A 72,089-nucleotide genomic window follows, 5' to 3' on the forward strand; every position below is an offset into this window, starting at 1 on the left:
TATATTATCCTGACTTCATCTAACCTCACAGTTTAGAATTGCATTATAACTGGAGAGGGATATGAATACTCGTCCCTCAGGAAGCCTGAGACATCCCAGGAATACTTCGGACAACGGGAAAACACTGACTCTACAAACTGATTTTATCTTTCTGTTCCTTTTCCTTCTAAATCCAATCTGAGTAATTTTTCCAAGTGGGGTGATGTGTGGGTTTCTCTTCAGTTACGCATTCCTTGTCACCATCACTCCCCTGAGTGATCAATGAGGGCTGAGTATGTAAGATCAAATGATCAGACGTTTTATTGCATTGTCAAGATTCTGGAGGAGATTGAGTATTTAAATAGATTCTAACTCTAGTGAAGGAGAGTTCATCAAATGCTATTGTATTTCTACAAGTTCCTCAAAGCTATCATGATGATAGCTGGCAGAAAATTCCACCTGTGGGAAAGCTGGATTATTTTCCTGGCTCTTACGGAGGTGAGCCCTAAGGATTCTCTCTAACATACAATTCAATTTCCTAGGTACTAGACCCACAGTGAAGGTCACCACACCACTAGTGGCAACACCTGCTACCATGGAGTTTAACCCTGCCATATGCTCTGCTTTCAGCCAGTCAACCGAAGCAGATAGAAATATGTTATTTTTGTGAAAACATCACGGGATACAGAAAATAAAAAACGGAGTGTCATTCCAGATGAAGTAAATACAGGTAGCACCCTCCTCCCTCCCTGTCTCCCTCATCTTCTTCATCGTTGAATTTCCATCCTCATACAGATGGAGTGCTCCCCAATGTTCTGAGTCCACATCTAAATGTTCTTTGTTTTCCACATGGCCTTTTCTTTTAAAAGGTTTTACTGTGTGGAACCTGCTCACACACAAGAAAAAAAATGAGCACAAGGACGATTGGTGAGTAAAATGGCTAACTGGATACTATAGTTCATGCTTTAATGTAGTTCCCATTAAGTATCATGCTCTGATGCTCAAATGTTTCCATATCCTTCCAGTGCTTTAGTTCTCTGTCCTTTTTTGACCATACACAGTTTGCCTCTTCTGCGTCCCTGTGGGATTGCATTTCTAAGAAATGATTCCATCATTTTCCTTTCCCTTTGTACATTTTTTTTTAACGAGGAAAGGAGCATTCCTCTGTTTTTAAAATGCTGAAAAAATGGTGAAATGAGCCATCATTTTGCTCATGTGGATACCATTTTAGAAACCAAATAAAATGCATGAGACCAATGTTTCAGACTATCCTCTATCTTAAAGCAGAAAATAAAATAATAGTAGTTCCTTCTCCCTGATGAGACTTGAAAACACTGGGATTCTCCTAAAACAGGCATGCACATGGGCTTGCAAGGAACATGTGTGGTGTTTCTATCTCTGTCAGCAGTGGTTTCAGAAAAGTAACCTGGGAAACTGGCCCAGCCTGGCAAACCCCAGGCCAGGGTCAGAAAATGAAATTGTTGGAGTCAAGAACTAGCAGGAAAAGCATTTGCCAAAAAGGAACTTCAGAAGCTCTGCTTGAACATGAGCCGGGAATGTGAAAATAATTTAGATTGGGATTTTGGTTACTGCTGCTGACAGTGGGCTGGCTGACTCCCCGCAGGTAGGTGATACAGGGTGTTCCCCTTGAACAGATGCATCAGGACAGCTGCAAACCATTCATAGAATTCTACTGTGGATGACGGGAAGATGGCATAGATGACAGCATCGAGAAAGAATCCTTCTTACAGTAGCAGACTGCACTTCTCCCAGTAAGCTTGAGGGATCAAACTGATTATTTTGGAGGCAGTTCATTATCTACTGCTGCATAACAAATGATCCCTAAATTAGCAGGTTAAACATCTGCTGTTATGTCAGAGTTTTTGTGAATCAGATACTCAGATCCACCTTAACAAGATGTGTCTGACTAAGTCACAATGCAGCCATCAGGGCGTTCTCTGGACTGTTGTCATCTGAAGACCCCACTGAGGGAGGAATTATTTCCTTGATCATTTATTGGCTGGTGCAGGATGGAGCTCATTCTTGGCTACTGCCAGATTTACCAGCTCTTAGTACTTTTGGCCTTTCCATTGGGCCAGTCACAAAAGGACATCTTTCTCTTCCAGTACAAGGTCTCCGAACTTCACCCGTCCAATACCACACACACACACACACACACACACACACACACACAGAGCAAAAATGAAAGTAAGATACAGGGAGAGAGGCATAGTCCCTCGGTAACCCAAATTTGAAAGTGACAGCTCATCACTGCTGTATTCCCTTCATTAGAAATCAAGAAATCCAGGGCCTGGTGCAATAGCTCAATTAGCTAATCCTCCCCCTTGCAAACATTGGGATCTCATATGGGCACTGGTTCATGTTCTAGCTGCTCTGCTTTTCATCCCATTCCCGGCTTGTGGCCTGGCTCCTGGCTTCGGATCAGCTCAACTCCAGCCATTGCAGCCATCTGGGGAGTGAACCAGCATATGAAAGATCTTTCTTTCTATCTCTCCTTTTCTCTGTAAATCTGCCTTTCCAATAAAAATAAATAAATCTTAAAAAAAAAAAGGAAATCCAGCCCATAATCCAAGGTAGGGGATTAAGTGAATGGATATTTGGATGAGGGATCATTGATGATTACCACAGAGCAGGCAATGTCAGTGACAACCAGACATCTTAAAGAGATGCCACACTTATGTTTCTCCTTTCTCCACTATGACTGTTATTGATGAGAGGTGAACAGGTGCTTTAAACAAAACTCTTGTTGACTATCAAGTTCAGAGTAGTTATTGCCTACATCGCCTTGACTAGTGACAATGAGATAAAGAGTGTGGAGGCATGGAGAAGAGATGTTATTAGGCAGATGCACAGGTGGACTAGAATTCTTTAGTCTAACAAGTGCTACAGAAACTGGGAAAAAGTCTCTCACTTTATTAATAGGAAAAATGGCTTTGGATATAGTAAAGTGCCCTAATGGTCTCTGGCTAAATAAAGGAAAAGCACATGATTGGGAAAATATCTCTGTTCGGACTTGACTACCTAACGCATGAATAAAACCACCACTTGGAATGTCCACATCCCATATTAGGTGTATGTTCCAATCCTTGTTACTCTGATTCCAATACAGCTTCTGGCTAATGAACCTGGAAATTGTGTGGTGATGACTCAAAAACCTGAGCTCCTGTTGTCGCTGTAGGGAACCTGGATGAAGCCCCTGGCTCATGGCTTTGAACTGGTGCTGAAGAACCTGAGTGTTTTCTGATTTTGTGATTTCTGCCTTACTTGTTTGCCTGGGGCTGTGTGAACTCCAGGCCTGACAGTCTATGTGACACCCAGCAGGACCCCTGGCAGATCACTGTAGGCAGAGCATTCCTCAGGAAGGAGACCCCTGGTGTGCTTGTTAGATACATTGCCCACAGCCCTACAGCCCATCGGTTTGTACTTTTTGAAAGTTGCTTGTTTCAAACCCACCAACAGAAGCCTGCCAACTTGTTCCTTTAAAAAAAAAAAAATTAACAGTTAGACTGCCCAATCATGACTGTATAATTATATGGAATTGTCCTGAAATGTATAAGAACCCTGTGCTGTTCAACCTCCCTCTCTTTTTCTTCTGCCCGGCTGTTTCTGCTGTAGCCTTGGCTGCACCTGCCCCTCCCCCTAGCCCTGCTGGAAGCCTATGTTAACCTGCATTAAACTGCCCTTATGCATTTCCATGACTTCAGACTCCTGATGATTTTCTGGGGATCGCAAAATCTGGGTACAACAGTCCAACACAAGCTCTTATGGCTATCTGGGGAGTGCCCTGGTGGACACAGAATCTCTTTGTCTCTGTCTCTCTCTGACACTCTACCTTTCAAAAAAAATACATAAATGTTTTAGTAAGTGTCAGAATGGAATTAAATTGGAAAAGAACTTACATCTATACGTGCTCTTCCCACTAGATAGAAACATTCTGTAGTAACTTGATTCTCAGTATAAACAAATCTCAAATCCATGGAGTCATTTTATAATATTGCTTAATTAGAGTTTATCGTGGACAATGACAAGTATTTCCATCATGTCAGCAAGAGTTTGTATTACAGGGCATCACAGAATGCTAGAACTGATAAACATCTTTGTGATTAGCTGTGTCAACTTCCTCATTTTTGTGGATGAAGAGATGGTCAGAGCTGAGAATAAAGCAGAGCAACCAATTAACTGAATAATATATATTCTTACTTCTACCAATGTATACCAATGTAGGCAGAAGGAAAGACAACTTGTTTTATGTATATACATATGAAAAAAGAACTTGACACATGTTGGGGAATACTTTTAACGTGTTCCTTTTAAGCTGTCAGATCCTTTGGAGTTTGTATTTATATTTCTAGGAGTTGATCAAATACAAAGTGTTCAACAAAGCATCTAACCCCTGGTAAGTGTCATAGTCAGTTACTATAACACCTGTCTGGAGATCAATACAGGTACTGGGTCAATTTCTGTGGTCACTGTTGTAGGGTCTAGTTAGTGTAAGCATGTTAAAGTAACAAACGTACAAAAATTGGAGGCGATATTCAGGAGTAGCATGGAGCTATTGAGCTGGAAGCGAGACCTGAGTTCTTGACCCAGCTCAATTGGGAATAAGAAAACTTAGATTCCAGTTTTACAGCTTTCATCAGTAAGGGCTTAATCTTGGGAAAAGACTTCGGCAAATTTTGTCTGTTAATCTGTACAATTAGCAAATTAGATTAGAGCAAGGAATCTCATCCTGCATGATGAGAGGCCATTCTACTGGATGAGAGAAGAGTATGTCAGAATTACTGAGAAGTCGTATAAAAATAAGTTTAGATGGGAAAAATTCCAATAGTCAGGACTAATCTTATTGATTGGTGTTTTGGCAGAGTTCCCTAGCAGAAAAATGACAAGTCAGTCACGCTTATTAGAAGGAGCATACACTGAAACGTATTGAGAAGCGCTGGTTGGATGACCAGTGTTCCTGTCACTTCATGAATGGCAAGAGACAAGGTCATTCAAGGAAACAATGTTAGAACAGAGGGAGTACTGAGAAAGGAAAGAGCTTGCTTCTGGCTAAGAGTGGCCTGGGAGGGTGTCAGGAATGGACCCTGGCAACCAGAAATGATGTCTACAAACAAAGAGCTCTAGGACTGGGTCCTTCCATCACTTCAGCAGGTCCCCACTCTAGCCTCCTACTATGGGACCTCATAAAGCAAGTTGCCACTCTAGCTTCCTACGATGGCATATCTACTCCCACCCAGAAATGCAATCACAGCATTCAATGTCACTTGACAGGTTCCAAAGTCTGTAGTCCGGAGGTGCTTATTATTAGGAAAATGGTCCAAGAATGTGTCGTTTTCCAAATGAAAGTCAAACTAAAATGTTACTGACTTTAATACTGAATGGCCAAAGATACTACTGCGGCTACTAAATCAGTTATTAAGATTAGCAATGTCAGCACAGCCATGCCTTTTGAAGACAGAACAAACTGAAGAACACATTTAAATTACTTTTATGTGCAGGTTGGAATTATGACATTAAGGATCTGCTAACACTTTATTATAACCTGAGATTATTGTATTGATGATCTATTTACACGCTTACTCAGTCTACATTGTGTTCGAAGTTCCAGGCAAATTCCAAGACACATTGACATGGTGGCTTGAGAAAGAGGATAGAGTGAAGCAATCGTCCTGCCATATGGAGATACTCTTCCGATCGGAGCTGAGTGAAGCAACTTCCTCTCCGCCAATAGCTGCCTTACGAAAAGCAGGAGAAATACATCCTAACGGAAAGGGGCAGTCTAAAGCAGAAACGGGAGACTGGCCTTCAAGTTAGATGCCCCGGGGCTATCAGAGGATGCTTCCAGGGCCTGTGTCTGGGTTCCTTGCTCAGCACTGACCACACCTCTCTAGCACTTAATCAGTTTGTCTAGAACATTTTGTGATTTTACAATATCTTTAGGAATTAAAGCTAATAAACCCATTGCATGTTCACTGTGAAAAAAAATGTGAAATTAAGAAAAGTATAAATAGAAAACCAATGTGTCAGTAATACAACCATTCAGAGAAGTTATGTACAAACCAGGGAAATGTCTTAAAATCTTCACTTCGTTTATACATAATGGGGTGTGTGTATGTGCATGTGTGAGAGAGAGACTTCAAAAATTACTTTGTAGTACAAGCTGTTCAATTAAATACATAAAGAAGTTTTCATGTCTTTGTATAATGTTGTAAAGCTGGATTTATATGTTAAATGTGAGCTTATGTGTTTACAGATGTTTATTAACTATGGCTTTATGAGTTTACAAATCTGAGTTCATTGGAATGTGGTCAACCAACTGCTGTTTCTAATTTTCCAACGTAATTAACAACACTCCAGTGACTGTCTCTGCGTTGACATCTCCATGGGTAGTACAACAGGGAGAGGAGTGGAGAGAACAAAAGTGTGATGTTGAGTGTAAACGTCTATGGACATGTTTTAACTTTTGCTCACAATTGCATTTTTTAAACTAAGAGTATTGGAATGTCATTCAGCTGGGGGCAGAAAATAATCGTGTTAATTACTGTCTCACACTTAGCTAGTTACAGAAACAATGTGACCAGGTTTAGATAATGGAATTAGGAATGCTCTACCTAATGAGAGCCGTGGTCCTGGACTGGTCTCCGCTAGGAAAAGCAAATTCTTCTGGACAGAAAAGGATAACACAGAAAGGAAGAAAAATATATTCAGAAGTATCCTAAAATAATAACTTTGTAACTCCTGGCAAAGGAATTAGAAAAGAATGTCAACAGTCAGGGACGGGGGCAGGAGTGGATGGGAAGTTCCAGAGCCTACAGAATTGTATCATAAAGTGAAATAAACAAATGCATAAATACACATACTTTAAAAAAAAAAAAAGGAGCAAACTCGACAGATGAGAACATCCAAGAAAACTCCAAATAGGATGACTGTGTAGTTCTGCTTGTTTCAAGAAGCAAGGTGTGGCTGTCTCGGGCTCCAGCTCCTCTTCCACCTTGCCCTGAACCTCAGGTCTGGTTTAAATGATCTATTTATAATTCCTCGCCTGCTCATTCCTTGCCGTGCCTTTCTCATGTTACCTTGACTGCTCTTTTCCCTTTGTTCTCCCTGAATCAATCCCACAGACTCTTAAGAACCAACTCCAGTTTTGTTTTTTAAGGAAGCCCTTGCCTGACCTCCCGTACAAGATAAGCTCTTTCTTCCACTTTCCCATAACACCCTGTGTCTGCTTCCATTCTGTGCCCACCACACGGTAATGAAATCTGGTCCTGTCCTTTCTCTTCAAACTGAATCTTTCGCAGGAGGGATTTAACCTAATTCCTTTTCATAATTCCAGTGACTACAAGGATCTTCATAACAGTATAGATTCACTGGTTGGATGAAAGGACCGTTGCTATAATAAAGCTGGGATCAAGAGGAATAAATTAGAAATGAATTGTGTAAAAACTAAGCCAACTTCAGGTATTCAACTAAATGAATAATCATATCCATAGATGAGCAGATTATCAGTTCAGGTAGATGGGATGGTCTCATTTGCTTCTCTTCCTTCGTGTCCCCTAAAATAAGGTGACCTGTTTAGTAAAATTCACACTATACTAATTGAATGTGAAGAATAAGATATCACTGACCGAACAGGTCCACAGTGAGGAATTACATAATGGCTGGGGCACAATTTCAGCAGGGAAGGATTGCTTTTACAAAAAGTGAGAAGGACATTTCAGGCTATCCCTATGTCACTGACTGACTGCTTTTAACTTGGAGCAGGTGTCTCAATTACATCCTTACCTGAAAAATGCTTGATAATGTCATAATGCATACAAGAAATAAAGAGTGGCAAATAGCTGTCTAGAGAGAAAAGATGAACAGACTGGTATCGGCATCAACATTTTTTTTCTGAACGACAATTTGGAGGGTCACAGTGTGTTGAAAATTGCTGTGAAAATTATTGTACAATAACTGTTAGGTCAGAAACTTTAAAAACTGGGTGTTTCCTAAAATGTTTTCTTAATTCGCCACAGTGCTGTAGAGCTGAATAAAGTGTCTTTTTCCATGGTGGCAGTAAAACTGTCCAGAGAAGTTTTTCTTGCAAAAATTTTAATTATCAGATGCCTGAACTAAAAAAAAGGGGGGGAGGGCTCAAAGTTACTGAGGGACATGACATTGTATTACATTCATAATTATTAAAAACCTTGGCTGTTGCATATTTGTGAATATTTTCAGTATCAAGTAAAGAAAATGGAAATCACTAGAAAAGTCTAAATTGCAGCGATTGCTACTTTTTCACTAACAGACTTTACCAATCAAAAATACGGCAATTAAGTGCATGGACATGATCTAAATGCCATATCATTATAAATTAGTTCCTGTGTTCTGAGGAATGCAAATATTCAGTATCTTTGCAAGTAACTAGAGCCATATGGCATTCTGAAATAAAAGTGTGCAGCTGCTTAGAGCGTGTTCACAAGACATGCAAAATAGGCTGCTATGGTGAGCACGATTTTATTTAAACCATCGCCTTACACACATCTATGATACCTCTTTCATTAGTTTTCACCCCATGGAAAAAAAATGCCCCTTAGTGTATTATTATACTGTGTCAATTTTTTGTGCTTCCAAACAAAACATAATTTCTTTAATAAATTATGGAGAATAATTTTGTGAACTTTCTGATGATCACTGAGTTGAAATTCCAAAGGCAAAGCCTGACAACTTTAGGGCCAAGCCAGAGATGTCCCGGCAAGCCACACTGCCCGGTTTGCTCTATGGGCTACCTGTCTGAGGTATTCATCTCCCAGCATCTCCATCTACTGTGCTACAGCCATAATACCACACTACACATTACCCATGAATAACCCGTATTCCATCCCAAGAAGTTAAGGAATTTTTAGGTAAATCATTTTGCAGAAAAACACAAACTATCGAGAACAAAGGCTAAAGAATCCGTTGGGTCAACTTGTAAGTCTGTCTTGAAACTGACAGATACTGGTTAAGACTTCCACAAGTCATATCTCACCACCTGGGTTCACTTTCTACCTCTGGCTCTTGACTCCAACCTCCTGTTAATGCAGACCCTGGGACAGAGCAGCTGACACCTCAAAGAAAAGGGTTCATGAAAAGCACATGGGAGACCTGAGATGCAGCCCCAGCTTCTGGCTTTGACCTCGTCCTTGGCTGGCATTTGGGAGATCACTGGCTTATTCTTTCTCTTTCTACCTCTGTCTCTTAAAAATCAAAATCAAACAAACAGAAAGGATAGAATTCTTTTCCTTAGAAATTCTAATGAGGATTAATGTGGTCATTTAATTTCAAGTCTTATAATAATCTTCAGAAACTAAAAGTTAATAATTTCAGTCTTCATCTGTCACTCTGCAATTATCTTTTTGCTATTCCCATTTCCCCAGGGGTGTTTTGACCATTAAGCTCCCTTTGAATGCAAGGATTCCTACCACAGTTAAGTGACTGACTCACTAAATAATAACATGGGATAAAGACTTGCTGTCTTTTCTTTTGTGTAATCTCAAATGCTAAAGAAAAACTTTTAAGTATCAGCATTGTCAATATTTTTTTGAAAGGCAGATTTTACAGAGAGAGAAGGAAAGACAGAGAAGTCTCCCACACACTGGTTCACTCCCCATATGGCCACAAAAGCTAGTGCTGAGCTGATTCCAAGACAGGAGCCAGGAGGCATCTTCGAGATTTCCCACTTGGGTACAGGGTACCCAAAGACCTGGGCCATCCTCTGGAGCAACAGAGATATACCAACTGGTGCCCATAAGGAATGCTGGTACCAGAGGGAAGAGGATTAGCCTGTTAGGCCTCCATGCCAGCCCTAAGTGATTGCAGTGGGACCCTCTTCCCCAACTTTGGAAAGATTGTGGAGCTCATGTTAACCACATTCTTCATCTTCAGAAGAACCAAGTCGAACTCTGAAAGTGGCACTAAAGAAAATTTTTTTGGACACTGCTCTTGTTTTAAAAATACACTGTGCATGTACTTGAGGAATGAATCCTGAGGGATTTCCAATGACAGGGTCATTGTACTTGCAGGTAAGAGGGGACTGAGACCTGGTGGGTTGGAGGAGAGAGGCCAGAAGATCTGTATAGGTCAGACTGATACACCAGCCTACATCGGAGTCCTGAGTAGGGCTTTTTATCATGGAACATTGCTGATCACCACACACCAGTCCACGAGAAAGCTAGTGCTGAGTACCCACCTAGCAGGACTAGACCAAGTACCTGACAGAATGTCGGAACAGGGGATGGGTCACATTAGGCAGGGCCATGACACTAACCAGCACGCAACAGAACTAGGTCCAGAGATAGTTCTGTGAGGGTATGTGGGCCGAACCCGGTAGAAATACAAGTCCCACTAGTTAGCTCAAGAGTTGGGGTAGAGATGGGCTGAGCTAGGTGTGACCATGGAACCTGTTATCACTCATGGGTATAGGGAATGAGAACAGTCTGGGCAGATCCTGGCTGCAGCATCTGCATGTACATCCTATAACAGGGTGTGGGGCAGCCGGGCCACAATATGTACCAGCTCTTATAAGACCAAGATGTGGGGCAGGCTATGCTGGGCAAAGGTCTAAAACCCATTGGAATGCATGAGATCTGAGTCCGGGAGTAGGCCGAGTGGGGGAATGTCGGAAACTCTCCTAGTGAGTCATAGCTCCCACTGGTGATCACATTGTCCAATCCTGGGGACTGGGCAAGCTGGGAAAGGTAGGTACAACTATTAGCCAAAGTATGGGTTGGTTTTAGAAGCCCGAGCAAACCTTAGCTCACCGACAAGAACAGAAACCAGGCTGTAACACAGGTCAAGCTCAGCTAGGCTGTCACACCTTCCAGCCTGCATGAGCCTGGGATGGGAGCAGACTGAGCAGGGCCAAGGGCCAGGGTCCAGCATCCACCAGCAAGAGTTGAGACTTGGGGCAGGCTGAGGCAGGCCAGGCTACACCATCCAAAGACAAAGGTCATAACAGGTGAGGGACTATGCCAAGTTAGGTCAGAGCAACCACTGGCATGTACAAGATCTATGGCTGGGAACAAGCCTGGCTGTGGAGCTTAGGGCATGAACTGCCTGGGTTGTGGTTCTCATTGGTGAGTGCGGGAGCTGGAGTAGGAGCTGTGTTCTGATCTGGATGTGACTGCAGTGTCCCTTGGCACAAGTTGGGACTGGAGTTGGGTGTTCCAGACTGAGCTAGACTCTAGCACCAACTGATGCTTGTGAGAACCAGTGTAGGTGCAGGATGAGCCAGGCTAGGATTTTGCCTCCACTGAGCTGGGTGTGGGCTGTGTCTGCATATAGACCAGGCTAGGCTTGGCTGTAAACCCCAACAACAAAAACCAGAATGGGTTGAAGTTTGGTCAGGAAAGGTCATTGTTCCTGCCAGGTCAAGAAGTGGACTGACTAGGGCTGGCCCATGACCCACTGGTGTGCGTGAGAACTGGCACTGGGAGAGGTTCTGATGGAGGAGCTTGGGCAACTCCTCTGTTGGGACACAGTTCCTGCAGGTGAGTTCAAGAACCATGATAAGGGTCAGTCAAGTCCAGGCCAGGGATCAGTACCCAGTGGCATACACTTGGCACAGGTCGTGGATAAACCAAGCAGCTTCAGTTCACATCACCCACTGGCAAATTCGAGCACCAGAATGGAGTGTGGGTCAGGCCAGGTTCAGTTGTGACACATGCCGCTACACATGAAGGCTTGGACTGAGTGCTGGCTGAGCTGGGCTAGGCTGTAGCTCCCACCAACCTGAGCTGGGATTGAGGGTAGGCTGGGCCCGGCAAATGCTAAGGTGAAGTAGGCCATGCCAGACTGAACCACCACATCCAATCAGTACATGTGAGACCCAGGGGGAGGATGAGGCAAAGCCAATATTGGGGTGGCATGTGGCTATCCTGCTGGATCACCATTCCCACTGCAGAGTGTGAGCTGGGATATGGGCAGACCAGACCGGGCAGGGCTACAATATCTGTTGACCTCATGTGAGTTGGACCAAGGAAAAGCCAGGATGGGTTGACTGTTCCTACTGGTGCAAGCATAAGTCAGAGCGGGTGAGGGTTGGTTGGGCATTGTCACAGCATCAGCTGGCGGATGCGGGCACTGGGGGCTAACTGTGTCAAATCAAACTGCAAAACCACCTGGAGAGTGCATGTTCTGGGAGTAGGAGTGGGACCAGTAGGAGAACCCTCTTGAGTTGTCACTCCCACCGGTGAGCATGAGAACCAGGACTGGGCAGGCATGGCTAGACGAAGAGTGACACCCACTGGTACATGTGTGTAAGCTAGATAGTGGGGCTGGTTGGGTTGAACTAGGCTTCAATGCCCATTGACATGTATGAGAGCTGAATGGGATGTGGGACAGACTAGACCAGTCTGCTGTATATACTAGCAGGGCAGAGGCAGGCCTTGTGGGGGTTATTGTGGGTTGTTCTTGTTCCGACTAGGCTCTTGCTTCCACTGGTTTGCATGAGGGCTGAGTGTGTGGGGGGCAGGACCGGGCTGGGCTGCAATACCCATTGATTTGTGTAGAAGATGGGTTTAGAAACAGAACTGACCCAGCAATTGCAACCACCAGCATATGCATAGGCTGACTGGGGCGACGGTCTGTGCTGGACCCTATACTGGCAAGCACACACAAGAATCTAGTCTGGGATAACCTCAAATGAGGATTCTTTGGGAATCCCCCCTGACCAAACTGCTGGACTCAGTACCCCAACCATGAAGAGAATTGTGGGTTCTATGGTCTGTCTGTGGAGTGCATTTGTCAAAGCTGAGCCTCCTCAGTGGTTCAGATGGAGCAGTGGATAGCATATCCATGTGCAAATGGAGGATATGGTAGTACTGGAGCCAGCATAGGACACCTGATACCAGAGCAGAAGAAAGAACAAATTGAGTAACTTGCACAGCCAAGGCAGTGCCATATTTTGGCAGTGAAAATATGGGCACACGGAAACTCAAAGTTGGACTATGCCAGCCTTTGGATTCTGGAGAGATTTCTTCATGCTTGGAATGGCAAAATTCTCAGCAATTAAGAATTGTTGAACTATCAAAACCAATTGAGCAGTGCATCCAGAGCATGCCCCACATCGGGGACCCTGGGATAGTAGGGAGGCTGGGTGTGGCTTCTCCCTTTGTCTTCCCACTTCTCCTAGTTACAGGAAGAAAGAAGAGAATATGGAAATAATAGTCCTACCCGCTTTCCTGTAGCTGTTGACCCTTTTGTGCCCTAATCAACTACGTAAAGATCATCATCATCATCATCATCATCATCTTGATGAGTGAGATTAAAGGCGAGTACTAAGTTCCATGTTGATCCTCACACTGCTTTACTTCTAGCACAGGAGGAACCAAAGTGAGACAGTGGTACAGGAGCACATTCAGAGACCCTCCCACCTCTTCATGGCCCATGGATGCTTCCTCAGGATCTGGCAATTTGAGCAATCTTTGCAAGGTGAGGTGTTAACTAAGTCTGAGAGGGCTGGAAATACTATCACATTTTGAAATTAATGCAGTGCTTTATTGAAAACAATCCAAAATTTGTGTCTGGATGGAGGGCCTCATAAGTGACATACATTCATGTTTCCAAAACAAACCTTAGAACAGGACTGATCATACATCTGGTAGTGGTTTTCTGTGAGAAGGGCAAATTCAAGCACTGTACCTTTCCCATGTTACTCAGCTGGTTATTGGCAAAGCTAGAACTATAACCTAGTTCTCTAGACTTATAATTGAGCCGTCTTCCCAGGTCACCAACCTGTCATATCAGTCTGTGAATACAACAGACAAAATATAAAAATGGATTCTTGTTTTGAAATGTAGGGAGTTATTGATGGGACATAACTAGAAGGCCTTGAATATTTTAGTTTTGCTTGATATGACAGAGGAGCAATGCCTTTGCCCTACTGCTCTTTATAAATAACTCTAATCCTCTAGGGAACAAGTGGGTGGGGACAAATGAACTAAACCTAAGGTCAAGGGGAAAACAGGAAGAACTAGCCAAAGAAGCTAAGTCTTAGGGTTGGAACACCTAGCAAATTGGATGGAAATGAAAGAGAGAAAAATGGAAAATGCAAAAGAGTGACAAAATGTGTCTGATATTTCACAAATTAATCTGTGTCCTTGTAATGAAAGCATGTTTGGGTCAAGAGTTCTTGACTCTTGGAGTACATAAAAATCCCTAGGGAGGAAGTGCTAGAAAAATACTGGTATCTGGGAACTCTCCATGTTAATCAGGGTTCTCCAGAAAAACAGAAATAGGCAATAGGAAAGAATTCTATGTAAATGGGTAGAAAAATATGTTTATGATGGGCAGTTGACTTATGTAATTCAGGGGCTGAGATAGCCTGCCGTCTATGCCTGCAAATTGGAAACCCAGAAAAAATGGTGCTGGAAGTCCGTTCAGGTCCACAAGTTTCAGAAATGGAGGAATGGGTTTGACAGTATGATGAGTCTGGAGGCCAGAGAATGTAAGGTGAGAGATGTCTCAGCTCAGACAGTGAGAAAACATAGAAGAGGCCAGAATGGACGTTTCTGTTAGCGGTTAAGATGCCACATGCCACACAGAGTGCCTTGATTTGATGCCCGGCTCTCGCTCTGACTGCAGTTTCCTGCTGATGCCAACTCAGAGGCCAAAATGATGGCTCTCAAGTCTTTGAGTTTCTGCCATGCAGGTGGGAAACCTGCCTTGTATTTCTGGCTCCAAATTTCGGCTCTGCAGCCTCTCCCTAGATGTTGCAGGCTTTGGAGGAGTGGACCAATGGATGGAAGATCTCTGTCTTCCACATTACCATTCAAAATAGGAGTGAACTGGTAAGTTCCTCCTCTCTTTATGATCTACTGAAGACCCAAAGGTTTGGTTGATTCTCACTCACACTGTCACAATAGTTAGCTCATGACTGTGAATTCAAGTTATCAGCAATGGGAAGACTAGCATTTGATTTGAAGACATAGCAAATGTATCTATATCTACCTAGCTAGCTAAATAGATAGATAGATAGATAGATAGATAGATAGATAGATAGATGAACAAGGGGAAAGGATAGTTAAATGAAGACCTTTTATGATTGGTTCATGTGTCTTATCTCAGGACATCAATTTAATATAAATTCATAACCCTTTATGTTGACATAAAATGAACACTGCATACAGATAAAGAGCCAATTATCCTTGATACCTGGATGACAACAAAGGAAGATATGAAAAAAAATTCTATAGTAAAGAGCCAGGGTATGAATCTTGGAGGAATTATCTAGGTAAAAAAATAAAATGTAACAGAACTCTAATGCTCCAGAATTAAACTTTTGAAGGAAAGCTCGCTTAGCTAATTTGTGGATCTCACTGCAAAGTGATCAAGAGAATCAACGGTGATCTCAGACTTTGGCATGTGGTCTGCCCAAGAGACAAATGTGACACCTAAGAGACACCTGTGTGACACCTGTGTCCCATTAGCTCTCAGCTGTTGGCTGTGTGGCTATCTCTGCAATCACCAGTCAACCGCCCAAAGTGGCTGGGGAGGCTGCACCACTCATTCAGAAAATACAACTCAAAGGAGATTTTCTGGAGATGCAATATGAGTATGAAATGGAAAATCAGGAGGCCAGGTTTCCATTATAAACCCCTATGTGATTTAATCTAAGGTATTCAACCTTCCTGTTGATCTTTTTCTTATCTAAAAGTGAGGATACTAACTAAGAATAGAAATGACAACGAGTTATTCCTGGAGTACTGGCTTCTTTTGCTTTAGCCAAATGAGAGATGGTGGTGGTGTGGGAGTCTCTTCTTTGACTTGCCTACAGAGCTGGTACTTACTCTGTGCTTAACCATCCTTTCTGAAAATTGACCTGCCCATTCTTTGTAATAATAAAAACAGTCAAGCAAACTTTGAAGGCCAGCATTTCTCCTAACATTTCCTAAGATCAAAGCAAGCTGGGAATAATGTGTAGTCAGTCTTTGCCTGTGCTGATGGATTACAGAACAAGAAAGTCAAAGTCATCCATCTCCATCAGCCTTCTGTGTCCCTCTGTTCTTACATCACTTGTGTGAAAACTATCTGACCTACCACGAAGAACAGCTTTAAGAATCGGGAGCTACTCACCACCTGAATTTTCTCCTTGGAGGGAAGGCTAAGACACCGGATTTGATCTTGTTTCCAACTAGAGCAGATTGTGTGAGTTTTGAAGTGATGAGCTGTGATGGGGCCATCGCTTTGATATGGTCCTCTATGGCTCTCATGTCAAACAGTAGCCTTGAACATCACTCCAGGGGGGAGAAAAAGCAGAGAGGTCAGCGCATGGCGGTGTCCAGGGTAATGTGTCAGCTCGTAAGTCTTCAGCACCTCCTGCCATGGAAAACAGCTGCAGCTTGCAAACGTCTAAACCCTGAGCTTTTTCCGTCCCCTTGTTTTGGCTTTATGTGAAAAAAAAAAAAAAAAGTAACTGGATCCACTCCTGTTCAGCCTCAAAGGCAACCCATTTAACAAGTAGGCTCTGGGCCTGCCAGGTATTTGAGAATAAATGCAATATATCAACACCCTGTGGTATTCTGTCTTCCAAAAGCTTAGCCTGGTCTCTTTTCAGCCTGGCTGGATCTGCCTCTGGCACTGAGAATGCTCTCTGTCCCCATTAGCGTGTCATTAATGCCATTAATGAAAATCCGGTTTTACACGCTGAAAAGTGATCTGAAGCAGTCTTGAGGAAATGCTGTAAATGCTGCTCCCGCTGTTAGCAGGAGACTTTGGCACACCTGCAGATTTGCCAAGACTCTTAAAAGGTTCTGCACTGGATGGACAGAGGTGCAGCCAGAATACATTGTACAAATAGCTTCATTCTGGGGGCCATGAAAGCCCTCTTCAGCAACCACATAAAGCCCATGCACTCAGTAGCAGAGGGGTGAAGCGTTAAGGTTTTGTAGTTTGAGGAAATTGGTTATTAGCTCTTGCAACAAGAACTGTATGCCAACTCCAAAAAATCTTAAAGAATTTTCTGTGACACTGTCCTCAAGCAAACAAAAAGAAAAAAATATATAAGTTGTTGATTTAAGATGTGCATCTAATGATAAACTTACATAAAAATCATAAACCAAGGCATTTCTTTCTATAGAATGCAGTAAGTACCATGGAAAAAAGGACCAGAATTTCTATTTCATGTAGAGTGAAGCAGAACAGCATGTTATTTTCAATAACGTCCCATTGCTAAAATGCAGCCACTATGGGAAGAAGTAAGGAGATTTCTCAGAAAACCAGAATTAGAATGACCATGTAATCTGGGATTCCCCCTCTTTGAATATATACCCAAAATATATGAACATATATCCAAGCAATAGCTACACCACCGTGATTACTGCATCACTGTACACAGCAACCCAAACACAGAAACAGTCAAGTCCAAGGTCAGAGGAATGGATAAAACAGGTGGAACACAAACACATGGAATATAATTTGGCTACAAAAAGAAAAAAATCCCAACATTTGCAACTGGAGGACAAGCAGAGTGAAATAAAGGCAAATACCATTAGTTCTCTCCTTCATATATGGGAGATAAACGTAAAAAATAAAGTTTTAAAAGAAGTATTTTTGTAAATATATTTCTGTCAATGTTTATTTTATGTGTCACTAATGATTAAGAGTGTTATATTACTTTATATTATGTTATATGGTATGTTAAATAGCTAATGTTTACATTAGTTTCGATGATCTGTGATTGCTTTAAAATTTACTGTACATCAGTGAATGGATTATTTTCTATTTCATTTTACGGAACAACTCTTGTTTATATTCCTGCTAAACTAGGGTGTTTTTGTTTTTTACTTATTTTTTTTTTAAAGATTTATTATTATTGGAAAGCTGGATATACAGAGAGGAGGAGAGACAGAGAGGAAGATCTTCCATCCGATGTTTCATTCCCCAAGTGAGCCGCAACGGGCCGGTACGCGCCAATCTGATGCCGGGAACCAGGAACCTCTTCTGGGTCTCCCACGCGGCTGCAGGATCCCAAAGCTTTGGGCCGTCCTCGACTGCTTTCCCAGACCACAAGCAGGGAGCTGGATGGGAAGTGGAGCAGCCGGGATTAGAACTGGCGCCCATATGGGATCCCGAGGTGTTCAAGGCGAGGACTTTAGCCACTAGGCCACGCTGCCAGGCCCTGTTTTTTACTTATTAAACTTTTTATTTGGTGAAGTATTAAGCTCTTGACTTTAACGTAATTAAAATTATGTTACTTCAAAAACAGAAAGGGAGAAGGAGGAAGGGTGGATGGAAAGAAGAGAGTGTGGAGGATGAAGGGAAGATGGATATATCATTATATTCCAGGCATACAATCAATGAGTTGTAGCTTATCTGTTAAAAACTAAAAATAAGTCAATCTCACAGGATTGGCATGATGATAAATGAAATAGCATACGACAAAAAAAAAAAAAAAACATTGGCACTTTGCTGTATTAACATTAATTGGAAAACTTCCTTGTGATAACTTGATCAGATTAATGGGAAAAAATAAACACCCTGGTTGTTGTGGTCATTTGGGAAGTAAATCTGCAAATGTGAATTCTCTCTCTCTCTCTCTCTTCTTATATCACTCTGCCTCTTAAATAAATATGCATCTTTAAAAAGAAATGAAGCAAACAAAATCATTTTCCTTTTAATCTTGCAAGCAGCAAATTTAATTATTAAGCATGTTTATGTGTCTGATATCTGTGTGTTCTTGGTTGGCTGTACATTTGTCAGCTTTAGAAGGGACCCATGAAGCTTGCCAAATGGTTTGTGAGATGTGATTGTATCTCCAGGTTTACCTGCAGTATGGGTCAAAAGAATCCTCAATGGAATGTAGTTAGATGTTAAATGGTGATTATTCTTTTCAGTATGTAAATACATATATGTATTTATACAACATATGTAACATGTACTAAGGTAAAAATGAAATTTGTGTAGCTTTACATATAGTAGTATAAACTATTGTACAGAATTTACAGGAGACTGCTAAAGAGAATTTATAATAATACATTCAGGTGACAGAACTTTGGAGGATTTTTTTCCTTCCTTAAAAAATGTCTTCAAAGGTTGCTATAAAAATATTGAGTAAATCTGAAGCCATTTGGACATTAAGCAAATTGTCTAAAAATTTCTGACAAATGACAGAATATCTTTTTAAATTAATATAAACCACACATCATCAGGAATAAAGGTCTGCTTAACAATATGAATTGTAAAAAGGTACATTGCCCGGCAGAAGGTGGTAAAATTTCAGAATCACACAGCGAAAGGCAGTGATCAAACATCTGTAGTGTTTGGAAACTGATTCATGCAAGGAAGAAGCAGAAAGGGAAAAAACACACCACTCTACTTCTCGGTGTTATCACTTAACGGTGAAACACTGAACAACATTTACAGACACGGTTGCACTAATTCAGGAATTTTATCTTGCCTAGAGTTTTTCCAAAAAGATATGCAGTAGATATTAAGCAGGGGGGAGTGAAAAGTTCAAGTGATCTGCAAGAAGCAAGAATGATTTTGGAAATCAGGACATGGATTATAACTCTACGTACATTGTAGTAGGTGTTTGGAAGCACAATCTTAGCTGAAAGGTGGTGGAGTCATGGAAAATAACAATGCTGAAATCAAACTTCCGTGAAGAATATCCAGTCTGGGGGCACTTGGATAATTTATTATAAACTCTCTTCATGGTTCAGTTTTCTCATACATCAGGGTTAGTATTTATTTCTCTGTTTATGAATAAAACGCATTTATATAGATTAAACTGCAGGATACCTACTGTCTTTGAGAAGGAATAATTAGGAAAGCCCAAAATCAAGAGGGTAGAAAAAATAAAGGGGAGTAGAGGAACTTGATGGTTCTGGCACCTATTCCTGCACAGCCATCTGTCAAGGTCACACGCCTATTCAGATTAACAGAGACCAACAGCCTGCTTTCTGCAGCCAGCTCCTATTACTCAATAGCACAGTTTGGCTTTTTATAAAAAAAAAAATTGTTAAATGTGCCAATAGTTTGCAAAAACTAAAACACTCTGAAAAGATAAAATACTCAAGTAAACATGCCAAGTAGTTTTTAACATGATTGGCGATCTTGGAATTACCAGACCAGAAATTTAAGACAATTATAACTAATGTGGTAGGGATTCTGATGAAGAGACAAGACAACACAAAAAGAAGAGATGAGTAAGAAGAGAAATTGAAATTTAAAATAGAATCAAAAGAAAAATGCTGGGTAAAAGTGCTATAACAGAAATGAACAATGCCTTGATTGATAGATTCAACATGACTAATATCCACAGGGAACTTGAAGAGAGTCCAATAAAATTTTTTCAAAGTAAAAAGCAAAATTTCAGGGTAACTTAAAGTATGGGCTTCAGTTAGTATTATTGACCCTTAGTTGTGACACATGTGTTATACTAATCTATGGTGTCAGTAAGGAATACACGAGCACCCTGTATCAATTTGCAAATTTTTTGGTAAATCTAAAATAACTTAAGTAACATTTTAAAATAAATTCTCAAACGGAAAATACGTTGTGATTAAATTAAGTCTGTGTCCTTTAAAGTGATGAGAATTAAGTTTTTTAAAAAATATGTAGTTACAAGATAAAATTAAGCTATAATTTTAAATAAATAAGTGTAATCATACAATATACCTCCTGTTTCAGGCAGGAGGTTCTTCTGGTTTTGCCTGGTTTTGTTCCTGCTAATAGTAGGGGAAATACAAGGAATGCTTCATTAAAGGCTTACAGTTTCTGTTTTTCTCCTGAAAAGGTAAAATTATCTTGAAAGAAATTTTATTCACAAAATGAGTACAGTTAGGGATAAGTACATTTTTCCAAAAGGAACAAGTATTTACTCTCACCTTGGCAAGTATCAGGCTGGCTTTAAGTGTATTATGATAAGTTGGTATAATTTTTAGGAACTTCATGAAAAGTTAGTTAAATCTTTAAAAATTAATAATAAAATTAAGAGGAAATTTTATATACTCATTTTATATGCTTTACACAATGCAATCACACCAGAAAATGGTGTATACTCCCTAACCTTCTCCATGCTCCATTGGTTAGAAGGACACTACGGTCTCTTTCATATTCAGGAGAGAATCACACAAGAATATAAAGCCAGGACATGGGACCACAGAGCCACCACAGGCTCTGTCCATCACAAACAGTAAGGGTGCCCAAGCAATGCCCCAGCTCTTTCTTCCCAGATATCTGAGTAAGATACATGATAAAATAGTAGACAACATCATGACAAAAGCCTCGTGTATGTCCTTAAGTTTCGCAGGTGTCTGGAATGGTGGGTGACATACTTCTGTGTGCAGCATGACCCTGGCAGTGACCATTCGACACACGGACTTCTCAGCTAGGCTTTTTGTTGTGAACCTATTATGACATTTCCTGCATTCTTAGAAATGCGGATGTGAACAGGGTTCTTTGTTTCTTCAGAGAACGCCAATTTCTTGTTCCCTGAGAACAACTCCCTCTCTCACTCGAGAAACTACAACGGAATGTTTCGTAAGCATAATGAGGTCTTCACAGTAAAAACAAAACAAAAAAAACTCCAAAAAACTACTAATAAATCTTTGTTCAGAAAGCCCAGATTTGCCAACATTCTGAGACAAGTGAATTACAGTGTTTGATTTCAACATTGGCAAAGTTAAATTGCTCTTTTTCCTTCCTTATCTAAGAAAACTCAAATTAGAAAGTTTGGCTGTTATTATTGTTGACTTGCTACTCCCCATCACACAAGAAGAAAACACACGATTTAAAAGGCACAGGTTTCCTGAAGCGTATTCTCCGTCACAGTGGGCATCCATGTCTTCAAGGCCACTAAACGTCTAGCCACCACGAGAAACATTCCAGCAATCAGAAAGAGCTGCTAAATTTTCTCATGTCTGAAAAGAACGTAACTAGAACTTAAAACATGCTTTCTGGAGTATTTTAGCAAACTTAAGGATATATCAAAAAATTATTTAAATTATTTAAATGATGATATTTTATCATTCTTTGACAGAAATGGCTTGTATTTTCCCCTAACAGTAGTGTATCAGACTACTTTAAAATAATTGACTCACAGATAATTTCACCCTCCTGTTCTCACTACAGTGGTTATCACAGTGCAACAAATCACCTGCAAATTCTGTGACTAAAACCAGTTGGCATGGTGGGCATGGGGAGGGAACAGAGGCAGAGAAAAGACCTAAGAAGCTGGGAAATCAGGAGGACGCTGAAGACCGAGGGTGAGAGGAACAATGCACACTTCGGTCCTCGTTAATCCATGCATTTTCTACAGAGTATGAGATAACACATCTGAAACTGGGATGCCCGTGGAAAGCTAAGCAAACGGATGAAAGATGGAGAGGAGTACATTCCTCCTTATGGGGGTGGAAGATAGCAGAAGAAAAGGGACAGGCTTGGAAACCTCAGCATTACTTCATGTTTAATCTGAGCTGTAAACTATTACATGTAGAAACATTAATAGGTATGTGTACATATACATGCAACATACAATCATATACTTCCAATCCTTTCAGCTGACAGCTTTTAAAAGCAATGCGATCTCACTGGCCGTGAACACAAGAAAAACACAGGCTGCACCACAGATGAAGAAAATCTTGCTAAACTGCTGATTTGGGGGCCAGGTAAACAATTACTTAAACACGCTCACTCACACGCACACATGATAATGGGGTGTGATAATAGAGCAACAGAACCACAGAAATAGTTTCTAATGGTAAAAATGAGAATAATTTGAGCAACACAAAACAAAAAGCATAACTGGATTCTAAACAAGAATATGAGAGAAGTATATGCATACATAAATGAATGACTTCACTTATATATGTCCTAAAAATGCTGCATACTCAGTGATTTTGTTTATTTTGTACTCTACTGTAGTTCAACATAGGATGAACAAATTGAGAAAAACTAAAAGTTTACAAATTCAAATTCATGTTTTAAGATTTACTCGTTTGGGACCAGTGCAGTAGTCTAGTAGCTAAAGTCCTCACCTTGCACATGCCACAATCTCACATGGGTGTCGGTTCTAATCCCGGCAGCCCTGCTTCTCATACAGCTCCATGCCTGTGGCCTGGGAAAACAGTTGAGGATGACCCAAAGCTTTGGGACTCTGCACCTGCATGGGAGATCCGGAAGAAGCTCCTGGATCCTGGCTTAGGATCGGCGCAGCACCGGTCATTGTGGCCATTTGGGAAGTGAATCAGTGGACAGAAGATCTTCCTCTCTGCCTCTCCTCTCTGTATATTTGACTTTCCAATAAAATAATAAATCTTTCTTAAAAGATTTATTATTTATTTAAAAGACAGAGTTACAGAGGAGGAGAAGGAGTACAAAGGGAGAGAAGGATCTTCCATTTTCTAGTTCATGCCCAAAAAGCCACAAAGACATGGTCTTGGCCAACCCAAAGCCAGGAACCTGGAACTCTGTTGGGTCTTTCACATGGCTGCAAAAGGCCCAAACACTTGAGTTAGCTTTATTGCTTTCCCAGGCATGGTAGCAGGAATCAGGATTGGAGGTGGACTAGCTGGGACTCAAACTGGTCATGAGTTCTGTTTGGTCAACCCTTATAAGGTAGGAGGGGCCAGTTGGTTCTGATCTCATGAGAACAGTCCCCTCATAGGATTACTAAATGATTGCATTATATTACAGTGGGTTTGGTATAAAAGTTTGAATAGGTCTCCTTACATGTTCCTTATCTCCTGTTCTGTAACACCCTGCACCACTTGGGACTTGGCCAGCAGAAAAGTCATGAAATGGACCCCTCAATCTTGGACCAAAACCATGAAGCCAAATAAATCACTATAATCTATAGCTTCCCCAATATGTCAGATCAAGCTATTAGTAAGAATAGATTGACCAACATACAACTTTAGTGTAACTCAAGCATACTTGAACCAAATCCTTGTAGTTACAAGCAATCATAATAAAATTGGTAGTTCAAACAGCCTATTTTTTCAGCTTTTCTAAGTTTCAAATACTATCTCAATTTTTTAAAAACTGATTTCCTTATAAAAACTTGCTGATTGACTAGCTGAATTCACCTGTAATCTTAAACTTATAACTTTAAGCTAGATTTGACTTTTCTTCACTAAACAAAAAGCAAGCGTGTGCTTGAGAGAATAGCAAGATATTAAACCAGGAGCTTCAAAGAAAGTCTCAAGATATGATTGATGCCACATTCATCATTTTTGCTTCATATTAAATCTTCCTAGCACAGTGGTTCTCATATACATGTAAGTACAAGATAAAGAAAGGCTGAATTAATGAATACATGAGTTACATACAAGAACTGAGGGTAACAGAAAATGAACTTAAGTATGAAAAGATACCACTTCTAGTTTTAAAGCACTTTTAAGCAAATGAGCTTCTTTTCTGTGTCAAACCATGTAAGAGAGAGGCAGAGCTGACTTTCAGTAGAATGGAGTGTTTCAAAGATTTACACTCAGCTTTCTGGACAAATGAGAACGAGGTTTACCAGTCCTATCCCCTCCACACTCTAGGGATTTTAGGGTCCCTGTTGACCAAACACTTGTCTGGAACAAGTGACACATTTAATAGAGGTGGAAACTGGACATAAGAGTTCAAGAACTTTACCAAGTTACAAGCTAGCTTTATACCTGATTGACTTTTACTTTAAGAATCTCAGCATGCATGTTTCATGTCAGTGTCCACCCCATACCTTCCAGCCTCCTCTCTCAGAATTTTTTTTTAACTCACAAATGTGTTTTTAAAATATCAACGCAAGGTAGCACATCAGATTAACCCTTTGCCTTGTAGCGCTGGCATCCAATACGGCCATTGTTCCATGTCTCTGCTGCTTCATCTCCAATCCAGTTCTCAACTTACATTCTGGGAAAGCAGCAGAGGATGGCCCAAGTCCTTGGGAACCTGTGCCCATGTGGGAGACCTGGAAGAAGCTCCAGGAGCCCAGCTTCACATCAGCTCAACTCTGGCTGTTGAACTAAGAGATAGAAGACATCTCTATTTCTCTTTTTCTCTCTGTCACATCTTCCAAATAAAGATAAATAGGTCTTAAAGAAAAATATCAGTGTGTGGGCAAGTGTTTGACACAATAGTTAACTCTTCATTTAACATCCCATATCAAAGTTTTTGACTCATGCCCCAACTCCTCAGCTTCTGATTTAGCCTCTTGCTACTGCATCCGGGGTGGCAGCAGATCATGGGCCAAAGATCTGGGCCTCTGCCAGCCACATGGGAAATCCAGATGGACTTCTGGCGCCTTTGCTGTTGCAGGCAAATGTGGATGGATTTAACTACTGGAATGTTTCTATCTGTCTGTTTCTCTGCCTTTCAAATAATAAAGAAACTAAAAATTTTTATAAAACCATTTACCTAAACACACAGTGTCATCCTGTAATGTCTTCTTGTCATGCTTTTGGTCTTCACTATGTCATAAGCTGCCAATTTTGTTATTTTTTCTCTTCATAGTCCGTCAAGCATGAGCCCCTCCTATTCAGCGTTTTCTGGATTTGTTGAACAGAATGTGGCACGCCATCTTCATTGCTCCTACAGCATGTTATCTATCTTTTTGTGTGGGAGGCAAAAATTCCAAGATTGTCTTCAAGATCCCAGCCTCCTGATGGACATACGACTTTTAACACCCAGGACTTCAAAGTCCTGGATTTCACTCTTACTGAAGAGGGCTAAGAAGGGACAAAGTGAGCTGACATAGTTCCAGCAGTCTGCACCTTGGTCCTGCTTTAGCCAAAAGCTCCACCCCCTTCCATGCTAATTCAACACATCCAAGTTCCCATGGTACACCTGATCTTCTTCCATCATGAAGGGGATGCCATAGGAGTATTTGTGCTCTGTGCTCCACATGGAGATACTATAAAACTTTCCTGAATATCATCCTGCACCAAACTCCACTTGCTCAAGCTCCACCACATTACAGTACCACCCTCTACACAATAAAGCAGGCAACCGAATTGTGGTGTATGTGGTTCTTAAGGGATTGCACACTTTCACTTCTTTAACCTCTTGAAATGCATTCTGATCACATCTCTACCAGTGTTTCCATGTTATCGATGTCTCCCATCACTTTATCTAAGCTTTTGTTTTGAATTCATCCCTTATATCAAGCCAAGAAGCTCAGAATAAATACAGTTGGGGAACCTGTGCCCAAAGCTCAAAGTAGCAAGCCAGGTAGAAGTTGGAGTGCATGAAGTATACACAAAATGGATATGTGTTAAGTGCAATACTGCTTCTCTCTTGCATGCCAAAGCTGCTATTGTGATCAATTTAAGCTTTTTTTTTTTTTTTCTTTTCAACTCACAGTTTCTGGGTGGCCTTTGAAATGCTAAACTGGGCCTTTCTTTGTCCTGTCCTAAAATTTGGGAGCATACTGGAGGCTGAACCCCGTGGAACATAGAGCTGGAGGCAAAGCAGATGACAAAATTTAGTGACTGCAACAAGCCACAAGTTACCACCTGGGAAGGACAGCGGAAAGAGAATCTGGGAGATAACTGTCCCCAAATGGACTAGCATATGGCAGAAAATATAGGCCTCCTGTTCTTTGCAGTACCCAGATGTATTAGACCTGGAGGGTAGAGACTTCTGCCTCCAGCAAGCAACAGAAGTACACAGAAGTGTTTTAATTAGCCACCTGCCCAGAGTATACAGGAGCCGCACAAGGGGTGTTCTAAATTGTCTGAGAGGCCCTAAAGGTAATTGTTCACGGTGGGACTCTGTCACAAATAATGGCCTGGTCCTTGCCCTCAATGTGGAGTTGACAATCATTGGAAACTGGACTGCCCCCAGCTCCAAAGAGAAGAGGGCCACCCAAATTCCTCATGTCTATCTGCAGACTAACAGGACTTAGGAACTCAGGTGGCTGCCACAATTCATATCAACCTCTCATGCTTGGAACTCTGGGTGACTTCTGATGCTGCAGATAACAATACTGATTTTTCTTGCTGATACAGAAATGAGTTATACTGCACTGAATTCCCACACAGGACCTCCTATCCTGCAATAGCTGTGTTATCACAGGAGTTGATGTTGGAGTTCAGTCTGAAATATTTTCTTTGCCTCTGGTTTGTAAGATTGAGGATGGGCTTATCACTTGCCAGTCTTTTGGGTAGTGCCAGAATGCCAAACTGCTTTCCCTGGCACAAATTTGCTACCATCCCTGGGAACTTCTCTCAGGCTGATTGCTCCTAAGTTTAAGTTATTTGTCATGACAATAATGAGTTCTGAGACAAGTCTCAGCTTGGATGATCTTCCTGCTTTAAACAAAGAAAGAGTAAATCTTCAGTTTGGAATACAGGCACATCTGGACAGGCCACAGATGGTGTCTTCAGCCCAGTTCTCTTGACAGAGTAGACAACGTTTCTTCATCAGTGCAAGTACTCCTTAAAAGAACAAGCTAGCTGGGGACTCCAGGAATTGACTGAAATTTTTTCAGTTATGGAGGAGATCATGCCAGCCACATTATAGCACCTTCACTGTGCCCAATTTCTTACCAAGTGGGGAATAAAGAATGGTTCAGGATTTCCAGGCCATGAAAGAGGCACTCATCTTCCCCAGTTATAACAGATCCCTTCACCACCCTGTTCCACATACCTGAAGGCCTCTCTTGGCTCACAGTCCTCAACCTGAGAGATTCCTTCTTTTGCATATGCTTCTACATAGAATCCCAGGATCTCTTCGCTTTCAAATAGACTGATCCAGTCTCAGAAACTGGAGTGCAGACTGCAGCCATTCTACAACATGTAGATCCGATTTCCACTCATAGTTTGCTAAGGTGGGCTAAGGTTAAAACCTTTTTACAGCTGTTTAGGGGAAAGAAGACATAAAATGTCCCTAACCAAAGCTCTAACTTCTAACCAGGAAACAACCTGTTTTACATGTGTTCTAAACTTGGGAAGGCAAATGGAAGCTATACCAAGTGTGGGGTCACCAAAAAGCAGCAGTAGAGGACATTTCTATGAATGCGAGGCTTCTTCAGCACCTGGACATGGCTTCCAGGACTTCAGTTGAAGGTCAAACCCTTACAAGAGCCCTTCAAAGGTCCTGTCGCTGATACCCTTGAATGGCCAGGAGAACACCCCCAAGTCTTTGGTGTACTGGCCATGGCCTCCACACTAGGAATTCCTGGTCTGGACAAGCCTTTCGCTCTGTAGAAGAAAAGCAAGGAGTTCCTGATGGCATTTACACAGAAAGTGGGAATGCCTTCAGGTTCATGGGCTGCTTTTCCAAACGGCTGGATTCAGTGGCTGCAGCGTGACCTACATGCTTTTGAAAGCACATGTCGCCAACTGCTTTTGGAGGAAGAAGCCATCAAGCTGACTTTAGGTCAGCCCTGTGAAGTTCATAATGTACAGCAGGTACAGAGAGTTCTAAAGTTACATAACAGTAGTTAACAGGAGAATGCCAGGCTCTAACTAAATACGAGGCCCTTCTTCGGGCAGTGGTGACCTTCTATCACATGGACATTCCACCACAGCACTGATGGTATATCGAAGCCCATGGCTGAAATCAATTAGCTGCCCTTTTTTTTTTCCAGAAATCAAAAGCTAAGTAGAGTTTTTAAATGCTCCTAAAAGTTCAATTCAAATTCTTTTTGATTTTGCGTGTTTGAAAAAAGGTTTTGTGACATATTTAAGATCTTGAATTTTATGCCAAATTTTAAATTCAGACTTCAGTGTCTTAAGAATTTTTTTCTTGGGCCCGGCGGCGTGGCCTAGCGGCTAAAGTCCTCGTCTTGAAAGCCCTGGGATCCCATATGGGCGCCGGTTCTAATCCCGGCTGCTCCACTTCCCATCCAGCTCCCTGCTTGTGGTCTGGGAAAGCAGTCGAGGACGGCCCAATGCCTTGGGACCCTGCAGCCGCGTGGGAGGCCCGGAAGAGGTTCCTGGTTCCCGGCTTCGGATCGGCGCATGCCGGCCCATTGCGGCTCACTTGGGGAGTGAAACATTGGATGGAAGATCTTCCTCTCTGTCTCTCCTCTTCTCTGTATATCCGGCTTTCCAATAATAATAAAAAATCTTTAGAAAAAAAAAAGAATTTTTTTTCTTAAAATGCCATGTGTCCTTTATGTGTTATTTGTATATCATGTTGCTTTAAAAGAAAAGGACTTTGACAAACCCTACCATAACCAGGATACCAAGGTCATCATTAATGGTGAATAAAACATATTTATAAAATGTACTCCAGTTAAGATAAGACACTTTTCTCTTCAGATCTTACTCCTTAGAACTCACAACCTCACTTGAATCATGAGAAAAGCTTCATTCAATTTTGAATAAGAAACATTTTAGAAAATACCTGAGCTGTCCTCCTTAAAATTACTGAGGTCGCATGGAAAATCTGATAATTGTTATAGCCCAAATAAGTTACATGTGGTATGATGTCCTCATTGGGAATTTAGAATATTAAAAAAAAAGGACATTAGCTATATAGTTAAGGAAGTCAGAATAAACTTCCGATCTAAGGTATCAACACGTATTAGGACAGATTCATTACTTGACAAATGTATTATACCCATGCAAGATGTTAATACTTAAAATTCTGTACAAGTATGCAGCAATTCTGTACTGTCCACCGAACATAAAACTCTTCCTAAGGAATAGCGTTTTGATAAAAACACAAAATATGCAAAAGAGAAGTTCTACCACAAATTTTATAAGATGATCATTCTAATATTGCAAAAAAGAATTGCAGATTATAGCTGATTTTTGAGGTTAATATAACCTTGGTACAAAAACAGGACTAGTACATTACAAAAAATTTACCTTCCAGCGTTGATCATGAACATCGCAGAATTTCTGATCAAGTAGGTTTTTTTTTTTTTTCAGGAAAAACACATTGACTTGATATTAGAAAATAAGACTGCTATTACTTCACTAATTGATTAAAGAAGAAAACTACATGATTATCTGATAGATACAGAAAAGGATATTGGATAAAACTGAACATGCATGTGTAGCTCAACATGCAATAAAATAATAGAAAATATTAATTTGCTTAATGAGATATATAATATCTTTTAAAAATACGGCAAATATGAGGCTTCATCATGAAAAGTTAGGCGTGGGAATTTGGTACAGCATTTGAGATGCCAATTGGCACACCTACATCAGAAGTCAAGGTGCCTGATTCAGATGCCAGTACGGTAGTGCAGCAGGCAGGCTATCCGAGTGAATGGAAGATCTTCCTCCTTTCCACACATGCTCTTTCCATAATTCTGGCTTTCAAGTCACATAGATAAATCTTTCACATCTATTTCACTGTAAATCCAAGCTTCTGCTAATGTCCACCTTGGCAACCAGTAGACGATGCTAGTTCAGGAGGTTAGCTTCTGCCACCTCTGTAGACCTGAATCGACTCTGGGCTCCTTCAGCATGGCCCAGCCCTGGCTGTTGCAAGCATTGGAAAAATGAGCGAGTAGATGGAATATCCCTCTCCACATGTATCTTTCTGTCTCTCTGTCATTCAAATAAAATAGAACATAAAATCTTAAAAAAAAATAGTGAAAAGTTAAAAGAACAATTTCTGAAAAAAAAAAAAAAGAGGCTTATGATCACTCTATCTGCGTAGATGGAATAGTTATGCCAAACAAGGTGGCGAAAAGAAATCAGGGCAAGGAATAAACCAAAGTAATATGTCATTACTTGAAGATAGTATAAATACCTACCCAGAAAGTTAAAAGGGCTAACCGAAAATTTTTAGAATTAAAAGAAGAGTTTGTGGGCCCAGTGCAATAGCGTAGTGGTTAAGGTCCTCGCCTTGCACGTGCCAGGATCCCATATGGTCTCCGGTTCTAATCCCAGCAGCCCTGCCATCCAGCTCCCTGCTTGTGGCCTGGGAAAGCAGTAGAAGACAGCCCAAAGCCTTGGGACCCTGCACCTACATGGGAGACCCAGGAGAGCTCCTGGCTCCTGGCTTTGGATTGGCTTAGTTCCAGCCGTTGCGGTCACTTGGGGAGTGAATCATCAGACAGAAGATCTTCCTCTCTGTCTCTCCTCCTCTCTGTGTATCTGCCTTTCCAATAAAAAAATCAAATAAATAAATCTTTAAAAGGAGAGTTTGGGATTATTGTTGGTTACCAAACCAAAATAAAATAGCAATTTTATTATTATATTTCAGCAATGCTCAGTTAAATGTAGTTAAAAATTATGCCATATAAATAAAATAGTCATATATTTCTAGGGATATGGGAGGTAGTTTATTGAAATAGCTCCATTTTCTATTTACCTGTATTTAAACTCAAAATGAACTAGAAGTACATTTTCAAAATAAGTACTTTTTTAAATGCAGTCGTACTTAGTACGTGGAGATGATGAGCATCATTTAGACTGGGCTGGGTGATGCCTGTGCCTTTTTGTTTATATAAGCTCTCTCACCTTTATGGCTAAGCGTTCATGTCCTTTGGGAAGTAGCTGACAGCTTCACAAGTGGTTTCACTCCACATCTGTCTGACCTGTTGAACAGGTGACATGAGAAACTGCCTGGAAAAAGCAAGGAAGGAAATGAACATTGCTTTACTATGCCTGCCCCTGAGTTGCAGCTACTAGAACAAACAATGGAGGTAACTCGCCCATGCTCATCCATACTGCCCCTTCAGAAAATCCAGGTTGGATTCACTCCAGTCTTATTCACCCCAGGCTCTGACTGCTGGTCATCCTGTTAGCCCAGGGATCTCTGGGGGATGGCTGGCTTTAAAATTAAAGCATTTCAGGAGTGGACATCTGTCCCCTCTGGGGACACTCCCATGAGACAGCCGAGTGTCTAAATTCAAGCCCTGACTCGAATTGCGCCTCCAGCTTCTTGCCAGGATGCAGGTGATGGCTCAAGGTGTTGGTACCCTGCCACCATGTGGATGTTCTAAACTCAACTTCCAGGGTTTGCTTTCAACCTGGCCCAGCCCCAGATGCTGCAGGCATTTCGGGGAGTGAACCATCAGAGAAAAGCTCTCTTTCTTCATCTTGAATAAATAAGTAAAATTAAAGAATTTCCAATGAGATGTTCTTTATTCAGAGATGAAGACTCGATTTTTATCTCATATAGCATTTCAAACGTGGTTCTCCAAAGGTGCCTTCTTCAGTTAAAGAAACATTAAACATATCTTTATCACATCTAATTGGTATGGAACACTCTTATCAAACTTATTAGGGTATAATACTATAAGAATAATATCTGGAAGCCTAAAAGTTTCCTTTAGTATTTTGCATTCCCTCAACCCTGCCAGGTAATTCCTCTCCTTATATTGTCACCAAATATTAATTTGTGTTATCTAGAATTTCATACAAACAGCATCGAGCACACACATTTTTCATGCAGCTAGCTTCATTATCATAATGTGATTCAACTTACAGTTGCTGTCATATAAACTAAGCATCAATTTGTCAAAATACATTCAAATAAACAAGTGAAATGACAAAAGGAAGTAATTGGAAAGTAGTGAGATTTCTTAAACAAACCTTTCATTCATAAAATGAGGCTCCTTGAAGCAAACATACAAATCATAGTTTAATAATACTTTAATACTTTCATGGTGGTAATTATTATTCATAAAAGTTGCAACAGCTAATCTGAACAAAAGATTCAGAGAATTTGAAGTACTAGTTGGTGTTAATGGAAGAGGGACATTGAAAAGTGTTGGAAACTATAACAAACAAAAGACACACAAATGTAACATTCTAAAGGAAAAAATAAACGATGCAATTTATGAAGGACCCAAACATTGTGTAACAGCCAAGCAATGGAAGAATAGACCACTCAATTGAAAAACTGCATTATTTTTAGATGTTTATGGTTAAATCTGTCGGCAGAATTATGGAGACAAGTAGAGACATATTCCATCCTCTGGTTCACTCATCAAATGGCCATAAAGGCCAAGGTTGGACCAGCTGAATTAGAAGCCAGGAAATTGAGCCAGGTCTTCCACATATGTGGCAGTGGTTACCGAGCTTGCACATTATCAGGGAGCTAGATTAGAAGAGGAGCAGCCGGGTCTAAAACCAGCACATAGGATGCCAGCACAGCAACTGTGGTTTACACCACTGTGACACAATGCTGGCACCGCCCCACCCCCCAGGTTCTTTTGTCATATAGAATAAGCAATTTGTACTGAAATAAAAACATCACTATTTAAGTTTTATAATAAACACATTTCTCACATTTTTATTAAAGCCAAAATAAAAATACATATGATAGTTGATTTTTAAAATAAATCTATTTGTTTACTATCTGGGCAAATGGTAATGTATCATAACTGCCTGCAAATGTTTAAAGTAGATACTGTCATATTCATATTGCTAGAGCTATGTGCATTGCTGTATAACAAATACTGAATTTAACTGCTTTTTAAAACTCTGTTCTAAAATATTAAACCATGACTCATTATTGATTCACAAAGACATGAGAATAAAATAGAAAGCAGTAATTCTGATAGTATATATTCATTGAGGGAGCAATTATCATATCTTCTCATATTTTTATAAAGCAATAACTAAAAATTCATCATATAACAAAAAAAGAGAAAATACACATAATATTGAATTATTTTTGTCATTGTAAAAGTAATTATCTACTACATAAAAACATACAGATCACATTTCCTGGAAATCCATAAATATTTCATAAGAAAGCCCCAGCATTAGAGAAGTAATAACTTCAGAGATTTCAAAGATGATACTAGAGCACTCACTTAACAAAGGCAGCATCCCCAACACTCCCGAAGCCCTACACAACTACACTGCCACAGAAAACGTTCATAGGAAACATGTGTTGAGACTTCACTGTCCAAATGGAAAATGTCTCAGCTATGACTTCCTCCACCAATTTTCTTTACATCTTCATTTTCTTGCACCCATGAATGACATGGATTTGCCTAGATAATGTTAAACTGGTCGATCACTCACTCATATTTTATTAAAATAATCCAGTTTTATGGTAAGAAGTGTACTCATTGTAATCTAAGATTCACTGAAAATGTTTGACTTCTTATCAAGGATGGGAAGCCACGCGTTACAGAGTACTCAGCAGCACTTTTTCCACATATAAACCAGTGTCTTTTATAGTCGAAGGTTTCTCAGGTACCAAGATAACACAATATTTGTCCAAACAGAGAGGGAATGTGACTTTTGGAAACTGGATCACAGGGAAAATATTTATGGAGAAGTTATAATTAAAGGAGATTGCCAGGCCATTGGATATCTAAAAAACGACAGTGAAGTGGATTGTGCAAAGCAAGGGGAAAGGTGAACATCTATGCGTGAGCATGGTGTCAATGTTAAGCAGTGGTCCTCACGCATGACCCTCTGCTTCCTTGACATTATTCTCCACAGGAGGGCAACACTTTGGACACCTCTGTGCACCCATGTGAGTTCATAACTGAATCAAAGTTCTGACGCTCTGATTTCTGAGAACAGAACACAACAGGCCCTGTTGCTTCCTTCTGTATTCTCTGGATGTTTCCTGGAGTAAGAAGTCTATGTTGACACAAAACATAACTTCCAATAACTCTAGTGGAGGTGTGCAACTTTAGATATGATCAAACTTTATACACACTATGTTTTCCCTATGTGCATGTATCTAAAATAAAGTCTAATTTATAAAATAGGCACTCTAAAATATTAGCAACCACAACTAATAATAAGACGTGATGCTCTCCATTTTCTGTCCCTCTCTCTGAAAATATTTTGCGTTTAAAGGATGCATATTGTAACTTTTCTTTCACATATATCAGTGAAGAACACCACTACTCTGGAATTTTGGAGACATTAACTAACAAAATAAAGATGACCTGAATATAAGCATCGAGATGACTGTGCAACACTTCAATAGACAACAAAGATGGATACTGAGGGATTAGTAAGAAGGTAGGTATATATAGCTGGAAAAATTCTGCATAAAGGAATTTTTGCACTTCACATGGTGGGGGAACCACAGAACAGGGTGCTGTGAGGTTTTAGCATGCTACTCAGAACAGCATGAAATTCAAAGCTCATGAATTGTTTATTTCTGAAATTGTTCATTTCATATTCTTGTACCACAAATGACTGCATATAATTGAAACTCTAGAAAGTAAGTAACAAGACTACTATACTCCCTATTGATGCACATTGGAAGGTGTGAGGAGCCACCTGTGGATTTTTCAAGAGGCGGTCCTGGCTGAGCCCAACCTTGAAGCTGTCTTTACCCAGCTGCAGGTACATGATGGAAGAGATGTCCAAATAATTTTACTCCCCAACCATATGTGGTCACCCCGTGTTCAGACAATCAAGCTGTCCCACTTGAGGAATCAAAGATCCTGGAACACAGACCAGCCCTCAGCTCTGCATCTCACTCCAAGTCAGGAGACGTACGACCCATGAGTTTAAGAGGGCTATTGTGACTTCACATCACTCAGCTGGGAGCAGTTTGATCCACAGAAATAACCAGCACATCACGGTTTCTTGGAAGCACACTTGGGAGACAGTTCTCCAGGGGTCTCTCGCATTTCTGCACTTGTGATGCTCTGAGACACTGACTGGCTAACACAGAAGAAGCAGAGAGTATCTACCCCAAGAATAACGAGGGAGTTCCTTACAGCCCTAGAAGCAAGATATTGTGTTTCTTCAAAGCAAAAACCAAGCACTTTTGCTCTCATAAAACATAATGATTCCTTAAACACAGGATTCCTTTTTCTTTGAATATAGCTCATTGCATATGCAGGCATTCATCAGACATGATCAGCATCATTCTGGCACTTGAGAGCAAAGGAAAATTACACAAATACGTTAATGTCCATACTTGCTATGCCATACATCATAACAGTTCTTAATCTTTGAACCTGCAAGTCTTACATCTTTTACCAGTACCCACAATACACGAATAGGCTGGTTGGCTTCTTGAAAATACTGCAAAGTCTCAGAACTTCACACTTCCTGCAAACATGTTTTGTAAATAGACTTGTCCTATGTCCTACTCTCTGATTTATCGTCTTTGTGATTTGAGTAAAGTAACTTTTTGATGGTCAGCTTCTTAATGTGAAAAATAGAAAAAATAAATACACATACCTTATAGAACTGATGTTTGAGCTAGATGTGGCACTGCGTGTAAAGTACCTAGAAGAGTGCTTAGCACCTAACGCATGTCCATGAAACAGGAATCTTGTACATGCTGCTTGTTATCCTTGGGTTTTCAAGAAAAACTCATGTCAAATCCATGTTGTCACCCAAGTAATTCTCACCGAATGAACAACAGACTTTGACCTCATTCTGAGAAAACTCTTTTTATTTAAAAATCTCAAGATACATTCACATTACTTAAATCATATATTCTGATTTGGGGCTTCAGAAAAATGATCACTATTAGATGTATTATTTTTCTGAGCACTTACCAGGTCTTATGGGCCATGATCATCCTATAGTTGCTCATTTTAAATCCTAAGCAGAAACAAACCCATGAGTTTGGCAGTCTCATGCCCTTCTATGGGTGAAGGAGTGGTGATTTAGTGCGATTGCAAAAGGTTTGGATGAACTGAGTCTGCAAACTAGATAGCTCAAATTGAACATTTTATTCCTCATGAGTGTACATGTGATCAAGTGGTTCTTCTGAGCTTGTTTGAGCTCACCCAGGTTTTTGTGGTCATATGGGGCTGGAAAGCTGTTCTATTGACCTTGGCCGGACTCTTCAAATGGTTGGCTCCTCCACTGACTTCAGGCTGTTCTATCTTGGCCTTGGCTGTGACTACTGACATCCCATGTACTCACTGTTTTTTTTTTTTTCTAAAAGGCTAGCCTAGGCCAGCTGCCATGGTGGCCGTGGAAGGCTCTAAACAAGACAGAGGAGGAACACATCTCCTGAGGGCTACGCTTGGACCAGGTCCTGTATCATTTCTGTTATACTGCATTCACAAAAACAAGTTGTAAAGCAGTCCACACTCAAAGACTAGGGAACATGCCTTGTATTTTTGAAGGAAGTTTTAGAGTCTTGGTACAAAATATCTGGATAAAAAGCAGTCATAAACAGAATCAGAATTGCCAGCAAACCACCCTAACATCTAAGACATCCTAGGCCTCCCCTCTCTTTCTAGTCCCAGAAGAGCAGCCAGAAACTCTAATAGAAAAGCAAGTTGATTTCAGTTCTATGAGTTTTTGAGCTTAAGCTGTTTAAGTAAATGAAAAGACTCATGGAATTTAATTTTAAACATTTGAAAGCTGAAGAGGTGAAAATATCTAAAGAAAAATAAACCTGCAGTTGATATTTGTTTTTGTTTAAGAATTTGTTACGAATTGTGGATGGGAAACTCGGTCAGTAAGCATAATGGATGACTCACCACTAAATGCAGCAAAGTGTATGACATTACAAAGTGAAATCTAAGAAACTAAAAGAAAATGCAACTGTTAAGCTACCTTTAATTAAACAAGCTGGCACTTAATTCACATTGGTTTCCTACTTGCCATGTAAATCTACATAAACAAGGGGCAATACCATATGGAATATAAAAATTAAACTTTTTAAAAATTTCCAATGATAATGATTTAAAGTAAACTGGAGCCAAACCCTGAGTTTTGTCCTAAATTATCCTAGGGGTTGTGATTTCTTTGGGAGGTGGACTGTCATTTTCCATGCTGAGGATTTTATTGGAGTGAAATCATTTCAAAGGACTTCTCTTTTACCCCTGAATGAGACCTACGTATGGGTAAGAAATTTAACATCTACACTTCTGGAGGAAATAGTTTTTGGAACACATGAGAGCAAACGTCTGGGGTTCAAAGGTTCTTTCTTATACCATAATAAGCATTTAATCAACTGGTTTTGCAAGGCAGATCCCACTCTGCCCTCAGGGTTTCTCATCATTTGGCTTTCTGGATGCAAGGATACCCGACTCTTGTGTTAGAAGTTCTCATCCTTATTACTTCCACTTCAATCTGTTTTCAAATAGTCTCCAAATAATGAAATACTTTGCCGTTTTTAATCTGTTCCCTTGATCCACTCTCTACGTTCAACACAGTAAACAAAAAGGCAACAATGAAAACAAGGAAGGTGTTTTAAAGGCTGGGATGGGAGGAGGGTGGTGGTTTTTCCTCCAGAAATGACCTGGAAAAATGATTTTGGTCCGCTTCCACACACTAGCTGGAACCCACCAATAGCCCTCTTCTAAGGAAGACACTTCATGTCTTCCTAAGGCCTTGTTTATGTAACTCTTTAATTATAGTATAACCAAATCACAAGTATTTTGCCATGGGAAAATGTAAAGTCATTAAGCAACTTAAATACCACCCCGCCCTTTGCAGGCAGACAACACAACCATTAAGCAATTAATGCATGTTAAGACATTTCCAATTTTTTGGCCCTAATGCTGGTTCAATCATTTGGGACTGTAGAGTATAGCTGAAACCTACTCATTACATGTCTTGATGGGAAGTGGAGCATCTCGCATGCTTTTTTATAAAGTGGAATTCCCATCTCCAGCCCCCACACAGCACAGAACATTAACCTGGTTGCGCAACAACAGTGGATACTGTTTGACACTGCCTAGCATTTCCAATATGTGTATGAGTCAGATCTGGACTTTAATCTTTGTTAATTGGGTGTCTTCCTGAGCTTGTAGGTTGTAGGGCTTGGAAATCCACAAATTTTGCTGACATTAGCTTGTGGCTTCTATGGGCTTCACAGAATGAAAAAGCTTTATCTACTTTTGTTTCCAAAATAAAAACGGTAACCTGTTTTCTCTATTTGTGAATATGTGGCCAGAGCTGGTGAGACTGATAATTATTCTATTTGTGTAACAGCAACATTATTAGCACATGTAAATAACAATGATCAGGGATTTTTTTTTTTTAGCTTCACTGAAAATGCTCAGCTTCTAGTAAATGTTAGAATATACACTGTTTGTAGACATAGCAATTCTATGATTGCTATGGGATATTTATTTTGGAAACAAAATTATATAATGCCAATGGGCAGTAAGAATCGATGGTTCATGGGAGAAATATATAAATTGAGATTCATTATGTACAGGAAACTGTCTATGCTGGAAATCTGTCAGTAAGAACAGAATGTGTTCCTCTCCTGGCACATATTCTGGTGAATAAAGATGAACTACAAAGAAGTAAGTGTAAAGATTTAATGTAATACACTAAAGCACTAGGAAGATTTAATGTGCAATAATGTGATAAGTAGATTGAAGTGGGGCATTTTTAAAAACATATATTTATTGATTTTGAAAGTTACAAAGAGGGGAGGGAGAGAGAGAGATCTTTCATCCACTGAATTACTCCCCAAAGAGCCACAACAGCCAGAGATAGAAAGTTCAAAGCCAGGCGACAGGAGCTTCTTTCAAGTTTCCATCATAGGTGCAGAACAAGGACCTGGCTGCTTTCCCAGGCACACAAGCAGGTAGCTAGATTGGAAGTAGAACAGTCAGGACTCCGATCAGCACCCACAGGCGATGCCTGCCCTGACAGCTACAGTTTTGCCTGGTACATTACAGTTCTGGTCCCTGTAGTGAGGTATTATAAATTTGTTCTTGAAGAATTCACACTTAACTGAGGCCCACTTCTTCCTGCTACCATTGCACTGTAGAATCCATTAGGCAGAAGGAACATTTAGGGCAGAAGTCAATGGTTTGCTACTATCCTAAGCAGTCAAGAGAATGAGTGTGTGCATGTGTTTTATATATGAGTGTACTAAAGCTATCATTGTCAGTATTTCTCTACTTATGACAATGTCAGTATATATTTATATATGGACTCACGCTTCTTGTTATTTCTTTAACAATTATAACAAAATTGCTATTTAAATTTTTAAGAATTATCAGGAGAGAGAGAGAGAGGTCCCATCCACTGGGTCACTCCCTGCATATTCAAAAAAGCCCATAGCTGGGAAAGCTGAGATCTAGCAACTGAGTGCCGGCCTTTCACTTGTGTAGCAGGACCAGCTGCTAGAGCCATCAACATGTCTCCCAGAGTCTACGTGAGCAGGTGGTTGGGTCAAGAGTAGATTCAGTACTCAAAGCCTGGTGCTAATAGATGAGATGTAGACATCTTAATGAGCAGGTCAAATGACTTCCTCCCACCCTTAAGTTGTTATTTTTGTGTTTATTTTCTTCATGGTCAGTGAAAGTGCTGTGAAGTCATTTTAAGTCTTTATTTCAATAGATTGTTACCTTTTGTTATTGCAAACTGTGATTTGGTGACAAGAACTATGATAGCCTGATATCTAAAAAAAAAAAAATGAAGAAGAAAAGAAACGGTAAGAGATCCTATTATAACATTTTTTGACTGAATACCTACTGATGTATTTATTTATAGGCTGAATACCTATAATAGGTTTATCAGTAGATAGATCAAAATGTAGTGGGTTAAAACATCAAATCTTTGTCTAGCCCATGTGCCTGTAGGTTGGCTGTTTGCATTGAGCGTAGAATTCCTTTTGGTCTTGATTAGGCTCACTCATGCACCAACTGTGCCTAGCACAGTGTAGAAAGGAAACTATCCCTCCGGGGGTTGATTGGCTCTTAGCCGGTCTGTGTGCTTGCCATCATCTAGAAGGCTAACCAAAGTTGATTCAGAGACAGCCTTCAAAGAACGCAAGCAGGAATCTGCAATGGCTCTCAAAGTCTAGTCTACGAAGGAATACAGTGCTACTTTTCTGGCATTCTATCACTCAAAATAATTTATAAGGCCGGCCAAGTTTCAATGGTCCATGAAACGGGTTCCCTTCTCAATGGGGCAAGCTCGAGAAATGGAGAGGGAAATTGGAGTGAAGAATTGGGAGATGGTTTTTCTGTTTACTACTTGCAGAATTTATTATCTTGTGGAAAGTTAAGCTGATGTTTATAAAAGTATGAAAGTAGGTCATTGTAAAAATCAAAGGAAAAAGAAAAGAAGGACGGGGTAGGAAACAGGGAGGGAAGAAAGGTAGAACAGGAAATGCCATTATGCTCTTAAAGCTACATACATATGAAATATGTGAAATTAGTTCCCTTTATATAAATGAAAAAGAAAGAGTTGGGAAACGGATGCGTGGAGCAGAAAATAAATGGCAACACTGTCGAAATTAACCAACCACAATAGGAAATGCTAACACTGCAACAGGATAATGCTATCATATGGGGATTGGCAAACCTCTTTCTCTTTTTGTAAATGGCCAGAGAGTAAATATTTCTGGTCTTATAGGACATGCAGTGTTCGTCATTCCACTCTGTTGTTATGGTTCAAAAGCAGTCATAGGCAATAAATAAATAAATGAGTGAGGCTCTGTTCTAGTTACACATGATTTACAAAAGAGTGGGCTGGTTTTGTCCACTGAGCCATAATTTACTATTTGCCTATTATCCTAGAGTGAGAGAATTCTGCACAAACACCTTCCATTCAAACAAACAGCCTGGAACAGAGCACAGCCTTTGTTGCCTTACATTATATAATAACGGACTCTGGGAGGAAGGGCGCTGACTAACCCATCAGGCCCCAGTGCACATATGGATAAGTTTTTGTTCTCGTTGCTAGAAGGGGCACCAGCCACCACTATCAACGACAATTATTTTATGTGAGTAGCTCAGTAAACAAACGTAGCATTAAATTTACAAGGATTATCTCCCACCACCACCCCACCCTTTAGTTTGTGGTGGTTAATTCACTTTCAAGGAAGAGAGACAAACATTTTTGGTTGAACAAGGGCGAGAAGCAGGTGAAGGAAGGGACAGAGCAACGCAGGGCTTCTTCGGGCTCTTGCCAGGAAGGTAGTCTTCCTACCTGGAAGAGATCCCAGATTTCCACACATTCCTTCTCTCCTAGAGCACACCCTGGATTCCCAAGGGCAGTTTTGTGAAATCCTGATGTCCAGGCCACACATCATGGCAATTAAATCAGACTCAGTGAGGGCCCAGAGGCGGCACCTCCCCGAGGTGAATCAATGATGAATGATGCTGTCCATTGAGAACAGACTTGTATGGTCTAGACACTTTGACATCGTTAGTGGCTTTGTATTCAGTCCGAACCCATCTCATGCAGGCATGCCCCCACCCACACCACTTACACTGTCACCTCCTGAGAGTCCAGCAGTTCTAGCTCTATCTTTTTTAGGAACTCAGTAATAGTCTTAATATTTTTTTAATCTCTTTGAAGTTTCGCACTGTCTTGGGAACTGAAGCTCAATTTGTTGAAGTGAAAGTTCTCAAGTTCTAATGCTTCTTTTCTGCTACACATGTTTATCATCTATCTCAGAGTACTTCATTTGGGAAAATTAATGTCATTTCCAATTGAACTATTCCTTCAGCTCAGAACAAAACTAACAGCAAAGTGGGCTTTATAAAGAATTATGTTACTACATAGATCAAATAATGTTACATTAAATGTCCTCAGGATATAACACGCACATATACAGTTCACTGATTTGCCTACATAATGCTCACAGATGCAAACTCTCATAGATTAACAGAAACTCCAGTGGATTAATCAATTCTCCCTGCCATTTGGCCCCGATAATCGGTAGAAATTTAAGCTAAAAGCAAGTTTAGAAGCAGTCAGCTGGTCCTGTGCCATCTTCCTTTTTCATAAGTACACTAACTCTTCAAAAAGTAAGTCACCTTTCAAACTTCAGTCATGCACAATATAACCTTTCAGTGAACCACAGACAGTCTACAGGAAGAGATCCCACAGGATTACAACAGGCCTGAAGAAGTCCTATTACCTGGTCACATGCTTGTTGGGATGCTAGTATAAACAAACCTGCTATGTTGCCAGCCATGTGGAAGGGTAGCAAAAACGCATAGCAGGGCAAGCTGCCTCTTGCAAAGTTGGCATCCCATATGGATGCTGGGTTGAGACCCCTGCTACTCTACTTCCAATCCAGCTCCCTGCTAAAGCAACTGGGAAAGAAGTAGAACATGATCCAAACACTTGGGCTTCTGCACCTCCAAGGGAGATCCAAAATAAAGCTCCTGGCTCCTCACTTCAGCCAGGCCTAATCCTGGCTGTTGCAGCCCCTTGGGGAGTGAACCGCACTGGATGAAAGAACTCTATCTCTGCCCGCAACCTCTGTTTATCTTTCAAAAAAACACAAATAAATTTTTTAAAAAACAAAAAGCACATACAACTATGTACACAGTGCAAAATATACGAAGATGATAGTAAATGACTGCCATTGGTTTATTTATTTACTGTCTCTTGATTACACCCAGAGGCCACAGGGAGTGTTTGGCCTGCAACATCTAGGTTGAGGCAACTACATGATGTGACATTTGCACAATAATAACAAAATTGCTCACAGAGTCTCAGCGCTTGCCAGTCATTTCATAGCACATTACTAAAAAGAAAGCACAACTTTGGTGCTGCTTTGTGGCACGGTAGGTTAACTGCAATCTGCAGTGGCATCCCGTGTGATTGCTGGTTCCAGTTCAAGCTGCTCCACCTCTGGCCCAGCTCCCCACTGATGTGCCTGGGAAAGTAGCAGAAGATGGCTCAAATGCTCGGGCCTCTACCAGGTATACGACAGACTCAGATGGAGTTAAAGGCCCATGGCTTCAGCATGGCCCAGCACTGGTGTCGCAGCCATCTGTGGAATGAACTACCAGGTGAAAGATATTCTGTCTCTTTCTCTCCCTCCCCCTCTCTGTTTTTCTCCCTCCCTATGTCTTTCCCTCTTTCTCTTCTGTAACTGACTTTCAAATAAATAAATAACTTGGGGGGGGGGGGGAGGCAAAACTAAATGCAACTTCTTCTTCAAAAAAGATCATTTTGATAATATGCAGGTTTCAAAATCAAAAGGTGTATTTTGCATTGCCAGGATAGAGTTTGTAGTTGCATAAATGATGTCTTCTCAGCTCCTCTCCTGCTGCTGTATCCATCTCTGGGTCAGTGGCCACTTCAGGAGAGTAAGTGTGCTGCAGAGGGGACTCACTCCGCACACACCCTCGGACCTGTGCTCATTCAATCCTAATTTTCCAGTTTAGTCCCCTAGATGTCCCCTTTGCCTAACTCAGTCTCTACTCCCACATGCGTGTCTCAGCATACAGAATCACCAGGCCATTATATTCTCTGGAGCTTCCGCATGGGGGCCACCTGGAGCTAACACAAGGGAAGTACCCAAACAGATTTCTTATGAGCAAAAAGCCCAGCTAACAGAATCAAAGTGACTGTTTCCTATAAATTTCTAGGACCACATCGTCTTTTTCTCCCATGATATTCCCCTAAGGTAAAATGATCGGTGCTTAGGGGATCAATAGAGAGGCGATCATGGCAATTGTCTGTCCCAAGACTGACCCCACAGCAGGGAAGGAATCAGCACCCAACTGTTTAGAGCCACCCCAAGTGGGGAGCCAGCAAAGCTCGGCTGGAACCACTCTTTCCTTCTGCTGCCAGAGATCAGGGAATCTCTACCGCTGGCACGCCAGGAGCAAAGGACATCTTTCACAGGGGAACTTACAGTCTGTTCTAGCAGCTGTCATTTTCATGCTGCAAATGGATTGCCAATCTCAGCTGTTAAGCAAGCCTCTCCAGATTCCAAGCAAAAGTATGCACCACCTCCCACAGAACAGACCAACTACCACGTCTGGGCTAGTTAACATTGTTTGAAGTCAAATTAGCCAATAGCATGATAGCTGCTGATAAAATAACTGCTCTAATAGCAGATGTTTTAATAGGTATACAAACTTTTAGGGCCAGAAAAACAAATGCATTTCTTTAGTAGATTTTTTTGGTTTATTGTTTAACTTGGAAAATTTTTTATGGAGGATAATATATGCAAATTCACATGTTTATCGCCTTTTCAAGATGTTGCTATATTCACTTCATCTCTTCTTTGTAAGTTAGGCAGTTTTGCAGACATTCTATCTATGTCTTATTCCATGAATTCAGTAAAGATCGCTAAAACATAAGTATATTCCTTATGTAACTATATCATTAGCTTATACAACAGAAATAACTACATAATGTTACCTTACAGATTAGTCTGCATTTGAATTTCTCTAATTCTTTACAAATACTTTCAAACCTGGCTCATTGCAATCAAGGTTCAATCAAGAAGCATATATCAGCTTCGGGTGTTATTAACAGACCTGTATCCACCTGTTTTGAACTGTGAGAGGAAGGTATTTCAGGGGATTTTGTCAGTGTACTCTGCAGGACATAGCAAGATATGGTAAGGAAGCAAGGCAAGTAGTTTCCAGGTAAGGCAGGAAAAACTGTTGGAGAGACAGTGTCAAGTGGAGAGAGAAGAGTGATAACAAAGTAGGCCCATCTAGAAACATTTACCTAAGTTTCTTACATATATGTCACAAATATTGAGTCAGGAGTCACAGAACCAGCCCCTGGGCATTTCATAGCTTGATAGGAAAGAGACAAAGAAGATAGAAGTGGTACCAGAAATGAATCTGGAAAATTAGTACAAATGTAGTTTTGACAGTTTAGTACAAATGTAGTTTTCAGTTTCCAGACTCAGAGTCCCAGGAGAGAGTCCCAGGGAGTCTGGAAACTGAATGCTCCCAAAACAAGCTGAGAGAGCTGCCCCAGAATTGCTCAGAGCGCATTTACATTAGAACAGCTTATTAGAAATGCTGATTCCTGGGCCCCAGCCTAGACACACTAAAATGGAATCTAAAGTGGGGCCTGCCTGGAAACCTTTTTCAATTTGCTCTCACAGAGGGCCTTGTCAAGATTTCCTCCCATCACTGTCTTACACACAAAGGACAAATTTAATCTTGCCCCTTGGTTTCTCTCCACAGCACATATTTTGTCCTGCTTTATAGAAACAAGTGAACGCAAGGGAGAAAAATGCCAAGCAACCATATGAAAACCACACACACATACACCCCAAAAACATTTCCTGTGTTCTGCACTAACATTTCTGCCTTGATTTTCATCGTTTCAAAGGATGTATGATCTACAATCCATAGTCTCACAAAACAGCACACCTAAGAAACCTAAATTCACCCTCTACCATGCTCCCAATGGTTACCTAAAGCAACGAGCTCTTCCAAAATCATCCTATGACCTGACAAGTTGGAACTCTCCATCTTACTCTTCTGTGGCAATCTCAACGGGTTATGTTGGTTTCTCATTTTCTCTCTCCCAGACTGTTCTGTGCCAGCTCCACACTAAGCAGGCCATTTCCCAGGAGCCTCTCCTGGATGTTTGTTCCAGTGACTGCACCTGACGTCCAGTTGCCCGGATGTGTGTACCCAGGTGCTATTGCACTTGACTGTCACATATCAAACTGCCAGTTGGACAGGATATGTTTGGGGTTTTTCCTTGGCAACATGGGATTTTACCTGGCACCCAGGCCTTTTCTCCTACCCTGAATGCTCTCTCTCTCGCTCGCTCGCTTTCTCTCTCTCTTCAAATTATAGGCTTCTAAAACCCATGAATTAAGCCTCACATCATCTCTGTGTACTACTTGAGCCATCTCCTGCTGCTTCCAGAGTCATGTATAATTTAGCAACACCAGGAGCAAGCACAGCTGGGACTCAAACACAGGCTCTCTGGCATGGGATGTGGGCATCTCGGGCCACTGCTTAACTACCAGCTAGATGCCTTTCTGCTTCAATGATTCCTTTCCTTTGGATCAAGACATGAAAGAGCTACACTGAGGTCGAGGCAGAATTGTGAAATAGAGGAAGTCAGGTTCTCGGCCTCAGTGACACCTTTGACTCTTCCGTCTGTTCAAGCTATGACCTCTAGAATTTTGGCACTGGCTGCCGACAATGCGAGGTGTTAGATACAAACTTTGTGCTTGCCTGCGTGTGCACTGGTGCCTGCGTGTGCATGGATGCATTTTGCTACAGAGAGCAATTCTGGGGAAACAGCCAATGCTCCCAACATCCCTGAACTCACCTCCACGCCTTTTGATCTCTCTTCTGCTTTCTAATGAGGTGGCCCCAAAGGGCTTGGGAACAAGAGCAGAGGAAACTGGAGTCAGGATTTCCTACTGCCTCTGCCACCCACTGTGCGCCCCACTCCTGGCACAAACAAGCAGAAGGCAGGACAGGCTGTTCTTGCATGACTCACTAAATCACGCATGCCTCGGGGTCCTTTGGAAGCTCTGGACTGAAAGGATGAATGGGTTTAGGATCTCAAGTTGGGCAGAATACATTTTTGTGCTATTTTACTTATCCATTAATTTAATAACTTTACTGCAGTGAAGTCCCTTAAGGAAAAATTTATTCCAAATGATGGTTCATAAGTAATTAAAATTTCGTTACGCCTTAACAATAAAAATAATCAGTGACACCGAAAGGGAAAGCTAAGCACCATAAAGGATGGTAGGATGAAATTAAAGCCCATTTAAAATGTAACACCCGCAACTCAGAATATTCACATTAATATATAATGAAATAGAAATAATTTGGAAGCTTTTTGGAAAATAAAATTGAGAATGTGATTACATGCAATATTAAATGGAACCATTTTACTGTGTACCTCTGGAATAGAAATGCAATTTCAGTCATTTTCCAAACCAAGGGAGAGAAGGAACTAACATTTATGGAGTGCAAAAAATTGCACATCTTAAAATGTAATCCTCTTAAATACCTACCATGATAACACTAAATTATCACCATCATGCGAATGAAGAAGTAGCAGCTCAGAGGGCCCTAGCGCGGTAGCCTAGCAGCTAAAGTCCTCGCCTTGCATGCGCCGAGATCCCATATGGGCACTGGTTCATGTCCCAGCTGCTCCAGTTCCCAACCAGCTCCCATGGGAAAGCAGATGATGATGGCCCAAAGCCTTGGGACCCTGCACCTGTGTGGGAGACCTGGAGGAGGTTCCTGGCTCCTGGCTTTGGATTAGCTCAGCTGTGGCTGTTGCAGCCACTTTGGGAGTGAATCAGTGGATGGAAGATCTTTTCTCTGTCTCTTCTCCTCTCTGTATATCTGACTTTCCAATAAAAATTAAAAGTAAATCTTTTTAAAAAAGAAGAAGAAATAGGAGCTTGGAGAATTCAAGAATGTTACACCAGTTTATAAAGAACTCAGTATAAACTCAGACTCATCTTAATTTATGTCTCCTTAATACCTCTCCATTAAAGTATAATATTCAGAGCAAACTATGCTAGCATTCAAAGTGCTGAAATTTACTTAATCAACATTTTGTGTAAACAGCCCCCAGATCAAGAAACTAAAACTCAGCAAGCCACACTACAAATCCTGCGATGTCTTCCCTGATCCAGGACTCTAGGGTCCTGGCTTCCAATATCATACATTAGTTTTGCCTAATTATGACTTTAGATTAATGAAACTATGTAATTACATAGCTTCTGATTTCTTTTGTTCCATCTTATGATTTGATCATTACATAGTGTAATGAAGAATTAAAAAGCACTTTGATTTTCATTACTGTAAACTATTCCATTGCAAGGCTACACAATTACGTACTTATTCACTTTTGATACTCAGAACATTCTTGTCGAATTTACTGAACGTTTCCTGGGCCTCTACCTAGGAATGGAATTTCTGGGTCTTGGAACACGCATCTCCCCAGATATACTGAAAGCTGTCAAGTATTTGTACAATAGAGCTAAGCCAATATACCTTCCCCCAAGCATTACAAGACAGTCCCAATTATTCTACAAACTTGCCAAAGCTTGCCAACAGTCCTCCTTTTTCACTTAGCACATTTTAGGAGTAACCTGAGACCTTGGTTCAGGTGGCAAAGTTGTATTCTTGGATTTCCTTCTTCCGTCCTTCTCCATTATATATGTTGACCTACATTTTTGTGGTGGTCTCTAAGTTTATGCAGTGGCCCACCAAATGTAACTAACCAGGAAAAGCAGTCAGTGAAAGAATAGCAACATGAACTGGAGGAGTGACATTCTCCATGCTAACAACTTTGGCACGTATAAGGGAAAAGGAGAAGAAACGCAGCAGATTGCATTAAACCACAGCTTCAATGTCCCAGATGCCTGATGGCCTTATGCCCCTTGCTGATACGTCATCACTAAGGCTCCTGTCAAGAATAGAGTGTACTAGCTCAGCCTCTAAATACAAAATAGCCATTTGGTTCATGTTGATCAGTAAAATCCAGAAATAACTGGATCTGGGGTCTGTTTAGACCTCAAGACATCACACCTACTTCCATTCATTTTCATGGAATCTCACTGAACTGCCTGGGCCAGTTTGGGACATAGGCTGCCAGGCTGGCCCAGGACATAGCATTGTTATCCCAATGGATACCATAGGACATAGCATTGTTATCCCAATGGATACCATAGGACATAGCATTGTTATCCCAATGGATACCATCCCGTAAGTTCCAGTGAAACTGATAAATACACCTTCACAACAGGATACTAGATTTTCTAACATTGCTTATACCTATGATGCCATGATACACTTAAATAGCAGAATGTTGGACTTGTGACTTGCTGAAGAATTATACTGTTGTAACACTATGGAGGAGAAGCTTAAAGGTAAGAATAGAGAGGGAAGAAGGGGGAGGCATAAGAGGGACTCCCTATACCTACGAAACTATGTTATGGAAAATAATAATAGTGGATACTCATGGAGACAGTCTAATCAAGATTGGCTGAGCCTGAGACAAATCAGCAGGTCCACTGGCCACCGTACATTTGTGAAAAATAATAAATGACTGTTATTTTAAACCACTAATACCAAGAGATGGAAAGAGCTGTAGCTGTCTTGTTTTGTAGATGTTGGGTCCTGCTCTAATCTGATGCTGCACTGTCCTGTGCCCTATTTTCTGTGGCATCCCTCCCTCCAAAAGTCAAGAAAGATACTATGGTTTTCTTCCCTCATTTAACTCTTGAAACCTCTTGCAAAGCAAGATGAGCAATCCAAGCAAAAACAGGCTCTCAGAAAACAAGCTCTGCCACAGGATCTAATTTGCTTCTGGATGATGGCTGCACACCAGCTCACAAGTCCAGCCTAAGAAAGCCAGGAATCGTCTGTGTCAGCACATGCAGCTCCCCCTGAACTCTGATGTGCTGCCAAGCTCTTCTCCTCCCAAAGCAATCAAACCTTCCCTTTGCTAGTGATGAAAATGACTGCCTTTGATGTCTTACCGGATCTGTGCTAAAGTATTTCCAATAAAGAAAATGACTCTGCAAAAAAAAAAAAAAATCCTTTCTTGGTAAGGAGGCAACATGTTGCAGTGAGCACGAGCAGTGCTCTGAAATGTGCAGGAATCACCTGGGATCTTGTTAAAAGGAGCCTTGGATCCAGTAGGTCGGGGGTGGAGCTTGCCATTCAGTATTTCTAACTGGCTCTACTGGGTGCTAATGCTGCTCAACCTTCAGCTGTGCTTCTGGCGACAAAAGCATGGAGCCCAGATTGCCAACAAATGGGCCTTTGATGTGTGGTTCCGGGACTTGGTTTTCTCATCTGCTCATTGGGTTGGCACAAGATTTCTGTGATCATGTGTTGAATGGACTAATCACAACTCCTAGTGCACAGGGCAGTCATAAGTTATAAAGCTAATATGCAGAGATGGTCAGAGGTGCAACAACTGATGTGTTTGAACTCTTATCAGGGTTTCCTTAGGTCAGATAGATTTCAGTATTTTCAGAGTTCCATGCTTGTGCTCTGGCAGCTTTGCAAGCAATCCTAAGGCAGAGGTAAAATGTTATGCAACTTAAACACTGCTGTGAGAGTCATTTGATGAGAAAGACTCGAAGTGGGAATCATATTGGGCCTACTGACCTAATATCTATACTATTTTCTTCACTACTTCTCACTTCTCATCTGGACAAACTCCAGTCATATGCATTTCCTCTTGTATTTAAAGGATAATTTAACAGTAGAAGAAATCTGCCTTAAACAAATTTCTCAGCAGGTTTCCCCAAACCACTCTCCCTGATCAAATCCAATACTAAAACAGTAGATCCAGGATTGGCTGATGGGATTATCTGTTAGCCCTTTATTAGACATGTTCAATAAAATCTTGCAGCTTAAAAGTATGGTCCAGGAGCCAGAAACATAGACACCATCTGGGGACTTACTGAAAACAGAATCCCGGCTCCGGCTCCAGACTCACTGAATTCGTCTCTAGGGTAGAGCCTCCTCAGAAGGCTCAGAGGCATACTGAGGCTTCCCAAGCAGCGCTTCTGAGACTCCGGCTCAAAGCTTCCATTTGGATCCTTCTCAGTTGAAGATGCCAGATCTTAGGACATCACCAATGACAACAATCTTCATACAGTTCAAGTAAAATGTGTATTATGAAAAAGCACATGGCTTTCAATTTTTTTTTTGCACAAAAATAAACTTACGCTTCAATTCTCTAAACTTTCAAAAATTATCCTCAATCTTAACAGTATGCTCATGAGATTATCACTTTTATGAAAGCTTGAGGAATGATGCTCACTCTAGAGCTTGACCGTGGCCCAAACAGCACTACATAATATTGATTAGATAGATTATAGGATATGGACAAAAACAAAGGAATTGTTAGTAAAATACAGAAATCCAGATAGCATTGAGTTTGCATGAGACATAAACCATTCCAGAATGAAACTGTGAGCCATTAATTTTCTTCTATTTACATATTACATGGCTGCTTAGCCAAGGGTTTGTGCGCACTGGCCTTAGGTAGTGTATTACGGCACAGTTCCTGGAACCAAATTGGAAACAATTTCCATTTTGGCAACAACAGTAAAACAAGGGGGAGATGGAGGAATAAGAGGAAGAGGAGAAGGAAAGAAGAAAGGAAGGAATGAAGGAAGAAAGGAAGGAAGGCTTAATTCAGATGAGAGGTTAGGATCAGCAAAATGGAGGAAGGACATTTTGTCCTTTATATATGGGTGAGGCATTCTTTAGGTCCTGGATTTAAAACTGACTGTTTCTGATAGTTCTTTTCCTTGAGGTTCTAGTTGTAGGAAGAGATTGGTGTGACACAAAAGTCTGTTGGACAAAATGCTTCAGTGGGGCACCGGAACCACTGCTTCACCTTGCTCACAATATTTGCACTGCACAGGTCGGGCTTTTCAGCACAAGTCAGCAGCCACATCTAGACTCATTCTGAGTTTTCTACAATCTGTGGATAAACACGGGTAAGGTGACCCCTTCAGCATTGTCTGATCAAGGTCTGTTTCAGAAGTGGTCATAAGAGGATGTACTAACTTTTTGATTATTGTTTGAGTATCAGAGTTTTATATCTATATGTGTGTGTATGCAAATACACATGTAGCATCTGTTGACTAAATATATAAAACTTACCTGTCTCTAGCCCAGATGTTCCAAAAACAGAGTGCCTAGCTGTAATGAATGAATCAAGGGTTTTATGTGGAGAAATGTTAAAGAAAAAATGGAAAAAATTTAGAAAAGTCCAGAAGGCGTGTCAGACCATGCATGAATATATGACACAGGTATGAATGTTGGGAAGGGAAGAAAGAAAGGAAACATCCAAGACTACCACACCAAGGGAGGCTTGGCAAGACAGTCAGAATCCCTAGGACAAACCCATGTTGCCAGATGACTCCCAGGTCTCCCAGAGGTGAGCCTGCCTTAGGATTCCTACCGCCTTCAGTCATGGTTTGCCAACAGCTTTGGGGGCTGAACAGGTGAAGGATATGACAGCATGACACAGAGACAGAGATGTCCTGGAGTCAGAGATCTACAAGACACAGTCTTGAGGCCAGATCTTCCCTTTCGTTCCTTCTGAACAAAACCATTTAGCGGGTGCATGTAGTATTTAAAAGAGTATATATATCAGCCTGGTTGCATAAATGTGAAGTACAGACAAGCTATGAAGACACTTCAGGCATTTCACACTCTTCAGAACAAGTTGTTCATTGTTACATTGCATGAAAGCTCTATGTTCTTCTCAAAGGGGCAGCAAGGAGCTCTTGGGCATTGGTTTGTAAAATTTAGGCAAGTGAATTGTGATCGCAACTAAGGTGCTGAATGTTGTTGGACAGGTTTCAAGAAGGTAAGAATCCATATGGTGTCAGCACCCTATTAACAAGAGAGATGTTCTCGGTGCTTCTGAATCTCTGAGGTTCTCCAGTAACATACTTTCTTCCAGGATTGTTGTGTAGTTTTTAACAAAATGGGTAGAAAAACAAGTTCACTAAAAATTTTCAATATTAAATGTCCAATCACAGGGCTTAGAAGCACAAGAACTGGGTTTAAACTCTGTTACCTTGCTATGTGACTTTGAACAGGTCATGTACCTTCCCTTCAAAGCTGCCATTTTCTCCCTTGTGAGAGGATGAAAATAGTAGCTCATTGTATTTCACTTTAGGTCAGTTTTGCTTGCAAAATGATTTCACTACTTTAAGAAAATTTGAAATCCCATTTAAAACAAAGGGAGGGGTCGGAATTACCGAGAGAAAATCAACTTCCCTTGAGGAAAACACTGTATATGCAAAGGCATGCTGGGAACTAGACACATACTCATGTAGACACATCCGAACCCAAAAGCCTTGTTAATGGTTTAAGAGTGGAAACTTGATATAGTTATGCTATGTATGTAGAATACTGGGACTGGTCCTTCAGAAGTAGTTAGCAGGAGAGCGTAGGTTATGTAAGCAGAATAGGGCCTCACTTCTCTCTTTCTCTCTCTCTCCTTCTCTCTCTCTCTCTCTCTCCCTCTCTCTCTCTCTGCTTTCTCGTGCCTGCTCACGATGGCCACTATTTCCACTTTCCATCAGACATTGACTGAGAATCTCCAAACTGTAAGCCTTATCAAAGATTTCCTTTTTAAGTCAGTTCTTCTCTGCAGGCCCTGAGTACAAAAACTATGAGCTGGTTATTAACTCTCTTCTATACTTCTGCTTTACTTTCTTCAGTCTTATAAATCCTTTTTCCTCCCATGTTTCCCAGATCAAGTCCTACCCCATTATCAAGGAAAGAAACACTAGACCCCAAACCACCCTTCATGGGAGTACTCCTCTGCCAAGAACTGCCTTCCTTAGGAACAGGCTGTGGCCAATGGCATTGCAGGAAGGGAAAGGTAGGTATGACTGGCAGCTAGAAAAACCCAACAGGGGCAGATGATACATTGGCAAGGTGACACAATTAACAGAAATCAGACAGCAGACTAAACATCAGAAACCTTGACTTAGTTCTTTTCCTTTCAGTTCATATGCCCTGGTAGAAACCACAGAACTGTGTTAAGCCTCAATTTCCTAGACTGGGATACAAACGGACTATTGAAAAGTCAAAACAAATAATTTATTTAAAAATAGGTTATTAGCAAGAAAATACGAAGCATGATTCTGAGACCTTGAAAAAGAACAGAAGTCAGCCAACTTTCCATCTTACCAGGGAAATGAATGCATTATCAGGGAAGAAATTCGCTCAATATATATGTATATATATTGACTAGGAATCCTACCACTTTGAAGAGTATTTTATAAAACACAAGAATCTCTACTGGATTACAGATAGACAGGTAGCTGATTAAGCATGCAGTCCTGTGGTGGTGAGGATGGCTACTCACTAATCTTTTCATAAAAGCTAAATGGCTAAGTAAGGATTACTTCTAACAAAGCCTTGAGAGGGCCTTTAGAAACCAATGAATCAGATTGTCAAACTGGAAGCAGTCGGCTCTGTAACTGTAATCTCTTGTTTTCTGAAGCTGTGTTTTCAAAGGCTTGCTGGTTGGCAGACAAGTAAAACTCAAGAGCAGATTCATAAAAGAACAGGCAAAGGACTTTCAAAGACTGGGGACAGAAGACTGTGTCCTGCTCTGCTCCAAACTGGCTGGATTTATTTCTCCCTTCTGCGCCTGCATTTGTTCAGTCATAAAACTCTGGCTTTCCTTCAGGAGTAATGCTAATATTCTTTCTATCACTAATAGACTCTAATCCCAAGGAATTCAATCTGGTCATGGTCCCCGAAATTGTTTTCCCTTTAGAAACGTTAAGTAACACTGAAAATGTCAGAAGTACAACATTGACATAGCAGTTTTCTATTGTCATGATAATACTGTAACAACTCACCCACCAACTTCATTTCTTTACCATTAGCAATTGCAGATTTTCACATACCTGTAACTAGGCTGTACAGAATGGGTTAGGATTGGTGGATCTTGACTGGGTTCACTGCATTTACACAGTCCATGCATGCGTATCTCCTGGAAGACTGATCTGCATTAGTTTATGCTGGGATGGGGAGAATGGTTCGGGCTTCTCTCCAATGCCTGAGGCCTCATAGCTTCCAGCAGACTACTGCAGGCCTATTTACATGTCAGTAGCAGGTTGTCTGAAAGAGAAAGGGAACATTCCAGGCTTTTTGAGCTTATGTTTTGAAATGGCACATTATTCCTTCCAATCTGTTTTTTTTTATTGCCTTTATATTTACAAAGTAAATAACAAAAATACACCAACCAGCATGGAAGAAGACTTCAAGCCCTAATAGAAAGGCTTGCAAATCATATCATAGATGTGTTCAGCAATAGGCTCCAAAGAAGAACTGGGGAAATCATGTTACCACCTATCAACACAGCCACACGGGGACTAGCTGCGTCTCGTTTACGATTCTTTCTGAAACATTTTGCAATATTTTTTAAAGACAGTTTAAATCTTCAGTCATTCATAGCCAGGTGAGTCACAAGTCCTAGGGAGACGTTCTTTTTTTTTTTTAATCTAAAAAATCACCAGAACAAACAAGAGCGAACACATGGCTGAAGAACAGTAAGTTAAAGGTTTCTTTGTTCATTTTCAAAAGAACTGCTAGCCTCATATGTGACTGTAAAAATTTTTGCTCTGTTTTCCAGTGTAGAAACAGCAATCCAGAGGTTTTTCGAATGCCACTGTTCTGAAAACCATGACAAATGCAGTTTATTTGATTAGAACAAGGACTGAGCGATTTTCCAAACAAAAGCCATGAACTTCCTTCTTTTTCCATGTTAAAACTAATTGGTTACCATGTCCTAGAGACAGAAACCTCAGCCTTCCTCCAAGAACCTGCATCTAGCTCTCTAGGCTCACTATTTCCATGTCTGACATTGAACAGGCACAAGAGCCTGATGTATCAAACGCACATAGGTCATGTCCCCCAGTGAAGGCAGCCTTGATCAAGACATGTCTACCGCTACGTGGAGATGGTTGGCCCGAGTTGGGCACTGGCCAAACCCAGGACATCAATGAAGGAAACAGGTGTCAGAGATTAAAAAAAAATCTATCCAAGATGGATAGCTAGATTTGTGCAGTATGTTGCTAATTCTTCTAATTACAAATTTAACCAGTAACACTGGGAAAACTAATTTCATTTCTTTGAGCATTGGCTTACTATTTGGTAAAGACTTTAAGGTAGAATGGGGCTTTTCAACTCTCATGTCCACGTGAATCCCCTGGAGATCGCGTGACAATGTATGTCTCAATGCACCAGGTGGGATATGGCCTGAGATGCTGTTTTTCTAACAAACTCTGTGTGGATCTAGTAACACCAAGGCTTCTGGTTTGTGGAGTATTCTTGAACAGCAAAGGAATGAGTCACAGGACATTGGCTCAGCAAGGGCTCTTACAGATTCCCTTCCAATCACGTCTCGGAAGTCCCACCCAGCTCCTAAAGTCCTTGTGGTTTGGAGAAAAGATCCATTTTATTCCTAAAGGAGCCATGGTGCCTATCATTCTATAAGCTTGTCATGATAATCTGAACTGTTCTCTAAGATACTGTATATGGTACCTGTCACACTCAACAATTTCCTGGTGAGAAAAGGTCTGATTCCTGCTAAATGGCCTGCATTGATATGAAGTGCTCTTCCAGCTCATATATTTGACTTAAGAGAGAAAGAATAATCTTCACATTTGTTTTTGCTGATCTCCCCAAGTCCAAACTCTCAGTGCTAATTCTCTATGGAAAAATATGATTATTCCTAATAAATGTTATTAGTTAAAATTTGCAAGAGGAGTAGCAGAGAGATTGGAGAGAATCACATCTTTTGACTCAGTCTAGACTTGTTCATGCAGATGAGTAAGGTGACAAGATGAAAAATACAGTATCTACAAGGATACCCCAAAAATTTGTGATGAAATTGAATTCAAAGGTAAGTTTATTTGGGGAAGCGGCAAAAAAATTTTTAAAGCTATACATTTTTCATTATATGTGTTCTTCATAAACGTTTTAAAGACCATTGTATGCATGGACTTCAATTTTTTTTGTACAAAAATGAACTTATCTTTTAGTTCCAATATCCATGAACCTTGTGTATTAAACTTGTCGTGACATGCATATGCTATATTCCATATATGTATGCCTGTGATATATACAGACACAAAAATACACTCTGGCAGATAATCACTGTTTGCTTCCACTCAGCACTGAGGTATGATCTAGTTAGTCTTGAATCTCAGAACAGCTAATTTCTGACAGACTAAGTGATCAGTACTTTTAATGGGTGGTACCACCAGGCATGTTATATCCTCTGCAATTGGAGCTATTCACCCTGCCCTAAAGGCCTGGACACGTTTTCTGCATTTGCAACTTGGATTTCAAAGCTGGGTCTATTAAAGCTGAGGAAGCCAGAGTACAAAAAGAAAGAAAGAAAGAAAAACCGGGTAAAGGACCAAAACCAACAAGGAAATGCAATTACAAGGTGTATTGATGTACCATGTGCAGAGGGAGGGATTTATGACATTTTTAAGGGTGTGTGTGTGCGTGTGTGTGTGTGTGGTTTGCATGAAAGACAGGGGGGGAAAGAGCCAACATTCGTTAGTCTGAATTGGATAAGTGCAGTTGCAAGGAATAAAGGGATCTTTTAGAAAGTGGGCAGCTGTGGCCGGCCGAGCCTGAAGCCATGGTACTTGATACTGCAGCGTACCTCTTAGTGCTTCTGGGCTGCTTTTGAGACTAGCAGGCAAATCATTCAGGCAGGAGGACAATGGCAAATGTCAAGAATGAAAGAAAGACTCCAGAGTTTTAAAGACTGCTGAGTGACAAGGGAGCCCGATCAAAGAGAGAAACTTATCAAGCATTTATAATTAGAATGTTAATAGAAATCAATAATCATAAAAAGAAGCAATTGTAAAAAAAAACAAAAAAAAAAACCACAAAACCTCAATCTTAAAAGCAAGCTACACACAAAAAGAAATTAAAGCTGCTAGAGGACTCAAACATTCTCACCATTTCATCCAATCTGTTTTTTGCATTTTATGTTACAGAAATATTCCATGCAAAAGAAGTTTCTTACACAAGTTTGAATGTCTTTGGAAAATTTCACAGTGGCCATACTTTGGAAGCAGCACAAGATGGAGCTGAAAGCAAGGCTCAGAGATCTTGTCTGAGCGTGAGCTTGTGTGAGCCTCAGAAAGGATTGGAGAGAGGCAAAACACTGCAAACACAACACCTGTGTCCACTAGGCTGCTTCAACTTCTTCCTGATTCTATTCTGTGCCCTACACAGGTGTGGATTTGCTAAGCTCCCTCATGGCGGTGAGGGAGGTCAGACTTGAAGGGAAAACCCTGATTTCAGAGAACTTGCTGAGGCTTGCTAAGGGCCAGGGTGGTTTAAAAGACCAGGAAGAAATGTTGAAATCTGCCATTGCAAAATCACTTTTGCAATAAATAATGAACAAAAACTGAAGGAAAATCTCTTTCCTCCCCAAAGTAAAAATGTGCCACTTGTCTAAACAGCTCCTCCTAATAGAAGTTTAAAGGCAACATGAACTAAAGTGTGTCTCAAGTCCAAGGATAGAACGTCTGGCCAATGCTGATTGATTCACTCATTCAATAAATACCTGCCAAGACTCTGTGTGGTAAACGTAGCCCTGGACATCTTGTCCAAAAACAAGAGCATGACAACTCCTTTCACAGTCTTCAAATCTCAACTCAGATGCCACATCCTCGGAAAGTCACTGCCTGACAGCTTATTTCACCTGGGCCCATCTCAATTAATCTCTGACTTTAACCCTGGTTATTTCACATACAACTCTGGGTGCCATCTGATTTCTGCTATTTGCAAAAGTTGGATGCTATCCAGAATGCTCCACGGGTAGGTCACGCCTCTGCCTGCGGCACCGAACATTCCATATGGGCATGCTTCGAGTCCTGGCTGCTCCATTTCTGATGCAGCTCCCTTCTAATGGTCTGGGAAGCCAAGAAAAGAGGGTCCAAATACTTGGACTCCCGCACTTTACCTGGGACACCCAGATGAAGTTCCTGGCTCTTGACTTCAGATCGGCTTAGCTCTGACCATTTTAGCGATTTTGGAGGGAACCAGCAGACAAAATTTTCTCTCTCTCTTTCTCTCTCTGTCTCTTCCCTCTTTGTAACTCTGCCTTGCAAATAAGAAAAATATATATATTTAAAATGTTGGGTCTGTATCCTCTACAATATTAGCTACAAAACTATAGTCTGTTATTCACTGGTATCTTGAACAATTCCTCACAAGTAGTTGTATCTCTAAAACTTAGAGGAAAATTTGGGAAACAAATGAGAGTACAAATCATCCAATATCTCGATGTTATAGAGACAATGTTATACACAAAGAGAAAACTACAAAGCAGGAAGTAAAGATACACAAGAAAATTAATAAAGTCCTATACAGGTTATATTTAAAGAGCTCACTTCTGAAAATCCTTCAGAGAAAAATTTTTAATGTACTAAAATCCCCCTTTTGGTTTGATTTCAAATCCATGTGGAAAAGCTGCCACAATAACTAATTCATTTTTCAAGATGACATTTTGGAAATAACATATTCTGATCAACAGAACAAAAGAGCAACCAGCAATCATGCAAATTGGGAATTGAATGCCGTTTTTCTTTTCTTTCTTCTTCTTTTTTTTTTTTAACATTTGCTTATGTATTTGAAAGTTAGAATCAAAGAGATTGGGATACAAAGAAAGAATCTTCCATCTGCTGGTTCACTCTCCACCTGGCCTCTCACCCAGGGTTACAAGCTAGGCAGGAGCCAGGGGCTACTATTCAGGCTCCTAGATGGACGGCAGGGGCCCAAGGACATGGACATCCTCTGCTGTAGACCAACTGAGACGTAAACCAGTGTCCATATGGAATGTAGCAGCTCCACTTGTTATGCCAAAATACCAGCCTGTAAGTGCATGCCAAAGGCAGCATTTGAAGTCAGTAATGTTGAATTATTGATTACCAAAGAGTAGGAAAACTGGTTTGTCTTTCTTAAAATTATGTAATTTTGATCCTTTTTTTCCTCCTCATCACCATACGAAATGCACATGCAGTTCATTTTTAATGTAATTACAAATAAACTTGTAGGAGATAACTGTAAATTATAAATGATTTACAGTGGGAAATTTATATGAATCTAAGCAAGAAAAGTCTCAATACTTAAAGAACAAAATCAAAAGAAAATTTAATAGAGAACAAAAATTTTAACGTACATCACAGAAAACTACTGCCCTCAATATGTAAGAAAGTCTTATTCATCAATAAGAAAAATTTGGGGGCCCCCACAATGGCTCAATTGGCTCATCATCTAAATACATCAGCATCCTATATGGACACTGATTCATAGTCCAACTACTCTACTTCCCATCCAGCTCCCTGCTTGTGGCCTGGGAAAGCAGTCAAAGATGATCCAAAGCCTTGGGACCCTGCACCTCCATGGGAGATCTGGAAGAGGCTCCTAGCTCCTGGCTTCAGATCAGTTCAGATCCAGCCATTGAGGCCACTTGGAAAGTGAGCCAGCAGATGGAAGATTTTTCTCTCTGTCTTTCCTTTTCTCTGTAAAACTGACTTTCCAATAACAAAAAATAAATAAGTGCTATAAGTAATTAAAAAAAAAAAGACTAGCTCTCAACATTCCCTGTGTCCAATGCCAGTACAAGCCTACCAGTAGACAAAGTGACAAACAGACCAAAGGGAAAAAGGATTCGCAATTTAAAAAAAAACAAATTAGTAATACTGACCTTTTGAAAAATTTATTTTTCCAGATCTCATTCTAAGCAGTTTTAGGTTTACAAAAAAATAGAGGGAGTAGAAAGATGCCCCTGCCTCCACACTTGCACAGCCCTCCCATGGTCAAAGTCCCCCTGTCAAAGTGCTTCCCTTGCTGCGATGGGGTTTTCCCTTAGTTCTTATTATCCATAGTTAGTACAGGGACATACACCTACTACTACAACATCCTCCCAGAAGCTACTAGATAGTGTTTGCATGGCCTTAAAGATGCTCTATATTCTGCATTTTAGGAATGTGCCTTCCTACTTAACAATAATGTATGTAAAGTCTGTGCTGTGCTAGGCCTCTGGTTGACACCATCAGACCAGTTTTCATTTATTGAACAAAGATTTACTGAGGGAAACAGATTTAGCCGATGTCTTACCATTTGTCTTCGTATTGTGCAATAAGCAAATGGGGAACTTCTGGTTGATTATGTTATCAGATCATTGTGAAGGCCAAATTTATTGTACCATTTCACAATTTGTCAAAGAAATTGAGGCTTCTGCTAGAAGAGCGAAGAGCAGAATGCGTTTGCCACGGAGCCTAACGCTCACTGCAGGGCACTGAGGGGCATCTTGGTCCTTCAGGCGATGTGTGACAATGTTGGGAGACATTTTTCATTGTCTAAGTGGGGGAGGGGTGTAGCCAACTAGTGGGTGGAAACCAGGATGCTGCTAAACATGCTGCAATGCACAAAAAAGACCCTTAGAAACAAGAATTACCTGATCCCAGTAAGGCAGCAATGCCGACATTATCTGTGTCATAGGAAATGAACCACTAAAATTACTGGTGAGTAGGGTTGTCTTCAAGAGTCTTCACGTAGGAGTCATTTTCACCTGCTTGGGCAAGTCTCCAAAGCTCCCAGCTTCAATTTCCTCATCTGCAAAGTGGGTATAATCATACTTCCCACCTCCATAATTGGTTGAGTACGTACAAATCAATTTGAAGATGAAAAGCTTGAACAATCAGTTTAGGTGGCCAGTTTCAAATGGTGATGTTTCTATTATTATTATTGGATTTTTGTACAACCAAAAATTGCCAACAAGCTTCAAAGATTCTGTTAATTAAAAGAGACTTTTCAAAAACACAACATTGGTATGTTCATGGCACCAGCACCCAATTTTTACCACTAGCAGTATGACTCATTTAGGGGGCTGCACTATGATATTACACGTTCAAAAGGGAATCAAAATTAAATGAGTTTCTTAATAATGCCAACATTCCAAGCATCTGATGTAAAAATAAACAGAGACTACAGTATGGTTACAGATTATTCATTCTGTTTACAGTTATTTCTTTTTCAATATCGTCATGGGCGCAAGAAGCCAATAATCCAAATTAGGCCAAAAATTACAAATTGCTGTGCTTGGTACTTGACTATTTTTCACGTTAACAAAGTGTTAAAAACCAGCTTTCCAGTAGCTGCTATACAACATGGTAGACTTCATCAAACTAAGAAGCTTCTGTACAGCAAGAGAAACAATCAACAAAGTAAAAAAGCAACCCACAGAATGGGAGAAGATCTTTGCGCACTACGTAGGTGATAGAGGGCTAATCTCCAGAATATACAAAGAACTACAAAACAACCAAAATACCAAAACGAACAAACCACTGAAGAAATGGGCACAGGAAATGTGCAGACATTTCACAAAGGAACAAACCCAAATGGCAAACAAACACATGAAAAAGTGCTCAAGTTCCCTGGCAATAAGGGAAATCCAAATTAAGACATCAATGAGATACCATCTAACACCACATAAGATTGGCCCACATACAAAAAAACACCAACAACATTTGCTGGCGAGGTTGCAGGGAAAAGGGAACCCTACTCCACTGCTGGTGGGGCTGCAGGTTGGTACAGCCTCTTTGGAAAACAGTATGGAGGACACTCAAACAACTCAAAACCTGCATACCATATGATCCAGCAATAGCACTCCTAGGAATATACCCAAAACACCTGTTTCACGAGAAACCAACATGCACCCCTATGTTCATAGCAGCACCATCAGTAATTGCAAAAACATGGAAGCAACCGAAATGCCCATCAGCGGAAGACTGGATAAGAAAACCATGGTTCATATACTCCATGGAATACTACTCAGCTTTAAAAAAAAAACAAAATGTAGTTCTTTGTGGCCAAATGGGCCAAACTGGAAACCATTATGCTAAGGGAAATGAGCCAATCGCAAAAGGTTAGATACCACATGTTTGCCTTAATTTAAGATGACATGATGTCAATATGAAAAACAGTGTATGTAAAATGTAATACTATGATGAAAATAGACATGAAACAGCTGAGTGGAGCCTATGGCCATTTTAAGGTGTATAGAACCGGTCATGTATAAACCAAAGTTGAAGTGTCCGCGAAGGAGTCACAGTATGTGGTAAAGAACTTGTATTTTTTTTTCTTAACATGCTGGTTGCTCAATACTATGTCAATTAATTCCATGACGTTGTAAATTGTTGCTGATGTTATGTCAGGGCTTTAAACTGATGAGGATGGTGCTCGGCCAGCTCTACCTTCAGACCAGAGATCGTCTCCCCAACAAGCCGTTGAATTTGGGCAATGAGATGCTGGACTCTATGCTTGGTATATGCTTGCAATGAAAGAATCTCAACTGATTTTGAACTGTGGTAATGCAGCAAGGTGGAGGAATCCACCATGGGGGGAGGGTTTGGGGAAGGGTGGGGGGAATCCCAGTACCTATAAAGTTGTGTCACATAATGCAATGTAATTAATAAAGAAAAAAAAAGAGAAAAAACCCAACATGGTAGAATGAGTCAATGATTTCCTGTATGTTCACCAATCTCTTCGAGGGCCACTGGTTTTCAGCTTTAGCCATTGCATTTCCTCTACAACAACTTGTCATTTGATTGTGAGTTCGGAGGAGGAAGTACGATGCACAGTGTCCATGCTGTTGCTTAGCAGGCAGCAGCTCTGCAAGGTGAGTGACTGCAGTGCTGTGAGCATCTCCAAAGGGAGTTTCCCTCCGTTCTTTATATCGTTCCTTGTTCAAAATGCTTTTCATTGTAATTTTTAATCAGGTCTAACGGATTCAATCCTTAAGCTTTTAGATACGATTCTAAAAACATAATGATATTCCTTCCTCTTTCCTTTCATCCCTTTCTGCTACCTTCCTTCTGCCGCCCTGTCTCTCCTTTCTTTTAGCTTTTGAAATAACATATTTCAGATTTACGTTATAGTAAAAGGCATAATATTTAACTGAACAACATGCTGAACAAATACAAAGCAAAAAAGTTTAGTGGAAATGCAGAGAATGGCTACAAATAATAAGTGAATTTTTAAAATAACCATAACAGGCCTGACACAATAGCCTAGATCTTGCACATGTCAAGATCTGGGATAGGGGATCCCACATGGATGCTGGTTCACATCCCTGCTGCTCTACTTCCTTTCTAGCTCTCTACCTATGGCCTGGGAGGCCAGTCGAGGATGGCCCAAGGCCTTGGGACCCTGCACCTGTGTGGGAGACCTCAGGGAGGCTCCTGGCTCTGGACTGGCTCAGCTAAGGCTGCTGCTGCCACTTTAGGGAATGAGCTAGCAAATGAAAAATCTTTCTCCCTGGCTATGACTTGCCAATGAAAATAAATAAATCTAAAAAAAAAAAAGACCATCACCTAGTCACAGTAAATTTTAAAGTAATCCAAATTATTGAAACTACTGCAGTATCATATTCTTGATCATTGGTTTGACAAATGTATAAAGCAAAGTTTTAGAAAACTGAGTTTGCAGCACTATTAGTATCTACAGAAATTTTTCTCTTTTTTCTTTCTTTTTTTTTAAATTTTAGCTCACACATATGAGGGAGAACATGTGCTATTTTAAATTTGAGAGGGGGAGAGAGAGTGAAGAGAGAGGGAGGGAAGAGAAGCAGGCACAACTCATGGATCATCATCATGAGACCAGTGCCTGATCCAGGAGCCAAGAAACCAATCTAGGCATGCTATGTAGGTGCCAGGAACTCAGTTACCGGGGCCATCACTGCTGTGTCGCCAGAGCTACATTAGCAAACATCTGAAGGGGATTAAATCCCGGCACGTGCAAGGGTAGGACTTCACCCACTAGGCTACTGCGCTGGGCTCTTTCTCTCTTTAAGAATTTATTTATTCAGGGCTTGGCAGCGTGGCCTAGTGGCTAAGGTCCTCGCCTTGATCCCATATGGCCGCTGGTTCTAATCCCGGCAGCTCCACTTCCTCTCTCTATCTCTCCTCCTCTCAGTATATCTGACTTTGTAATAAAAATAAAATAAATCTTTGAAAAAAAAAAGAATTCATTTATTCATTTGGAGAGGAACATTTACAGAGACAAGGAGAGGCAGAGAAATATCTTCCATTCGCTGGTTTACTCCCCAAGTGGCCGCAACATCCAGCGCTAAACCCATCTGAAATCAGGATCCAGGAGCTTGCTCGGGTCTCCCACATGGGTGCAGGGTCCAAAGGTTTTGATCCATCCTTTACTGCTTTCCTAGGCCACAAACAGGGAGCTGTGAGGGAATTAGAGCAACCAGTACATGAACCGGCACCTATACGGGATGCTGGCTTGAACAAGGCAAGGATTTAGCCACTAGGCTATCGCGCAGGGCCCAACATTTCTCTCACATCGCCTTAGGTGGTCTTTTATCCATACACTTATTTGTAGCCCTTTCCCTTAGTCCCCTTCAGTTGTTCTTCTCTCAGCGTGGAAGGTATTCTCCCTCTTTGTGTGCTCTTCGCGTGTGTACACAGACACACACAGAATCACACACACTATGTGCAGAGCTCGTTGCATTTCTGTCATCACACACTCACTGGCTCACAGGTCAGCTCTTACCTGCCTCCGGCTGCACAGAGCGCACAGCGACATGGAACTAAAACATGCCCCATCTCCACTTCTCTCACCTTTTTGGAGACAATTATTCTAAATACCCCTTCCTTGTATTTTCCAGAGAGATACAAATTGTCTGTTGTGCTAACCTAACTATCCACCCTTCATTGATTAAAATCTCTCCCTCATCTTGCCTCTCTGCCTCTTCATCGGATTTCTTCCTTCTCTCAAACTAACTACTTAAGAGTGGTCTTTAGTTCAGAGGCTACTTCTGAAGCAACTGCAGCTAACACACACACACACAGTGGACCTACGGCTCTTAGAGACGGCCTCTGATGATCCTTTGCCATTTTAATTCTCAACGCACAAGCTCTATTCACTTCAGTGTGATCGTTCATGCATTTTTGCCATTGTGGACTTATCTCCAAAAATTTTAATTAAGAGCATGCACATAATTGATGGATTATAGTGCAATGCATTTCAACACACACACACACACACACACAAATAAGGTACAGTGATAAAAACAGGATAATTAATGCTCTTTTTTTGACATCACTTCATATTTGCAGGCTTTGCTCATGCAGTATCTATTAGTTTCTTGTGAACCATAGTAACTCCACATTGCTATTTACAGTTAACATTTATTCCTTCAATCTAACTTGATTTGGTGGGTATTAGCCCAACTCCAGCTGCCCCCTCCCCATCATTCAGTATTATGTGATGTAATACTTGTCCTTCTGTGTCTGACTTATTTTACTCAACATGATGCTCTGTAGTCACCCAGTTTGCTACAGCTAATGGGTTTGCTGCCTTCTCCGTGTCATGCCAAGTTCTCTCTTAGCCCGCAGGTTCCTAAAACAGATTACCCACACTATTTCTAACATTCGTCTTCCTTAACACTTATATCCAGGTTTGCAAATAAAAGCTTAATGCTATTTGATTTTGAAATCAGAAATATAAAATACTCATGCTGACATAGGAACGCTAAAAAATAATGAGTACAAATAAATGAAGATCTATTTGTTAGAGGATTCTCTATAAGACTATGCACCTTAATCTCTACAAAGCATTTGACAATTTTATGCCAAATGTACATTTGGGAAATTTATTGAAATCTGAGTCAGGCAATCAGGTGATATCGCAGGCACATGAGCTGTGGGTTAAATAATCATGGAGCACAGGCAAGTGAGAACAACAGTGAAACTTCCTAAGGCTGTGGCAGGTCTCCGACATTGATCTCTGTCACTGTGTGAGAAAAACGTTTATTTTTCTTACTCACTACTCTATGGGCTGACTGGAGTTTAGCTGATGTTGTCTGGGCTTGACTGGCTTTGGCTTCAAGCTGAGGCTTCCTTCTTTCTATCAACAGATAATGCAATGTTTTACGAGTGTATCATCATATTTGTAAGTTGGAAAAGTTAGGAGAGAAAGCTCAGTTATTTTCTGGTAGACTAATGAGTCAAAATGCCCTTCACAAACTGGAACAACAAACTGAGATCCATAAGAGATGCCAATGTAAATGCCTGCATCAGAGGCCAAGTAATCATGTATTAAATTGAAACAGCCATCACCAAGATCACTAATGCAGCCCTACTATTCAGCGAGAATGGAAATACAGTAGCTACAAGATCTGATACAAACTCCAAAGGCACTATTACATGTGAACTTATTCTTCTATGAATCTAGATACTGATAAAATATGCATTACTCTAACTTTTGCCACCTTCTCCAAGTTCCATACAAACAGCTCTAGGGGTCCTCAAAAGGAGTTTCATAAATAGCAGTGAGCTACTATTTTTCTTTTTTAAAAAAAGATTTAAGCATTTATGTATTTATTTAAAAGTCAGATTTAAAAAGAGAAGAGGAAGAGAGGGAGAGGAAAAGAGAGAGAGCACCATCTTTGTATTTGCTGGCTCACATCCCAGATGGGTGCCAACAGTCCCTGCTGGGCCAGGCCAAGGCGTGGGTCAGCAGTTTGCCAAGGACTGCCACATGGCTGATGGTGGTCCAAGCACTTAGGCCTTCTTCCACTGCTTTTCCTAGGCCATTTGCAGGGAGCCAAATAGGAAGTGGAGCAGGTGGAACTCAAAATGCTGTCCCTATAGGATGCCGACTTTGCAGATGGAAGCTTTACACGCTACTCCACAATGCTGACAGCCTCCAAGCTGCTGGCTTTCTATCACTGCATGGCAGTCTACGGCAATGCTCCCTGTTTCCTGAGGAGTCAGCCTAGGGCCCATCAATGCAGCGTGAAGATGTGTTGAAGTCCCTGGCTCCATCTGTTCCTCAATATTGTTCTCCCTGAGCTCATCTCAAAAGTCATATCAGTGCCATGCTTCAACTTCATCCCAAAGGCAGAAAGTTCTGCTTGGTGCATAGATCATGGAACAACGCTCCCTCATGCTCTCAATGTCTTGGGGAGTGGTTAACTTCTGCACAATACTGTTATATAGGCTTGAGGACAATGGTTTAATGATTTGACAGACAGTGGTCTGAAATCCTTACATCTGACACTGGCCTCTTTTTTTTGCACCAAACTTCATGATTATCTCTTTTAGGGTCTCCCAGGCAGACAGATCCTGCATGGATGTGCCTGTAGATCTGATCAACTGGCCTGAACTGTAGGCTGGGCATAGCTAAGGCTCAAACGAGGACTCCCTGCTGGACTCAACTGCAGTGGGACGCGCGTATCATCTCCAGCAATGAGCTAACTACCTTATGTTAGCCAAGTTAATTTGTCTTTCAAGGTTTTCAATGCCTCATCTATAAAATGAGAATATCAGTACCTATTTTATAGATACTAATTTATTTTTCAGGGGAATTATAAAATAATTGATGGGAAGTATCTGGCATTGAACTAGGTATCTACTAAGTTATAAATGAATCATCAAAATAATCATTATGATAATTACTACTGTTATGTTTCCCTAGATTGTGCTGTTGAGACTGACAACAGATGATTGTATGATCAGCTTAAGAAGTGTACATCTAAGGACACTGCGTGAGAGCTCATCATTGGCCAAGCTCTCAGGTGTCCCTGCTGGGAGATGTTTAGGAATACATTATATGATTGTACAACCTTTAAAGCCAATAGCACAGAAACAATAGGTAACTCTACAAAGTTGCTTCAATCAAATGCAAATGACACATGAAGCACACAACATATAGTAACAGATGGTTCACGATGCTTCCCAGAAGAATCCATCCTGTAAGACAACAGTATGGGGGCCAAAAAGTTTGCAACTCTCTGTACCTCACCCAAGTAGAATTTAACTAATTCTGGAGTTTAATAAGACAACTAACTTAAAAATTTATGAAGTGATACTAAGTAAAGAGATATTTTTAAGCAAAGTATTTTAAAAAGCTATAATCAAGGGCCCGGGGCGATAGCCTAGCAGCCAAAGTCCTCACCTTGAATGCGCTGGAATCCCATATGGGCGCCAGTTCTAATCCGGGTGGTCCCACTTCCCATCCAGCTCCCTGCTTGTGGCCTGGGAAAGCAATCGAGGATGGCCCAAAGCCTTGGGACCCTGCACCCACATGGGAGACCCAGAAGAAGTTCCTGGATCCTGGCTTCTGATCAGCACAGCACCAAAAAAAAAGAGCTATATTACAAAAATGGCTATTATCCTATCTGCTCTGCTGTTCAGTGTAGAGCCAACCCAACTCCCTAGAGCCATGTGAGGGGTTATGACAAGGGAGAGAAGCTTCATAGAAGTAAGTGAACTCTCACAGACCCTCTGTAGCTGCAGAAGGTTACTTAATAATAGAATGGACTTCTTCAAAGAAAGTTAGACCTCAAAGGAAACTTCTTTAAAAATAATTTAAGTTGAAGAGAAGGAGGGATAAGGAGAGAAAGAGAGAGAATGAATGCTCCAATCTGCTACAGTAGCTGGGACTGGGCTGGGCTAAAGCCCAGCACAGGGAATTCGATCCAGGTCTCCCATGGAGGGAGTGTCAGCACTAACAGAAAGCTGGATTCAGGAGCTGGACCCAGACACAAAATATCAGATAGAACTGTCCAGTTACCTTCTCTCACATTCTAAGCCTTCTCTGGAGTGGTCTGTCTGGCAAGAGAGGTAAAACATGTAGTAGAGCTTCTCAGATTCTGTGATTTTAAAAAATATAGTTCCTTCTAAATCCCCTATGAATCAATATTTATGTTTTGCACTCACGTAAACCCATTGATCAAACACTTGAGTGCCAAGCAATACTGAACTTCTCAACACTTGATTTTAGTTTCTATGCTATTCTCAGATGAGTAACTGCTTGTCTGTTTGCAAGCTGGTGAATGTCTACAAGTTGGACATCATTCTAACTCTAGTCCAGTGTATTTGATAGAGATTCTCTCCTTTAAATTTCTATAGGTGTAATTCACCAATTGCGTTTTGAGGTAATCAAGTCTTTCCTGTCAAAAATACTTTAAATCTCTTATAAGCCAGGCAGCATGTAAGATCCTCATCTACTGGCATCAAATCCTGTTCCCTAGAGTGTGAGTTAGCTTGTTCACCCACTTCTGATGAATATGTATCAGAAGTAATAAGACATCATTTGGGAGTTTAGGCTCTGAAAGTTCTCTGGTTTCTGTCTTGATTTTGCCCTCTTTCTCCTTTTCTCCCTTCCTCCTTGTTGCAGATCCTAGCTCTGGGGGTAAGTTTTGAACAGCCTTGTGGATAGATGGACATAAAAAGCAACTGCTACATCCAACAACAAGCAGTGAAGCACTGAGACCTCCTGCCATCATCCGTGGGAATGCCTGTATAGAGATCTTCCTCTTGTTGATGCTTAGGACAAACATCCCTGCCCTAGACAGAGTCCTTTGGAATCTGACTGTGCCAAGTTCAAGCTGGATTGCTGACTCATAGAAGCTGTGAGATAATGTTGATTGTTTTATGTCACCAAGTATCAGATAAGTTGTTATACTACAATAGCAGGTGCTGCTATGAACATGGTCAGATGAAGCAGTGGTCAGCATCAGTGCTTGCCGTGGGTAAATAGTCTCTCTTTTCAGCTCCCTGGCTGAAAAACTGCGCAGCAACTGTGAAGTCCTGTCCACAATGAGGAGCTAGATTGGATCCTCTTCAGGCATGAAAAGTACCCATTCCCCAGGTGCTGGGAACAATGGACACTGATGGCTCACAGCTTCCTTCCTCAGTGGAATTTCCCTTAGCAGATAGGAACTGCCTCTCCCAAGGTGACATCCTCTCCTAGGGGTGATTAATGCAGGGACACAGGGCTCTGTCCCTGTTGCCTCAAATGCGATGATTCAAAGGTCAACCCAGCCCCAGATCACCCCAGGTCACCCGCTGAGAACTCCCTGTCCATGGCCCGAGTGTCAGCTTTTCTCCCTGCCCAATATTACCTCCTTCCTTCCCTCCAGGCGTATCTCCCTCTAACCCTTCTGCACACAGCTCTCCAGGTGACAGCCTGACTCCAAAGAATTCCATCTAAGGCACTGTGTTTCTAGCAAAGTTACTTTCCTACACACAGACTTGTGGAAGTAATGAGGTCTAGTAGGAAAACTTAGTGACTTGTCAGATTCACCGGGTTTCTCTAGTGTTCAAAGCTGTGCTTACATGTGAAATCCTACCTAGAAGACAAGAAAAAAGCCACTGGTGACTCTCTGCTTGTCTTGAATGGGCCAAAAAGCAACACACACACCCCCCCCGCGACTAAACAGAACATTCCAGGCATGACTCATGTGAGGTTAGGAACAAAAAATGGAACAAGTTGCTTCTTATTCTCACAGACTTCTACTCATCTCTGCTTCCGGTTTCAGTAAAGACCCTTCTTGTTGTGGAATATTTTGGATCATGTGAAATCATTTTCTATATTCTTGACTGAGAATAAGAATGAAATTAAGGTATCAAAGATAATCATCTTTTGGGTATTATCTTATTGGGTATGTATCCTTATAATTCTAATATTCTTCTAATGCCATAAGAATTTCTAAATATTATTCCTATTCAGCAATTGAGGAAATGAAATTTGAGAAAATAGGAGTATCCTAGGTTAGGTATCAGACTGTTCATGGCCAAAGTAAAATATATTCAAAAGGAAGATACTGAAACAGGCTATTTCATCCTTTCAAAGATCCAGTGACCTACTGGAACATTAATGTAACAGGCTCACCCAGGATGATTTAATTATCTAAGGACAAGACTGGCAGACTCAAAGTTGACCCCTAACATGTTGTGTAAATAAAGCTTTATTGAACACAGTTGAAGTCATTCATGGCTGCATTTTCTATGGCTGCTTTGTGCTACCGTAACAGAATTGAGTGGTTGCCACAGACATAAAACAGCCAACAAAACCTTATGACTTCACTACCTAGCTCTCTACAGAAAAAAGTAGATTGTCCTTAACTGACTTACTATCTACTCCTCACGGGGAATAGATTTTTTTTTTATGGAATAAGAAGGAGAAAGAGAGAATGCTCCCATTTGCTGTTCTTTCCCAACATGCCTATAAGGTCCCTGGGACAGGCCAG

Source organism: Ochotona princeps, chromosome 22, assembly GCF_030435755.1.
Source record: "Ochotona princeps isolate mOchPri1 chromosome 22, mOchPri1.hap1, whole genome shotgun sequence".
Classification (NCBI taxonomy): domain Eukaryota; kingdom Metazoa; phylum Chordata; class Mammalia; order Lagomorpha; family Ochotonidae; genus Ochotona; species Ochotona princeps.